Below are 68,249 nucleotides of genomic sequence, written 5' to 3' on the forward strand. Positions count from 1 at the left end.
ATTTATCATGTAAGTAGTTAAAACCTTGATTTCAAAAGTCCATTTCACTTCTTTGTACACGAGTGACGAGGAGAGAACATAACTTGTAACTACTCTATTAACTACTCTATTAACTTTTTGTTGACGATTCATTCATGCGTTTAGCACCATTATGGCCCCAATTATAAAATGTCTAAAGGCTAAAGTTTTAAAATGGACTTCAGCAGAAAATACAACATTCTAGCTTATTAAATAAAAGATGACAGAGGTACCCATTCTGAAACTTCCAGATTTCTCCTAAAATTTTGAAATTTCTTGTAGTGCCTCTTAGGTGGGCATTGAAGGTGTATAAAGCCAGGATGGACACCCCATTGCATTTTACAGTGAGAAATTAAATGACACCAAAAGAAGATACTCAACCTATGATTTAGAGTTTTATGCTCTAATTTAGACATTGAAGCATTGGCTGCCATATCTTATCCACCATGAGTTCATTTTATTTATAGATCATAATTCATTGAAATATTTACATTCACATAACAAGTTGAGCCCCAGACATGCTAGGTGGATTAGTTTCCTGCAACAATTCAGTTTTGTAATCAGACACAAAACTGGTCGTTAGAATAAGATAGCTAATGCATTTAGTAGAAGATAACACTATTACACTATCTTGTCAACTAACCCCTCAGGTTTTGCTTTAATGAAGAACTCTTATTCTACATATCCAAATTTCCAAAAGATATGGGAATCTCTCAACACCAAACCTCCCACTTTCATAGTAGATTACATTGTCTTGGATGGGTATTTAACTAAAGGAGGTTGTATCTGCATCAAAAGGATCAATATGTGAGTTTATCATTTAATAATTACATGATAGAGGATCTGTAGGACACTTTGGTCAGGACAAGACATATTCATTGGTTGCTTATCAATTTTACTGGCCAAGTATGCTAAAGGATGTTAATATTATTGTGAATAAATGCAGGATCTGTCAACTGAATAAAGGAAATAAGACTAATGTTGGTCTTTATACTCCCTTACCAATCTCACATCAACCATGGCTTGAGTTGAGCATGGATTTTGTCTTAGGACTTCCTAGGACAGTTCGGGGGCATGATTCCATTATGGTGGTTGTGCATCGGTTCTAAAAAATGGCACATTTTGTTCCCTGCAAGAAGACTTTTGATGCCTCCCATATTGAATCTTTGTTTCTAAAAGATATTATACGACTGCATGGCCTTCCATTATCTATTGTCTCCGACAGGGATGTTAAGTTTGTTAGCTATTTTTGGAAGACATTATAGGCTAAGTTAGGGACAAAACTCCTTTTTTCTAGTGCCTTCCACCCTCAAACCAATTGCCAAACTGAACTAATTAATAGAAGTCTTGGTAATCTTTTATGGTGTTTAACCAATAAGCATGGAATCAACTGGGATTTAGTTCTGCCTCAAGTAGAATTTACCTACAATAACTTTGTAAATCAGACTACAAGGCACACACCTTTTGAGTTAGTATATGGATTGCACCCCAAAGTACCTACTGACACCATTTCTCTACCATTACCTCAGAAAACTAGTGAAGGCGGCCTAGATTTTGCAACATTTATGTCCTTATTACATAGCAGCGTCAGATGTAAAATGGCAGAGCAAGTGGTTAAGCATACTGAACATGCAAATCATTATAGAAAGGAAGTGCATATTGTAGAAGGAGATCTAGTATTGATAAGATTATGGCTAGAGAGGTTTCCCTATAGAACTTATAGCAAATTACATGCTCGTATGGGTGGTCCATTTAAAATCTTGAAGAAATTGGGAGTCAATGCTTCTTTGGTTGATTTGCCACCAGAGTTTCGATTTAGTCCCATTTTCAATATTCTAGATCTAACGACATGCCATAGCCTTCCATCAGTTCTTAAAGACCAACCTGCACCATCAACAATCCCTCTAGTTGTTCATGCACTAGAAATCGTGAATTGTATTTTAACATAACAATACGTTTCCAATAGAATGGGAGGCTATAATAAATTCTTAGTTTAATGGGCATCCAAATCACAATCAGAAGTCGTATGGGTACATGAGAAAGAAATCCAACGTTTGAATCCTTAGTTACTTCACGATTATATTCAACAATACTTGCTTGAGGCAAGTTGCTTAGGGAATGAGGAAATTGATGCAAGTTCGGGTATTCCAAGTGACAACACTCTAGTCCAAAGCAAGCATAAAGCCATAACAACTGACAGGGATCAAGCTAATTCAAGTAAAGGGATACATTCTATGAAGTCTACAATTCCAGTGGTACACATTGGTAAGAAAAGGGAAGTTACAATCAATAATTGAAGATCATCTCATACTTCCAAGTTGTAGAAAAAGTTATTATAACTGTCATTATTCTTATCTTAGTAGGTAGTTATCTAGTATTAACTATAATATGTATTTCCATTTAATGTAGAATGTTTGTCTTGGTGGGTAGATTGTAATACATTTCTTGTCTTCGATGTGATTCCAAAATGAGAGTGATTTTTTTGAATGGTGTGAGGTTACTTGTTTTATCTTTCTTGTAATCTTTATTTTCTACAATAAAACATCAGATTTCTTTCCTTTGATTAACTCTTTCTTCTGTTATCTGTTCTACTGGAACCAACATTCATGAACTTGGTTCTTCTTGATATCGTTTGGCATTAACAAACACTATTAAAAGTCTTAGTAGATATAGTTTGGACATAACCTAGTAAATTGATATTATCTTCATCTTCCTCTATGTGTCAAGGGTTAAAGATCATGGAGCTCAACATGTTGAAGATTATTGGTCTTTGGGTGCTTTATTCAAGACCTCTCTTAGGGCTCATTTTTTTAAAACATGTTGATCATCTAAGTTTGCAGTTCTCTTTAAATGGCCATAAGAGTATCACTAAAATTCGGGTCTACGATAAGTGTAAACTTTAGCTTGGACACCAAATGATCATGACATAAATGCATTCAACACTAACTTAGAAATGAAATTGAGATCACAAATGATTCTTACAAGTGAAATCACAATATAAAAATAAAGCTTTTTTTTTTTAATATAAAGATTAATCAAGAACAAAAAACATCAATAAGATTATAAGCATGCAATACTATATCCTTAAGTATAAATGATTAATCAAATATAAAGTCAAGGCAATGACTCACAATTATCAAAGAGGACAAGGTAATTGATATCAATAACAAAAAAAAAAAAGAAGGTTGATGCACAAAAATTAACAAAAAAATGCAAGGTGGGATTTTTTTTATTTTTTATTTTTTGGGAATTTTCTAGGCACAAAAATAATATTAATGATAACTCTAAATAACAAGTGCAAAACTAAAACAAATAAAATTCAATAAATTAAAAGATAGAGAGATTTACCGGCTAAATTGCTTAGGAATACGCTGGAATTTATTATCAATGATATGGCAAAGACATTGACATGGCACTGATATGGCAGTATATGATGATGATGTGGTGTTTGAGATGGCGCTGATATGACAGTCATGATGATGGTGATGTGGCAGTGTTGGGACGGAGATGGCGATGAAGTTCAAACAACGTGGTAGAGATTGGCAACATGGCTGATAAGATGGCAAAGGTTGTGTGCGTGGTAGCTGAGGTGGAAAAAATTGATGATGTGGCAGGTAACATGTCTCTAGTGAATTTATTTGCCTGAGAAACTCTTGTTGTTGGTGTAGTTGCCGAGATCGATGGTGGAGATTTTTGAGGTGGTTGACGATTGATGGCAGGTGGCAGATCTTCCAAACAAAAGGGTTAGGTTCGGCTGGTTTGGAAAGGATGCTGGGGCCTGTTGATTTCTGAGGGAAGGAAATGCAAGGTTTGCTGGGAGAGGCTGGTTTTATCTGAGCAACGAGTGGTTCAAGGCTGTTTCTTTTTTCTTCCTTTTCTCAAATTTTGATTATAAACAGGAAAAGACAAGCCATATATATGTGCTATGCTATTTTTTATTTTATTTTTATGTTGTTGAAAGCTTATCACAAGATTTAGGAATATCAATGAATTTAAACAAGCCTATATATCATTTAATTATAAAAACAATTAAAACGGAATTCCTAAGCTTTAGTATCAAAATTAAGAAAGTTATAAATCGAGAAAAGAAAAAAGTTAAGAATTAATGCAAGAAAGAAAAAAGTTAAGAATTAAAAGTAAACAAAAACAAAAAAAAGCTATGCAGAAAAAAGAATTCGAGAAGGGAAAAATCTGTCATTTTATTTCATCATAAAAAATTGTCTCACAAACTAAAAGGGAAAGTTATAAATCGCATAATCCTAAAACATTAAATTATTTGGTTAAGCAATCAATTAAAATTATCTAACATAAATAACTTAAATAAATAAAATAAAACAATGAAATATAAACTCATATGAATTGAATCTCCCAACGAAAGAATAACAAGTTGGATTACCCTCCATCATCAATAATCATACGCATACATAAATAATGCCTCAGGTATGACATCCCCATCATATTTACTACATAAACATTACAACCAATCCCCATGATTGTTTTTCAAGATGAATGCTCTTAAATAATGCCTCAGATATGACATCCCCATCATATTTACTACATAAACATTACAACCAATCCCCATGATTGTTTTTCAAGATGAATGCTCTTCTATATCATGCAAGTTTTTGTTAGCAATTCACTCCCTAATTCCTATAGGCAGTTAGGCACCAAGGATATAAAAAGCACAAATATCTTTTATTTCAGCTATATTTTACGAAAAATTGACTGAATATATCCTGTAACTTTAGGGGGGGGGGGGCTTTATATTTGAAGAACAATTTTTTTTTTCTGTTGATCCTAAAGGGGCAATAGGATTGCCACAACATAGATTGGTGTAGAATAGGAAGAATAGATGCTTTGGGGGCACAAGAGGAAAGGGAGATAAAAACAAAAGTTTATATATTCTTTCAATGGTTCAAGAGTTCCATAAACAAAAACAAAAAACAATAGGGTCAAATGAAATATTGGAAATCCAAGTATACTCTAAAGTTTGAATAAGGTTGAGATAGGAGGACTAACGACAGCTATCACAGGCTCAGAGCAAAAGGGGCCTGATATTTGATGGTCAAAAGTACATTGGGTTGAAAAAACAAAGCTTAAAAGGTTGTGTAAAATGAAAATAGGACTTTGTTTCCCTTTTATAGTTAGAGGAGTTGTCTAATCTTTCAACAGGGAGTGCAAAAAACAAATAATATCACAGTATAGTTTGATTATTCTATTCTCATAGGGTAAATACAAGGGGAGTTCAAGACATCGTATATGCATGATTGGAAACTTACGCAAAGCAGCATTTTGTTTTCCAGATAATTTAGTGAATTCTAGAAAATCTTCAAAATAATAAAGTGTACAAATGGATATAATATCAACCATTTAAGATGTTGCTGAGAGTTCCAAGGAGATACATCAAATCAATAGCTATTTGAATCAATCACTTACTTTTACAAGACGGTTTGACAAAGGTGGGTGGGAGGGAGGTCGATATTATGGAACATGCGCACAGGCATGGAAAGGTGAGGAACACACCTGGAACTACAAGAAAGGCAAAAACCAAGGTTGAAGTGCTTCATCGGCGAAAAGCATTACCATCACCCACTTCAGTCCTTCCTTGTGAATAATGTGCACGACGACGGACGCTCTCCTCAATGGTTGAGCTCCCCCCCTTCTCAGCTCCATACACACTTTTATGAGCAGCATCTAGGAAATTCCTGCCACCCAACATGCTTGTATGAGTAGCTTCTCGTGCATCATCTTCCTCTGCCTTCCTCAAACGTTTCCATCTTTGCTCCTCATGCAGCTCAGCATCAACTTGCATCTCCCGTAGCTTAGCAAGTCGCTCTTCTTCTGTCAGTTTAGAAGTGACATTTCGGCGTTTATAGTTTGAATCATAGCGAACGGACTCAGAAGAAGCATAAGACCTTGCTTCACGAGAACTGTTTGCATCCCTTCCCTTTCTATCAGCATCAAAATCTGTCCTGCCTTCTAATGAATATCTCTCATTCATTGACTTGCCATGATCCTTCCTGTGAGTATCCTTACCATCAATTTTTCCAGCTTTTGGGTGTGAATACCCACGAGGAGATCGCTCTCTGTATTTTGAACCCCGATAGCTATTCCTTCCTCTCTGGTTTTCTCTTTCACTTAACTCACCATCTGAATCAACTTGTGCTTTATAATGATGCTCATCATACTTTGAACTCCTCCTATCACTAGTTTTTCTCCTCTTTTCCCCTTCAACTCTGACATCTTCTGAATCAGATTGTCGTTTGGAAGATGAATGCTTGTGATCACTAGTCTTTCTCCATCTTTCCCCTTCACCACTGACATTTTCAGAATCAGATTGCAGTTTTGATGAATGCTTGTGATGCTTTCCTTTACTATGACTGTGCTTCTTTTGGTGTTCCTTTCTATCATGGTTCATATCCTTCTCTTTACTTGCTTCAACCTACAAAAAAGTAATCATTGGTTCAGCAAGCGAACAAAACAGGTTATTTGTAATAAAATGTTTGAGATTCTCCAATGATATTGATCTTCTTTCCCCTCAGCATGTAAATAGAAATGTTTCAGCTAATATTAAAAAAAATAAAAGTATGCATGTCTGATGGGAATGTTGATGTCGCCAGGTTATGAGCCAAGGATACGTCTATGGTACCAGAGGTACTACTACCTTGAGATTTAAGTTTAACAGTTGATAGAACTAGCTATTCACCATCAATTTCATATCTAATAACGTATTTTCACAAAACCTAACAGACAGTTTTACATTACAAAATGGGAATGCATGATCAATTACATAGATGGAGAAAACAAAGATAAGGAAGCCATTCATTGAAAATTGTTATTCATCAAAAAAGGAGAAAAAGGAAAAAAACAGAGAAAGAAGCTTACAGATTTGCGAATCATGGCCATTTGAATGGGGTTGTTCTTGACACGGGCAAGGGCTTCTTGTTCTCGCTGGCGAATCAAAAGGAGAGGATCGGAATGAAGTTTCCTCCAAGCGTCATTGGAAGAGTGAGGCTTGTCCTCGAATAAGGCTCCAGGGGCAGACGACTGCTGGGCAGAAGAGGATGGCGCGTTGTTGTTGTTGCTGCTGCTGGTGGTGCTGCCGGGAATGGATTCTTCAAGAGCCTTGAACGCAACTCCAACCCCCCCTCCGCTGGAACTGCCACTGGTCTTGCCAACTGCTAATCCCGAATCATAAAGAAATTCCAACCTTTCCTGCTTCCTGCCACATTTGAATCATCAATTAAGTAATAAGACCCTAATCCTAATCCTACTAACCCCAGTAGTACGATTGGTTAGTTGGTTGATTTTATTTTAATTGAATTTGAAGAAAAGAAGAGGACCAGCTTGCTGGCACGATTGAATAATAATGAATAAGCGATTAATTACCAACCCTAACCCTAGTAGTTTGATTAGTTACTGGAATTGAAGAGAAGAAATGTAAAAAGAAGGAGATTCTTACGGGACAAGACCAGCTTGCTCCTGGAGAAGACGAAACTCAGAACGCTCACGCTCATCTTGAATCTGTTTGCGGAGCTCCTCCAACTTCTTCTGTTCGGCGTCGTGCTTCTGCTCAGCTTTCCACACGTTCTCTATGTTCCTAAGGCTCCCCGTGTGCCATCCCTTCTTGTTCAAAAACTTCAGAGCCATCGTCCGGTCACAATTTCTCTCTGCAACTCTTCTTCTTGTTCAAAGACACGGGACATGCACAGAATGATTTGTGTGCTACTTCTTCCTTGTTAAATAAATAAAAGAAAAGATGCGGCAGAAAACCTGTCTTTATTTATTTTTATGAAGGTGAGACAAAAGCCCAGGCCCAATAACAATAGTTTTATTTAATACGTGTGTTATCTGTGAGCCATTGAATTTGTTGAACCCAATACATACATACATACATACATACATACCCTCTGTGTGTTTAATAAAAGAGCTCAGTAATACGATTCTCCCTCCGGCCTCCACCAAATCCGAATAAATAAATGGGCGTGGAAATCACTAAAAGGCCACTGCCTGCCTCCGCCAGTGTCAGCCAGGCTGCCATCGCCACCCATCTCACACCATTATTGTTATTTGACCTCCTTTTCTTTTCTTTTCATTTGTCACCACCATCCTGTCCTTTTTCCCCCTAAATACTAACAATAACAATAACAAACGGCACGTCGCTTACACGTTCGAAGTAGTAGAGACAGACATAGAGCATTACATTTTATTTTAGTTTCCTAAATAAAAAAAATGGTCTCCCAAAAAAAACCTTGTATTTATGGGGCCGTTTCAAACCCTTTTCTCCTCCCCTCCCCGTCCTTGTTTTTTCCGCTCTCTCCCAATTCTTCTACTTCTTCTAATATATATATATATATATATATATATATATATATATATATATATTATATAATTTTTTACAGAAAATTCCGTCGAAATTATATAAAAAGAAAAGGTTGCTGCGCAAGTATATATACTCCACATACATAAATTCATAATAAAAGGGAGGACATTTCTCTTCTCGATCGATTGCCCTCCTCATTCAGAGGGTGAGTTGTTTTTAATCTTTCTTTCGGGATAGATAGATAGATAGATCTGTTTGTTTTTGTTTTGTTTTGTATGATTGATTGACTGATTATATGATGTAAGACTGAAGAAGTGAATTTGGTTGTTGGATCTGGCAGGTTAGAGAGATCTGAGGAGAGAGTATTGGTGCTACTATTATTAAAATAAAGAAGAAAAAAATGGCTCATAGAGTAGATCATGAGTATGATTATCTGTTTAAGATCGTGCTGATCGGGGACTCTGGTGTTGGCAAATCCAATATTCTTTCCAGGTTTACCAGAAATGAATTCTGCCTGGAATCCAAGTCCACCATCGGTGTTGAGTTTGCCACCAGAACTCTCCAAGTATTTTCCTTTCCTCTTTTCCTATCCTCTGCTCCCAATTATTTCTTCATTTTCTTTTATTATTCATTTCATAAATACATATTACTGTATTTTGTTTTATTTTTTTACAAAAACAGAAAAGGCACAGACATGACTCATATCTTGAGGTTTTCTGTTTTTATTTTTTTGTATGTATTGTTTCGCTTTTTGATTGATTGCTTTTGCTATTATTCTTTCTTTCCATCCATTTGTTAGTCATATGTTATCTTATCTATTCATGCTAATAGTTTCATTGTTTGCTCTTCCAAACCCAAAACTATTAACGACGATCCCATCCCCGTTTGATACTTAGTTTGTGATGCTCGTCCTTGTTGGATTCCTATTTCCTATTAGGTACAATACATTAAGTTATTCTAGTTCCCTTCCTTCCGCTTGTTTGATGATGATGAAATGGAACCTTGCACAAAACTATTTGCTCACCATACCATTACAACTCAAAGCTCCCTCTTTTGTAGTCCATTCAATATCTGCTGTTTACACTTTGTGTCTAAGCCTCTTTATATGATTTAAGCTTCTAAATCTTTTGTATGCTATCGGGGCATTTAATTAACTGATGTTCGTTGCCTCCAATCAAACACTAAAACAGCTAGCTGATCATTATTTTATTTTATTTTCCCTTTGGTGAAGGTGGATGGGAAGACGGTAAAGGCACAGATTTGGGATACAGCAGGTCAGGAGCGGTACCGAGCTATCACTAGTGCTTATTATAGAGGAGCTGTTGGTGCTTTTCTTGTTTATGACATAACCAAGAGGCAGACTTTTGACAATGTCCAGAGATGGCTTCGTGAATTAAGAGACCATGCAGACTCAAACATTGTTATCATGATGGCTGGAAACAAGTCTGACTTGAATCATCTCAGGGCTGTTCAAGAGGAGGATGGTCATGCCTTGGCTGAGAAGGAAGGTCTCTCATTTCTTGAGACATCAGCTCTAGAAGCCACCAATATTGAGAAGGCGTTCCAAACCATTTTGACAGAGATCTATCATATTATTAGCAAGAAGACATTAGCAGCTCAGGAAGCAGCTGCCAATTCTACAGTTCCTGGTCAAGGAACCACTATCAATGTTGCTGATGCCTCGGGGAACACGAAGAAAGGTTGCTGTTCCACTTAAAGCCATACTTGAAGCTAGCAAGAAACCGTATTTCATGATTTTTTTTTTTTTTTCCTTTTTGAAGTTTTGGCTGAGAGAGGGAGACATGTAGTTTGCTCTTTACCTGATTGAGCTTGTGCAATTGGAAAACGGTATTGTTAGAAGTTTCAGGGTGGTTTGCTCTTTATGTTTATTACTTGTATGTTACCTTTCAAACTGGAAGCGTGGAACTGACTGATAGCTGGGATTTTAGAGTACTGGGAGGAAGAGTTGTGTACATCATTTAATGAGCACTTATATTGCTGAGAAAACTGTCTTGCAATTCATGCGTGCATTGTCTGAATTTGTCCCAGATAATTCAGTTCTGCTGTGGTTTAACTGCCCAGTGACTACATAATATACACGTCATAAATTGCCATGACAAAACTCTCCGATTGGTGATTTTTTTACAGTTTAATATTGCTTGCTATGGTGGTACATACAATACCACAAAAAAAAAAAAAAAAAAAAAAAAAAGACTTACTCTTTGTATGTATATTGTAAATGCAAAGGCACAAACAATATGGCCCCAAAAAAGCTCATTTGAGGCAGAATCGGGGAGACATTCATGAGATGATTCTACTTATCTACTCCATCCATGCTTCATGTATGTAGAAACAAATAATACGGAGTCCATTATTGCTCCTCTCCCTGTTGTTGATTGTGACGGCTCTGATAGAACTGAATTAGCTGCCCTCGCAAGCTGCATTCCTTTACCTGAAATCAGGCCCACCATTTTATCAATACCGTCATTTAGCGGTTAAAATAACAGGGGCATCCGAAACATGGTAGTTAATTAGGAGGTGAACATTTTTCTTTCTTCTTATCCAAGTGGTTGATGAGCTCAGGGAATGGGCACAGAATACAATAAGATATCAGTAGTATAATTAATTATGAACAGAATTATGGTGTAGCAGACCTGTGAATTATATGTCATTGACAGCAGATCCCCACATTCTTCAATAAGACCTCTTTCTCCTCCAGTCACCCTAGCTACTTCTGAGATCAAATGTTCTGTTTCTTCAGCCTGCATCAAGAAATGTTCAAAAGAATCATTCATGATGGGTTGGAGGATAAGAAATGGAGGCAAATTTAATTTTGGTTGAGGTAAGGATTATAGCTTGTGACACGATTTTGGCATATTAGACATGGGGGTGACAGAAGAGAGGGCAATTCTGTTTGGAAAAAGAAGGTTGGTTGGCCCACCTTTTGAGTACCATCAAGCATTCTTTTTATCCACCTTTTGAGTCTAATTAACTAACTCTTCAGATTTTGTAGCAAACACGGGACCCTGGTCTTTCTAACACTATGCCCTTATGCCGCATTGTTTTCCTTTGTAGGACACAGTTAGGCTGGTCTCAAACAACCTTCCTCCTTTGAAAACTTTTCTCCATCGGTTCTCCTACCCGTGTGGTTGGCGTATATAGTTTATGGCTAGATGTTTCTTCAATTCCCAACAGAAGTACTTCCATTCATTGATTATTAGAGAAAAATGTGGGAAAATCCACCTCACCTTTGGCATAAGGCTTTCAATGTGAAAAGCTACTGTGTCCATCAATTTTGCTGCAGAGTTCAATGCCTCCCCTACCTCCCTAATATCAGCCTACAATGGACATCCATATCGTTGTCAGCGTACAGCACACAAGAATGATAAAACCCTGAAAGTGACGAAAGGAAAAGAGTAAAACATACTCTAGCATTTCCACTGATTGGAACTTGAAGTGAGGCATTCAACAAAGCTTGAATTGCTTCTGACAGGGATACTGAATAATCCTTTTCAAAAGCTGACCATTCATCCAGATATGGCATCTATAAAATTGATTCCATTAGAACAACAAATAGCACTATATATTGTTGCTGTAAACTATTACATGTTACTGTAGATTGTTTGGTCACAATAGAGATGCCTGAATGCAAAACACACAAGTTAAACGCATCAACCAGGTGAGATACAGGCAATTTGTTTTTTTATTGTTATATATTATTATAGTTCTGGGGCAAAAGTTGATGAAGAAGAGGGAAAAAAAACTGTAGAATTCAATAGATACAATAAAAAAGAATGTGTGTGTGTGTCAGCAGCAGCAGCCTTACTTGAGCTTCAACGATGGTCCATATAAGTTCGGTTCTCTGCAGAAGGCCAAGCTCAACGCGTTTTCTTTTCACTGAGTTGTATAATTCTGCTATCTTGACACCAAGGGAATACAGGTTTCTCTACGAAAGAGAAGAGAGGACTAATCACTTTTGAGATTGGAATTGAACAATATAGCAAATATTAAGGAATGAGATAGTATAGTACCTCAGTTTCGCTTGTCTGAGCTTGAGTGGAAGCCTGTGCTTTTGCGTTGACAAATCTCCACTGCAGGTAGTGGTTGTGCAGCAGCTTGAGAGATTGCACATCTTCTTGGTGACTAGAAACTTTCTTTGTTTTTCTAGAAGCATCAATAGGGATCTTGGAGCAAGGGCCCACTGGAGGCAGCTTTGCAGATTTGAGTGAATGAAACAAGGAGGGATCGCAGCTGCTTGTAGATCGCTGTAAATTGAGAGAACGGGAGCGAGGGGAAGCACACGGATTGTTATTATTATTAAGCCTGTTGAGATTTCTCTCCGCTAGAAATCTAGTATCAGTATCGCCGAGGAGATCAGAAAGAGAGCTTCTGACATCATTATTGATGTTGTGATGATCCGAAGAGTAATCAGTGGAAATGGAGATCCCAGTGGATTGCAACAGCTTCGCAGCAGCCGATGAGATGTTGATGTTGGAGGTGGAACGTTTATGCATCAATAGTAATTTAGAGTAAGATGATGTGTTGATGGGGTTGATTGTAGGGGTATCGGGCCTGTGACTATGGGTATGGGATCTTGGTTCGTTCTCCTTGGAAAGCTTGACCACAGCACGCTGATGATGTTGTTGTTGTTTTCGCTGCGGGCTGCAGTCGGCGTCCAATTCCTGGCTGCGGCGCTGCCTTTGCACGGAGCTGGAGCGCTGTTTATTGGACGGAAGAGGGGAAAGACAGGAGGAGGGAGAAGCAATTGGAGACATGAACCTGGAACTGACCTCCCTCACCCTCGGCCTCCGAGGAGGAGGATTTGGGGGATTCGGGCCTAGGGTTGCCTGCTCTTGCTTCATCATCACCGATTATTCATTCATCTGCTCTCACATTTGCGATTATTTGATTTTATCTCAAAATATCCTCCAGACTAGACCGTCAATCGACTTCTGCAATCCGTATCTGTGCGTGAGAGGTACAAGACAGAAGATATCCGATCTGGCTGTGTTTAGGGCTGCTCCGCGATGCGAGAGAAAAAAAAAAAAAAAAAAAAAAAAAAAACTAGCCGTTGCTGAAACCAAGCTAAGGCTAACGGTTCTATTTTCGAAAAAGCAGCATCTCATTAGGGGAAAAAAAATACTAAAAACTCATTAAACTGGAAAAAAAAACTCATCAGTATAACATGTTTAAAGAGTCCATTCATGTAGCATTAATTTTTAAGATTCACTACAAAACATAAATTTTAATTCCATAAATATAAAATCTTATTTCTCTGAATATATATTTCTACATCAAATACAGTTATACCTAAATATATACAATAAAAAGATATTATTCTACCAGAAAATTGGATCCTTAAAAGTGTTACCCAACCTAAACATTTGAAACTACCATAATTAAATATTCAACTTGAACAAACAACCCGGTATGGTAATGATAAAGTTAAACTATTCTTCCATAAACATTCAGCTAGTTCTAGATTCTTAATGAATTTTCTACATCTAGTACAATAAATCTTAAAAGAATTTCTGAAATTTCCTCAGTTATAAATATACTTTACCACACAAACTCATCTAAAAAATTAACCTTTGATATTCCTAGCACTAGTTTCCAAAATGTTGATTATACCACAAATATACTTAAACCATTATATACAAACATTAATCAATTTTCTCTACCAATCTCCCCAACATTCTCATCTGTAATCGAAAACATATAAAATGAACTAAATGTTAAACAAATTTTATTATAAAATACAAAATATTTTATCGATGATTTTTATAGTACCTGTAACTCTTAAAAGAGATCTTGATTCTTTAAGACTTTCAGCTTAAATATTGTTGCATCACATAAAGTCCAAATTTTGTTCTCTGAGTGGTTCGAATCATTTTATATATTTAAACACCATATTGCATATTCATTTTCAAAGCATGCATGTCCTATAACATCTAGAAATAAAACTCTTGTTTGAAAACTTATTAGGGGTACTTTTATTAAGTCTGAACATCCATCCTTAAAAAATCTCAAAATTTCTTATAATAGTCAAACTGTAGATGTTACCCCTTACAAAAACTCAAGTGAAGATATTACCATACACACCAAACACATTATCAAACAAAAGAGCTTCACCAACACCAACCTCAATACCATAGAAAAACAATTGTCTATAATAGATAAACAAATCCCAAAAACTATTGTTTCTCTAGTTGAAACTATAAAATATGTAAACCAAAAGCTAAAAACCTAGTATTGAAACCATACCAAATTACAAGAACTAGCCAAACTCAATTCCAAAACAACAAAATTGACTTTCTTAAAGCCATTAAAGATCACCTTAACCACCTTGAAGCTTCGTCATCCACCTTGATTGCTCTTGACACTTTATAAGTTAGTAATAATCTCCAAATCTTCACAAGCCACATAAACGCTATTCAAAATTATCAAACTCATACCACTGATAAATAAGCCTTTCATGAAGAAACTCTTGAAATTAATAAACTTGTTTGGAGAAATCATACTCCTAAAACAATCATTGCCCTTGATATAACCCTCTATAATGAACTAGCTATTTCAAACCAACAAAGATTCAACGCTTTTTCTCTCTATGAATGAGACATAGACGAAATATCCGAATACAATATCCTAAACACCTTTCAATAAATGACTATAGCTATCAATACCTATAAAACTTAAACTGAAACTTCAGATAAAGCTATAGTTGAATTTCTTATAGTTGGTTTTTTTGGTTAGTTAAAAGGATGGTAGGATTATCATCTTACTGAAAGCCAACACCTTGAAATCCTTAACTCCATCCAAATAACTGAAGACCAAATACATATTATTGACTCTAATGGAAACACAATCCAAGATGCAATTTCAACCCTCATTTTAACAATTTTCCTTCATTTAGTAGCAAATCCTTTACTTCTCAAAGATAAAAATGTTGAACTTCTTTCCAATCTTGGATGCAAAAAACTCAGTGAGTTTCAATGGTATAAAAACATTTTCATTACTCATGTCATGCTTCGAGAAGATTCAAACCAATCTTTTTAGAAGAAAAAAAAAGTCCTTACTAGTTTGCCAACCCTTCTAAGAGAAAAATTCAGGAACAAAATTAAAGACATTTTTATCTCTAAAACAATCTTTTATGATCAGTTAACATATGGCAAGCTTGTCACTTTACCTAAAAAAAAGGTCTTAAAATTTGTCAAGAGCTTAAACTTCAAAAACACATTAAGTGGGAAATGAGAAGAACTAGACAGGAACTAGGAAGTTTTTGTCAATAGTTTAACCTATTCCTACCAAAGTTAACTTGTAATGGTTCATGCTTCAAATCTACCACCTTAAAGCCCAACAAACCACTTAACAAAAGATCAACCAATAAATACAAATGTTTCTATAGTAAAATTAAGTCAAACTACAAAAAAACCACTACAAAGCCCACAAAACCTTTTCAATCAATGCCAAAACCCAAGCCTAAAATTGATCTACAAAACATTACATGTTACAAATATAGCTAGAATGGTCATACCTTTATATTTTTTCGAATCAACACAAAGTTATATGAAATACAATTAGAAGAAGAAGGCATTCACCATATCCAAAACCTCTTGGTTAAAGCATTTGAGATTGAATCCAGGTCGTCAGACATTTATAAAGAATCCTTCCAAATATATGAGTTAATAACATCTAACTTTGGCTCAAACATATCAAACAATAACACTTTAAAAAAAAAAATGTCTTAACCCAATACCAAGAATTGATTCTTAAAGCTATTAAAAGACTTAATGATACTTAATAATAATAATAATAAACTATATGGATAAACTTATGAGTTCCTTTGATAACTTAAAGACACCATAACATGTTTAAAGACAATCATTATTGTCATCTACCAGTACAAATGCCTATGACATTACCAACATTCTTAACAAATATATGTGTGTGTGTGTGTGTGTGTGTGTGTGTGTGTGTGTGTGTGTGTGTGTGGCTATTGACTAAACTATAAAATCTTAAACAAGCCCAACAAAAAAACTTCTATTTTACAACAGCTTCTTATGAAGTTAGAAAGCCAGTTTGATTCTAAACCAGGATGAGAAGATCAAACCCTAGATAATCATGCATTGCATCATGCATTATCAAATACTAAGCACGTTCTTGAATATTTTCAACAAGTTTTAACTCGAATTACTTCAAAGAAGTATATCATTAAAATTCATTAATCTTTTCAAATGATTGTAAAATAGACAGTGTTGTCTTGTTTAATACAGGTGCGGATTTGAATTATATTAAAAAAGAAATACTTTTAAAAGAATTTTTACAAAGTACTTCTGAAAAACTTTTTGCAGCAAATAATATCAAATTGGTTATTGAATACAAAACTAAAGCATCAGTTTTTAATAACGGGTTTTATCTAAAAAATAATTTTATTACTAATGATATTAATCATATTGTTATTCTTGTCATTCTTTTTATTGACATGATTACTCCTTAAAAAACTAGTAATGAAAGTACTATTTCAAAAATTAATGGCATGAAACTAGTAATGAAAGTACTAGTAATGAAACTTGTTTTTCGTTTCATAGAAAAGCCTTAACTTGCTTTCGGTTACCTGCATTTTAAACATAAATTATTCTGAGTCCCAACAACAATAAATTACATTTAATAATTAACCAAACAATTTATTTAGTGAGTTTAGGTGAAACACAGATGCTGCCTAAATACAAATAGGCTACAGGGACACGAGCCTCACGAGACTGGAGGTTGACATTTTATTTATCAATCCTTGCTTGACATTTGAAACACGGTTGGTTTCTTTTTGAAATATAATGGACTAGATTTTTTAAACAAAAAAATATCAATTTCCTTAATGCTAAAAAAGTATAGAGCTATATTTTTTAAAATTTCCTTAAACTATCAAATGTGAGATAATAAAGGTAAGTATAAAATCAAATGAAAATTACACGCAACAAAAATAATAAGTGAAGTTGCGCACCAAACTTATGTAATGCGTATTAAAAAAATAAATATATCATTTGAAAAGGTAAATTCTCAAATTTCCCTGGAGCAAGCGGCCGGGACGACACAAGCCTTGCCTTGGTCATGCTTTGAGTGTTTGGAATTCCAGTTGAAAATAAATTTTCTTGAAAATATATTTGATTTTTTTTAATATTACCACATCATAATCATACAAAAAACTATAAAAAACATCAATTTAATATTTTTTTCAAATAAAAAATACTTTAAAAAAGCATTGAAATCTGTATCAAACAGCCCGTTCTATATATATAACAGCTTTACTATATAAATTTAGTAAAGCTCTCGTATGCCCCATGCCCTTCTCTCCAACTTCTTCCCTCTCACACCACGCCACCCGACATTATTTCACAACAAGAAACTATAACAGTAGAAAGTCCTTTCTCAATTTCTTCTCTGCTGCAGAGTAACATGAGGTATGTGACCATCATCATGTACATTATTGTCAGACCTAGCATCCTCATGTTCATAGGAAATTGCAGATGCAGACTGATAATCACATGAGGGAGTCGACATATGAGTAACTCCTGCGTCGGTTGTACTGAAGTAGGCTTCCATAGGTGCGATCCCACACTCCAATGAAGAGGGATTCTGTATCAGGGCTAAAAGACACACCAGATATCTCCCCAAAAAAGTCGATCTCCTGCTCTTTCTCAAACCCATTCTTCGCGTCATAGACATGCACAAAGTCTGCTGGCTCTGCCATTGACATGAACTGCCCATCAGATGCAAAACGAATTGATCTAATGGCTCCTAGATTGCCCTTCAGCACAGCAACAGACTTTGACAAGTTCCGAGCATCCCAAATACGACAGGTTTTGTCTTGGTTCCCCGTGGCAAAAATGCGGCCGTCAGGATGCCAAGCAGATGCAAATGAGAAATCCACGTGCCCACATAAAGACATAATGGGCTGCAATAATAAGGACGTCAAATTAGATGAAGCTGCCCGCATCCGAGAATGCAAACAGGTCTGTTGAGCTCTAAGAACAAAGGATTCAACAACAATAATAATAAAAATGTTTTAACAAATGCAGCAGGCTACCTTTCCTGTTTGAGAATCCACCAGTATCCCGTCAGGATTGTCACCGACAATGACAAGAAGCTTACCATCAGGACTCAATGAGGTGTGCTGTCAACAGAAGCAACATATTAATACATTGAAGGAGAGCATGTGACACATTAATATGAGCAATACATGCTCATTCAGTAAATAAAAATCTCAAATCAGCCAATCCTTTAGATCAAATCTGGGGAAAGCATCCAGAGATGTGCACTCAGAACAACAAAACATAACAACCCAAAGGCCCGGATGCAATAGACACTTACGGACGCATGAGTGCACATGCACTCAAATGTATATCACAATCCCAAATGAGAAGCATGACTTCTTTTTACACTAGTATCATACAAAGTAAATAAAAAACCATACATGTATGTTCACAAAGTGAGGAGGTGAGATCGTAATTTTTATATCACAATCCCACCCCTCCCTTTTTTGGCATCCTAATTTATTTTTCCTTAAAGGCATAATCAATCTTGTGAAATATTTAGTATATCTATCTCCTTTTTTTAATCACAAAACTCCATATTTATCTCCATTTAATCTCTTCCATCAAAACCTTTTTACCATTGTTCCCATGTATCAGATCAGCTTTCTTCTTCGCACCATCAAGATCCAAGATTACTTATTTCTCCTTCAATCTTTGAACCTCCCTCCCTTTTTCCCACAAACTTATTGATTCCATGCCTACAATTTCTTTTTGAAAAATATCCTGAACTACCCTTGCATTTTGTCTAGGTTCACTAGATCCAATGAAACTATAAGTTCCCCTAGCTACACAAGCCTTCCACCAGCTCCTATTGAGCTCCAAAAAACCTTCCTTCATCAACAACATACTCCCAAAGCAAAAGGGGAACTTCCCAAATCTAAGACCCTTTTGGAACTCGTTTCGGGAAATTGGTTACTGGAAGAAAGAGAAAAGAGCTTAAACCATGATGAAGGCTAGCTGGCAGTAATGGAACAAGGTGCAATCAAAGCACATGAATGTGAAAGATTAAAAGGTGGGAGAAGGTGGAAGGACAATCTGGAGTGAGGACAACCTGGAGCATCTGTTACAATAACATGATTATGGGGGCACTTAAAATTTATAATTAGGCTCAAATGTTTACATTCACAGAAGGAATACTTACATTCACAGGCCAATCAAAGCAGAAATGCTTAGTTTGCTGAAATCTCTCCATGTCAAAGTTTCTCACTCCACTGTCATTATTTGAAGCCATGAAATGAACTGCACCACTGCACAGCGTTTGCTTCAAGTCAGATAGAATTAACAAATGGCACTGTCCCTTGACCAACATCTAAAGTAAAAAATGTGCAAAGAAGTGGAAGTAATGAAGAACCTGGGACATTCATAAATCTCAATTGCATTTGTGATGGCATTATCATCATAGGTCGTTCTGGAGCAGAAGCTAACACCTGGTCGATCCAAATACTGCATCCTCAACAAGCAAGCAAACAACTCATTGGCCATTATATACAACATTCTTTCAGAAATAACCAAAAATACTCAACACATCGTAAACATCACAATCGCAACAGAAATGGCTATGGTAAGTTGGTTAATTACTTACGACTTTCATTTATATGCACCATGACCACCAATCAGAACAAGCACAAAAAAGTATGTATGGGCATAACAATAGAGAAAAGTTGGCAGATATATCAGACTTCTACATTTTCAGTCCATTCAATCAAGAAATTCTTTTTCTGATGAAAATGATTATTGAATAATACAATGCAACTTAAAAGTACTTACAGATGAAAAAGATTACCTTGCAAATTAGTTCTCCCTGGAACCCCCCAGCAATCAACAACCTATCCTTTACTGCCAGTGTACTAACTTGAGTTTGTGTGAATCCTTCTAAGAGGCTTCCCGGGTGTTTCTATCATACAAAGAAGTTATTACCGCAACTTCAAAAAGAAAGAAACAAAAGCATTTGACTATATTGTGGGATGTTATATTGTAAGACATCAAAAGATTTATATACCTCACAAGGTGCCACATGCCCAGAAACATTAAGGACTTCATTTTTTTTGCAACTTAATGATGACCAGTGAACGATGGAGTAATGTGACATGAGGTAGACATCATGCTTTGATGTTGACCAAACCAAGTTTCGCAACTGCAATGCCAAAACAACAGTTTTCAAATACATAAAGTAGCCTTTTGAACAATATTCTTTAAAACCTTTGCATTTTTAGTTTTTTCCGCATTCAAAACACTTCAAATGATCAAAAGTCTCTAAATTAGTTGACATCTAGCTCCTTTCTTCAATTCTTTGCATACTTTTAAAATCTTAGCTTCCCAAAAAGTCTACAAGATTGGCTCCTAAGATACCGAAGTTCCAATAAATCCTGAGTTGCCAATCATTAGCTAATGTCTCAATACTATGTCCTTAAATCATCTCATCTCAGGCTTAAAGATGGAATCCATCAACATCTCACCACCATCCAGCACCCCCCCCCAACCCACCAACACATGGAGATCAGACATCATGATCATGTAAGAAAGAAAATCTTAAAGTGGATCATACAACTAAAAAGTAATTCAATTCAAGCTGATGGGACAAAAATATCAGCATACTTGGAAATGAAGGATTGTAGATTTCACTGATCTGGTGTTGTGCCAGAACTCATAAAACATCCCCCCTTTCTTAATAGGTTCGCATTCCTGGAGACGGTTAAAATAAAAGCAAGTGAGAAAGAAGGGTCAACTGTATCTAGTAGTCCAATAACACCACAAACTAGGGAGAAAATAGATTCTACCTTCTCTGAACTTTCTCCTGATTGAGGTACGTTTTCATAGTTCTTGTACTGCTCTAACCTAGTTTGTCGGTACTTCTCTCGAGAAATGCTCAATCTTTCCCAAGGAATTCCCTGGATATCCTTTCCCTTCCGAGCATCTGCAGCAGATGTATCCGTTATCTTATTATCCTGCATAACCAACAACCCACCCCCACCCAAGGGCCAAATGAAAAAAGAACAGAAAGGTCACAAACAGGATCTGTCAATAAAACTGATAGTAAATAAATAAATAAACAACATATTTTTCATCACATCAAAAGCAAGAGTGCCAGATGATGTAATGGACTACAAAAGACCCATTCCACATTAATGGCAAAAATAACAAAAAAAAAAGTGGAAACTGATGTATGAATTGAACAAACCAAATGATCATATTCATCATCATCATCATCATCCTCTGACTCTGAATCAGCCATGAATCTGCCATGAAAATAGACATCATCATCTACTTCTGCGATCTCATAGTCATCAACCACGTGATCCATTTCATCCCCTTGGTACTGGGACATAACCGATGATCAAATTTATCGCTGAGCCAACAGAAATTAAGGAGAAGGAAATCATGATTCTAAATTATATTTATTCCTCTTTAACAAATGGACTCAGCACATAAATGATAGTACTCTTATACATGCACCAAAGTGAACCACTAAAAAGGAAATACAGTAAAATTATTGCAACTGAAAAAAAAAACTTCAACCATTTAGATTCTTTAGACTGCTCTTTATGCTTCCCATTAACAGCCTCCGATACACTCCCTCAACTTACGAGCAAACTCCTTTGAATCCAACAAACTTAAGGAAGAAAAATCCCAACTCGGGGAATCTTAAGAACTTGTCAAAACCTGAACTGAATATGAACAATCTCATTTGCCTAGAAAAGCTGCATCCAAAATCTATCTCAAAATGACAACTCTCTTGAAAGAAGGAGGAGTTCTTCGAAATATACACAAAGCCCATCGGACAATGAGTAAAGAAGTCTCAAGTACTTAAAAGACCAAATAACCAGAGCATTTACACTCGCATTTTGCTGCCCAAAATTACATAGAACTAATATATCACATGTATATGCAGCATCCAATTAGAAGCAAAACAATTAATAAAAGACCTATCAGTGCTGAATTACCGCTAACCTTTTAAAGGGTTTATTTTGCGGTGGGAAAACGAAAAAATGCAGATTGTTGGTATGAGATCTCTTCGGATTAAGATGTGATCTGCGTCTGACTCAATCGAACCTTCTGCAACAATATCGCATCCAAAAAAGGGGGAAAAAAACAAAAGTAGGGGAGGCAGGGTCAGTACTTATAAATAGTAATTGCAATTGCCCACCAAAAACCAAAACCATCTTATGGTAATATCAAATCATCAAAGGTCATGTTCACTTACCATCATCATTGTACGAAGAAGGGAAGAAGGGGGAGGCCTAGCTAAAATAGACAGGCGAAGGGAGAGTGAGACGCACCAGTCAGAGAGTTAAATAATAGCATCTTACATTTATGCCCCCGACAATTGAGAGGAAAAAGATCAAGACTTTATGATTACCAAAGGAAGGTAAAACTTGCCCTTATCCCAATCTTCCTAGTAGTAAAGTAACTGGGCTTGCTAGGTTTCATTGTATGTCTTGTTTTAGGGGAAGCGAAGCTAAAAAGGCCTCATCCATATCATATGATCTGGGCCATCTCATCTGTAAAACTAAAACTCCTTCATTCTCCACAGACTACAGGGTTGATGAATTAATGTAATGTTACTCCTCGAATTCCAAAGCAGATTAGTATTTCTCGGAAAGTAGAAGAGCAAGTGAACTGGATTGAAGTGAAGGGAAGGGAGATGAATGCGAATACAACACTCACTCTAACCAACATTACCACTAGCATAAAAAACCCGTTAATGTTGACGATGAAGTTTTGTCCTTGTCCTTGCCCTTCCCCAACACCACCACCACCACCGTCTCCCATTTCTTCAATCAGGTCTAGCTGCCGCCGCCGCCGAACAAGGTCCTTGCAACCCAGCATGGTCATACAAGACACATCTACTACCGCCGCCTCCGCCGTGTCTGATGCTGATACTGATACTGATTCACTATCCGTTTCCCGTCGCCTTATTTTGCTTCGTCATGCTAAGAGCTCCTGGGATGACCGTTCACTTCGAGGTCTCTCTCTCTTTCTCTCTCACCCACTATCTACAAATGATAAATAATTATCTGCTCTTAACAATCCCATTTTGCTTCTCATTGATTTCTTTAGTCTTAAACATAAACCGGCCAGTTAATCTTCTGTTTGCTATATCTATGAATCTCTTCCTAATTGTGTTAATAAAAAAAAATAGATCATGACCGGCCACTGAGTAAAAGCGGAGAGCTTGATGCTGCCAAAGTCTCTCAAAAGCTCCAACATTTGGGCTGGATACCTCAACTTATTTTGTCTAGGTGGGTTTCTCATATCTTTCATTTTTCTTCTTCCTCCACCCTAACAACATACTAATACATACTTCAACAATTAATGATATTCATACTCAGTAAAAAATGACTGATGACAGTGATGCATTGCGAACCAAGGAAACACTTAAAATAATGCAGCAACAAGTACCAGACTTTTTGGATGCAGAGGTTCATTTCATTTCAAGTTTCTATTCTATTGCAGCTATGGATGGTCAGACTGCCGACCATCTTCAGCAAGCTATCTGCAATTACTCAAGGGATGACATTCTTACTGTCATGTGAGTCAATTTCTTTGCTGTTAATACTCCCTTCACTTTCACCCCAAGGATTAGCTAACACTTGTGTACTGCCGCATTTTTTGGCTGCCAATTGCCTTCTTTAAAGTTTCTTTCTTCTGTCGGAAGATCAATTTAGTCCTGTTTCTTTCTCAATTTCAATGCAATTTGTATATTAAATAAGTGTGCTACACTCTCTTAATAACAAGTTGGCAATATGATTTGGAAAAAGTTTCTTCCATTGGTTAGAAGATAAATTCGTTAGTCTTGTTTCTTTGATTTTCTCAATATTCTAAATGCGATTTGAATGCATTTTGTAATCTATCCTGCCAAGAAACAAATAAAGATGATGATTTTCTTAAACGTCGACGCTGTGGAGTTAATTGACTCATGCCTGGCATATTGAGAATTGGCTATAGAGAAGACAAAAAAAGGAAAGAAAAGAAGAAATGGAGTGTGCTAAGAAATTGTGGCTTTAGGCATTTTGATTGAATGCTGTTTGCACCTTAAATCTCATTGCCTTGTTTATCTCTGGAACAAACTGGGATTATAGAAAGTTGGAAAAACTATGCTGATTCTTAGTCAATTAAACAGGTGCATGGGGCATAATAAGGGGTGGGAGGAGGCTGCCTCTATGTTCTCTGGTGCCTCCATAGAGCTAAATACATGCAATGCTGCTTTGCTTGAAGCTGCTGGGAAATCCTGGGCAGAGGTTAGACTCGCTCCTTTTCTTTTCGTGCCTGGTAGCCATCAGTTCAGTGACCTTCTCATTCTATGCGTCAAAGCAATGCAAAATTGGAAAGCTTTCTGATTGATGCTATATATATCCTATTCATGGGCTATAATTGCTAAAGATTAGCCGTCTCCTTTCAGAATAACACCTTGAGATTATCCTACCATGATTATCGTGGCCCTTGCAAGACATGCTTATCTATGCTTAATGTCCTCATCCAAACCTCTTTCTGGGACATAATTGTTGGCCGCATTAGTCATCTCTTCTCAAAGTACTGATTTAACCAAGATTACGCTATTCTCAATTCTCTTAACCCCTATAGTTTTAAGCCCTTCTCAGCAATAGTGCCCACCCCATTTATGCTCCTATTATTCTCAGTATACCCAACTATTTTATGATGCTTGATGATTTTGGTAGTCAAAGTTTCAATATAACCTTTAAACTTGCACTTCAAATGTGAGTTTGCTGGCTTACTGCCCTTCATCCTGCTATCAAATAAGCAATGCCCCCTAGAAAATATTTAGTTCCTGCATATGTATTGGCAGTGCTTTAGAACATTGGTTCTTGCAAGTGTCCTCTTTCCATGGTTAGCAGATAGATAGGAATGTTTCTAAGTAATGAAAGTATGAATTTAGATATGGAGTTCTATTAAATTGAGACTTAAAAACTGCAGAAAAAAGCATGTTTTAGGTGGAGGCAGATGGAGCAGAATTATTGATGCTTTTACCTGTTACAGGGTTCAAGAAATTAGTAGTGGTCTAATGAACTAAGAAATGGCTGGGGAGGGGCCGTAAAGTTTGAGAATTGTTGCTTGCCAGTGCTATATATGGTTCAATTACATAAGGTGAAACTGTTGCTGTTTTTTTTTTTTAAAAAAAAAATATTCATTTATCTTAGCCTGATCTGATGTCTTACACTCTCAGGCATTTGCTTCCGCGGGACTTGGTGGGTGGAAGCTTCAGGACATTGTAAAACCAAGTGATAGCCCAGAACGTTGACATCCAACCCTCCTCTCAAAAAGAAACAAGATCCTGCCTTTGGGTTCATGATGATAAAAAAATCTACTCCTTATGGGCTGAACCAAATATGCCCTCCTCTTTTAATTATTCATGACCTTTGGTGCAGTTTGAGAAGACAATATCATCCCCCGACCCAAGAAACCTTCTACAATTCCGTGAAAAGATGGAAAGCAATGATGTGTCACTGGAGATGTGTACGGATATACAAGAGAAACATCTAGAGCAATTATTAAAAGAAAAAAAATTTAAAGGATTTCTGTTGATCTGATATGTGTCCATCTCTGTATTGTATAATGTTGTTTATGAAATGACAAATCAGATGTGGACTGTATTCGTATATAATGCTAATCTGATTCTTACTACACTGAAGTGCCCACGTAAATGGGGACACCAAACCAAACAGTGAAAGGATAGGCGTCATTCGTTAGCATCAAGGGGACCTTGGGAGCTCTCATGCTCATGGGTGCCAAAACAAAGTGATGGTGATTGCAGGCTGAGTTTGTTTGACTTGGATTTACATTATTACGTTAGATCTGTGCCTTCATGATGCTTAACCAAAAACTAAATGCCAGTTAGAGGAGGTAAACTGAATTTGGGGATCATCTAGGATTGTAAGAAAAGAGGTATCTGATGAAACGTAACATTGGAGTCGCTGGCAGCTTTAACTGGGGACCGTATGTATGATAAAACCTAAATTATACTTTAGCTTAGATTGGATGACTTGTGAAGGGCAAGGGAGCTGGTCCTAGATGGGAAAAATCCCTTTTCAATTCAACCCCATTCTTATGCCATACATGCTAGATTGGAGATATGCATAAATAAATCCATGTTTCTACCCCACCAAGAACATAGATTTCTTGTTCAAAAGCTCGGAAATTTGTTGTTGCTATTTTATTATTACTATTTCTTTATTAAAATTTGAAACACCACCAGCGCACTTACTGTAGTAGTATGATCTAACAATATTGTAGTTGTCTGTGGTGTACTAAGACAACGTAACAAAAAACAAAAAAAGAGAGCAAAATGGGGGAAGGAAGGAAGGTGATGAGAATGGTCAGTTGGTTAGCTGTCCAAGAAAACAAGAAGTAAAGAAATAAAATAACTAATCATACAACAAATACTACAACAACAGAATAACGTTGTCATTGGAGGAGCATCGGTAAAGGTAGGAAGGAAGGAGACACGCAGTGTCCGGCGACGACCCAACCACATCCCACGCAGCAAGCAACGAGGTCAAAACACTCCTCCTCCTCCTCCTTCTTTATGGCTCTCTTTAATCTACATTTTTGTTGTTGGTAAAGACGTGAACTCTCTCTCTCTCTCTCTCTCTCTCTCTCTCTCTCTCAAGGTCTAAAGGAAACCCTTTCTCATCAAGTTTTCATTTTTTTCGTCTTTTACCTGGTCATGTAGGAATAGGTGTTTGTTGTTTGATGTCTTTAATGTTCTAAGATCTGAATTTGGTGTTCTTTTTTCCGTTCTCCTTTGCAAGGACGATGAGTTGGCTCAACTAGTTGAAGAATTTAAATTCTATTTTTCCAGGTTTTAAAGGCCAACACTCCTTCCTTTTGAGATCCCCTGATAAACTTTTCCTTTCCTTTTCTCTTGCTTTCTGTTTTTCCTCACTGTCACAGTCTCTTACTCCTAAAAAAAAAACCCTGAAAGTGGCATGGGGTAAAATAGACAAGTAAATGGGTGGTTGAGTTCGGATTCTCATCATCATTCACTTGCTCGCTCACTGACTTTGGCTCAAGTTTGCTACATTTTTGGAGGGGAGGATATACTTTTGGATATGCCCAATTAGAAACCAAGTTTAGTTCTATGATATGATTGGTCAGTTCATCAATTTTGTAATTCGCCCTCCCAGGTACCCTTCTTTGCTTACTATTTCTGTTTACTTTTTTACCTTTAATCAAAATATGCTTCTTCTTGTCATTGATGATGTATTTGGCTGAGCTCCATATATTCTTGTACAGGGCGGATTATAACCCAGATCAGTATTTATGGGAGAATGATTTCACTCTTGCTGGTAAAGCATACAAGAGACGAGACTTGGAGGCAAGTATGGGCATCATTAGTTCACACTAATTTTCACTTTTATCGTTTCTATTTACTGCCATTTTTAACTTTATGTCTTTAATTGCTTGCAGCTTACCAATGCAAGGGGTCATACCTTGCGATGCAGCCATTACCTGCCTTCACCTTTCCCTGAAGATACTCCCCTTCCTTGCGTTATATACTGCCATGGAAACAGGTAGGCAACAATCATTCTGACAGTTCCATGTAGTTTTGTTTCCGTATAGTCTCATCACTCGGCTTAAATAAGCCTTAGTTCCAAACTAATTAGGTAGGCTACATGGATCTCCTTTTTTGGTTCGTTATATTCTGTATATGATCAAATTTTCTATAAAAATGTTGTAATTAGTTTTCATTTTTGGCCAAATCTATTATTTGCTTCTGTTTCAAATCAAATCACATATGCATTCATAGATAATTCTCTAGACCATTACCTTATCGCTATTCATTTCAGTATAATATATTTTTAAGTCTATACTCTGGTTTTCCATTCTACATACATTTCTTTCAGTGACTTCATTGACCAGAGGCAAGCCATGTTGGCTCTCTTCCCAGCCATCATATCCACTGACTTTGTTCACTTTCTTGTCAAAGATCTGGTATTTCATGTCCCGAAACCAATCCTGCTCTCCAGCTAGGTTCCTTACCCGCACCTCTCCACTAATAAATGAGAACCATTTTCTATTTCTCACCACATTTAGGCACCAATGTGGCTTTTTTTTTTTTTATTAACACCCAGCACCATAGCCTACTTTTCACAACATCAGGAATCTGATGCAATGCATCACTAGGGTTCTGTGACATCTACATCCATATGTTGAAAGTGGTTTTACATTTGCTGTCATTGTATTAAAAGTCTTCTCCTTTATCCTGGTTTGGGATTCAGGTGCTCGATTTCAACATCACAGTCAGCTTGGGCTTAGTTATAAAATCTAGATCTGCAGTGAAATGTACTATATGTATATATAACAGTGCATTGTGTTTCCTCGTCCTTTCCCTAAATTAGTAATTGTTAGATAGTGCACAAGGGCAGAAAACTTACTCAATTACCAACTTGCACAAAAATGCAGCGGATGTAGAGCAGATGCAAATGAGGCTGCTGTAATTCTTCTTCCATCAAATATCACTGTTTTTGCTCTTGATTTTTCGGGTTCTGGCTTATCTGATGGTGATTATGTGAGCCTTGGTTGGCATGAGGTACGTCCCTTCTCTATTAAGTCCTTATGTAACTTGGCCTCTCTCATTTTCTGTATGCCATCTTTTCCCCTATGACAGAGAGATGACCTCAAAGTAGTGGTCTCGTATCTAAGAAGCAACAAACAAATATCATGTATAGGCCTGTGGGGACGATCCATGGGTGCAGTCACTAGGTACCTTTTTTATTTGTATAATTGAGATGATAAATACCTTTTTAAGGACACTTGACACAACTGATAAGTGGTTGTTCTGTAATATTATTCAGCCTTCTCTATGGAGCAGAAGACCCATCCATAGCTGGAATGGTGCTGGATAGTGCCTTTGCAAATTTATTTGATCTAATGATGGAACTCGTTGATGTATACAAAATCAGGCTTCCAAAATTTACTGTATGGATCTGTCTCTCTATCTTTTGTTTTGTGCCTTACTGTTGGAAGCTCTTGCACTTGTCCTTACACCAATACTTTTGATATATTGTTTTGTTTGGTTTAGTCTGTTGATCCTTCTGTTACTTCTGCAATTTATTGGTGTTAGTCTTGTAATTTGCATTTCCTTTTGATTTGGATAACTATATGCAGCATTTTCAATGATCAATCTCCAAGTTATAAATACTGCATACTATGTTTGTAACCATGTATTTGACTAGGTTTCTAAACCTTGAGTGTTTATTCTGTTATTTTCCTTACCATTTGTGTCTTTGAGGATTTCTCTAGTGTGACCTCAGGTAATTTTTGGGGTTTGGATGCTGTTAGTTTCATCTTTGTTAATCATATATAACCAATCTGGAAATATGAGGTTATTTGGAGTTTCAAAACTTGTTTTTATTTCCCTTAATGTCTGGCATATACAAATGTAACTTTTTTAAACATTTTATTGCAATCAGGTTAAGATGGCAGTACAGTACATGCGATGGGTGATTCAGAAGAAGGCAAAATTTGATATTATGGATCTTAACTGCCTAAAGGTTTGTCTTTGTTTCTTAGACCATTAGATGTTGAGATCATACCATCATACTATTGCTCTTATAGTACGCCCACCAAAAAAAAAAAAAACAATGCCTAATTTTTGGGATTGTATGCGACTTATTTGCATCAGATATATTATTTCCACGTTCACACACCCATTTTTCAGTAATATGTTGCGTTCTTTATTTCCTGGATGATATAAAGGCATTAATGCCTTTTGATTCTCACAGGTAGCACCCAAAACATTCATTCCTGCTCTATTTGGGCATGCCAATGAGGACAAATTCATTCAACCCTGCCATGCCGACCTCATCTTTAACTCCTATGCAGTAATTATCATTCCAAATTTCTTATCCTTCTATAACCATATTGGCTCATTTTGACAAATTAACAAAGTTTCAATCTTTTGCAGGGGGATAAGAACATGATAAAATTTGATGGCGATCACAACTCTTCTCGACCACAGTTTTATTATGACTCGGTATCCATTTTCTTCTTCAATGTCCTTCACCCTCCTCAAACTTCAGCTTCTTCAAATAAGCTTGAGAGATATTATGATTTGGGTGATTTGAAAGTCAGTGCTGGCATGGATGAGGTGATCTCCTTACCTAGCTTTTGTGAACAATTAAAACACCAACTTCAGATTAGTTGCTGATTTTGGTAATTAACAAACCTAAGGCTTTTGCTATCTTCTTTCCTTTACTGCTGTTGGTACCAATTCCTCTAACATCTTCTTGCTTCTTGGAATCTGTTTCTAATTAAGCATCTCAGCTTTTGCACCAATAAGCTAGCTCACTACCCAGAGGCCATTATAGTAACTTAAAATTTAACAAGCAGCATCTCATCCATTTGGTGGGTGTGCATTATAAATATTAACCCTTTCAATTTTATTTATTTATTTATTTTTGATTTTTTTTATCCGAAGTATATGTAAATCTGCTGTTATTTGTTTATTTTGTGAGATCTCTTGCGTTGCAAGGACTGCAGAAATAAAATACCAAGACACACTATGACCATAACTATTCAATAATTTCTTACAGCTGTTTAGTCAACGTGAGTGCTTTGTGTGAAAATGAAAACTCATTATGCTTGGACTGTTATAACGTTACCATAAAAATGCTCATGACAACTACTTGAGAGTTGACGGTGCATCTACCGTCCAAAAGGATTGGCAACATGATAGTGCTCCTTTTGTACCAGCATGATGCAATGATAACTTATGGCCTGTTGTTTATTTGTTCTTCTCTTTTTTTCTTTGAGAAAATGAAACCAAATATTATTTGCCAATTTTTGTTCCTAGAGCCTCTTGTATGAGATAATCACAGGCCTTCGTTCTGCCTGTACCGATGCTGCAAGTTCTTCTGTTCGTCCTAGCATTCCAACCACGAAATCTGTGAGCGAACTTCTTTCTGAAGTTGCACCATTAGTGGTACAGACCTTCTCTTTTTTTCTTAATTAGTCATTTCCTTTTGTTGTTTTTTTTAATTGAATATTGTGTTGATGATATAGGACTCCATGGCTGGTGAAAATGCTGGGCTTTGCAGCGATGAGCCATCGAATTTGCAGGTGAATTGAGTTAATGGAAACTTGAACATTAAAAACCTGGTTGTAGTCATAACAGAGATAAGCCAGTACTGGAGAACTGATGGTTGTTTGTGGATGTCCTTGGCTAGTGCAAAATGTGTCTTTGGCTAAATGCACTGGGCCAAACATTTATTGGAAATTCAATGGCGGCGTTGCAGTTTTTAGCTCAAATGAATTTTTTAACTCCCGTCAAGATTCATACATTTGTGTGCCCAGTAACTCTCTTACCAGCCAATGCCCTGAATGGTTACAGTATACACATAAGTTGCCCTTAAAATAACCTGCGCAGGTTAATCAAATAACGTGATATTTTTAGAGTATAGTACTTGCAGGTACACAGTTGTTGAAAAAGTATTGCATGTAGCGAAGAATGACACCGTTTGATTTTGTTTTGACCACTGACCTTAGAAATCAAGTAATGAAGATAGAATGAGATATGAGTCATGGTTGTTAACACCTAGGTTATATCTTAAATATTCTGAATAGCCTGATATTTCTTTTTCTTTTGTTTTCCTTTATGATGTTATTTTTTTTTATTAGTCGAGGACACTATGGATATATAGAGCCAACCACCCTAATGGTCATTATGCATCTGCATTACTCCTACATCTTTTACTAATTACGTCTTTTTACTCTTCTAAATTTGATTCTTGGGCTTGCACCCATGCTTTGAGTTCGACTGAAATTCTTTACTGATCTTTCACTGGATATGGGAATTTTGATTTTACAGGGAAAACCAAATGGCCAGAGCGAGTGTTGCTCTTATACAAGCTCTAATAGAGAGAGTTGGGGAAGATGCTCCTCCCTAGGAGGCAGCGATGAAGAATCTCCTGCTGAATGCAGAGCTGTGGAGAATAGCCATGAGGTCACTTCTCTTGCTCTTTCATGATTTTTCCCGGGTCTTACCATAGATTCGGTTCAACACTAACTTGTGCCCTTTTTCAGCTGCTTTCCTTATTGTGTATATGCTGTGCAACTTTTAAAAAAAAAAAAAAAAAGGATGCATAAGGGCTGTAGTTTCAGTTGGTTTGGCCTAGTGCAGTTAAAGATCTCCTTTTCTTTGATCATCGAAAGCATGGGTATCTTGTACACACTCAAAGACCACCACACCCCAGGCGAGAAAAGAAAAGATAGATATTCATCTGGTATCCATTAAAGAAATGAGAACCATTATAAAATTGCTGCATTTATGCCAGCAAAATAATCTGCTAATATGCATCATATAACTATAAGAAAGTCATTTTCTTCGTTTTCTTTTTGTATTTAGATGACTCTAAAGGCATCTGCAACACCTCTAGGAAGCATACAGCAAAAATCCCCAGTCCCAACAAAAGAGGAAAATAAGAAGAAGAAGAAGAAGAAGAAGAAGAAGAAGAAAGCTCTTACAGTGCCAAAGAAGCTCAAGGGTGAGAAATTTGAAAAGCTTGAGGCCTTCAGCAAACGTCTACGCCATTGCATTCTAAGGAGGGTGAACCATCAGAGGCATCGTTCTTCATGACAGCTGCTGTACCATAGAAACATGTTTATAGTTGCAAACTCAATTTAATCCACCTCCAAGTTTGAATTGTTATATTTTCCATCCCCACCACTTATAGTCAATAGGCTTGATTCTTTTTATCTTGGCAAACTTAATGGCATGGAAAGATCGTTCAGGATGAAAAGGTCATGGATTTGGATAAAAATGTCGAGTCCTTGTTATTTACCCTGGAAACTGAGGCAGAGCTTCCTAGTGACCATTTGTCAAGGAGCATGATAGTCAATTATACGTGAACAAGCGTGCAGTGCAGAACTAATAAATCTCGTAGTTCAGAAACCAATTAATGACTGCAACTGCTACGGAGGGCGATTGCAGTTATAACCAAATTCATCCTCGTTGATATTGTTTCTCATTTACTCAATGCATCTACTAAGTTTATAGGATATCAATGTAAAATGGACAACTTTCCTTGAACCTAATTATCTAACATCAATTTGTTTGACCTGATTAAAAACACGTTTGAAATTACAGGCAAGGCAAAATGTAAAGAGTCAAGGAGGGTCCAAATCATGCAGCCAACGAAACTAAACATCACTGCCTGAAACTTTCTCCATTTGATCTTCGATTCCCATTGATAACCCAGATGAAGGATCAAACTGCTCTCTACCCAGGAAGGCAGAGTGTGGTCGTGGATAGGAATTTAAGCTTGACTCGAGTATCTGGTGTGTAAGAACCATCTCTTGTTTACCATATGTTACACCCATGCTTACCCGTTGCTTCTTCATCGATCTCTCACCTCTAGGGCTCTCTGCTGGGGAGCCAGCATTACAACGTGAATCTGGTGTCAGTGGCTCAGGCTGAGAAGAGAATGATTCATCAATTGAAAGGCTCTTTGCTGGGGCACGTTCCTTGGCAGCCTTGTCTTGGAGGGGTGATTCAGAAGTTGGGGCAGGGGTTGCTGGGTCTGTCTTGTCAGATTCTGGGCAGTTATCACCTGAAACTGGGGCAGCGACCCCCGAGCCAGGCACATCTTCAAGAACTCCACTCAATCGTTGTTGCTCTTCAATTATCTTCTTCAAATACTTCCCTTGGGCTTCTATGCGTAATTGTAGCTGTCTCTGTACCTGTTATGTTCAAAGCAAACAAGAAATTGCATGCTGGTAAGAGTACGGTTGGACACAAACCTCTGATTACACAGTACAGTTAGATTAGAACCAAGGACGCATGTGCATAGAAGTCTCCACACATGATGGCGCTGAAAAATATTAAAGTTTTATAAATAAATAAACAAAGATGGTAAAATTGGGCTCTTGCTATTATTTCCATCTCCCAAAAACATCAATAGAAATGGATTAATCCTTTCTCCTCATTCAAGCAGGAGTTTAAAAGCCCAAGTCGGTGATAAATGATCATACTGATGAGGGAAAAAAATGATAATAAACCAATTAATTGGATGCCGAGTGCAAGGAAAACGTGCCTCCAATTGCTCATGTAGTCGCTTTTGCACCTCCATCTGCAGCTTGAGTGCTTCTGTAATTTGCATGCCACTGCAAAAAAGAATCCTCAAATAACTCAAGCCAATCTCCAAATGATTCAAAACAAATTAGGAAATATACAATTTGTGAGTCATGACTTTGCGGCCAAGGTGACAAGGTGTTATTTATGATTAGAATAAAACCAGATTCTTCAGTCTAGAGTGTCCAAAAGAAGTCCACAACACATGGTTCTATGAACAAAATTATTATGAATAACAGAAACAAAGAGGAGAAGAGACAAGCTCAACTTACGATGAACCATCCAAATTGGAAATCATATCCCCTGTTTCCTTCTTGTCCGCTTTTTTCCCTTGCATTACCATTTTAATTTGTCAAGAGATGCACAAACAGTGTGGCATGCATGAGCAAATAAGCACATAAACAGCAGATATCAAGTGGGCTTACCATCAGATGAGGAGTCAGGAAGGTATTTTGCAAGTCGATATTTCTGGACACATCAGGAGATCACAGTCATTAGTTGATATTAAACAAGAACATGGCATATCTGCTTCCTGAATAATCAAAGAAAAAGGAACTTGAAGTTTTGAATAGGATGGGAATTGAGTTTATATACCTGTAAATGGCTTTTAACATGGTATATTGTTAAGCCTTGCACACCCATGACTCTGAGAACACCTTTAGGCGTAGCCCCTGGAGAGAGAGGTAAGAGAATTTAAATTAAAAAAAATCTAATAAAAAAACAATCTTCAACACCTTAGTTGTTCAACAAATTTATGACATGTTTTGAACATCTGATCTGCCTTTTCATGCAGTTATATCAAGCTATAACTCTCACTTGGATTCTCACATGATTAAATAAACAAATTTCCAGCTTCAGGCAAAAAGAAGTTTATTTAAATGGAAGCCCTATGACATGTCATCTAGTATTTATTTTTTTCCTGACAATTGCCTCCCTTTGTATTCGCCTGCCTTTCCATCAGTCAAAATATGCAAAAGTTGCCAGATATTTCCATTTAGACAAAATGCTCAACAGGATATCCAATGGCAGATCAAAGTTCTCTAGAAACAATCAACTTGTCAATTAAACATATGAGACAACTAGAATTGCATGAAAAAAAGGCATTCACTAATTTAAGCACTTTGATGCTTTATAAAGAATATATTTGAAAAAATCAGATAAATGGTGTTTAAAAAATAACAAAAAAATCAAAGTTAGAAATAAAAGACCAGTCATGTGGATGTTTATGAGACTTACGATCTGGCCCACCAAGCTGAGCCACAGCATCAACAAAGCGTTCGTGAAGCTCATGAGTCCAACGCAATCTTTGCTTTGAGGCAAGATTAGGATTGTTGTTGAGATTGTTCCCTCCATTGATGGGATCCATTGTCATATCATCACAATCTAAATACTGATCATTAACTAATGAGTTTTTATGGACCGAACTTGAACTAGGAATGCTCTCCAGCTGATACATATATCATGCATTCATCTATAACCACAAAACCCAGCAGGTCAGACAGAAGAATGAGCAAGGAAAGAGGAACGAAGTGTAACAGTTCCATTTGAGTATAGCTTGCATTTGGAAAAACACACTGAACAAAATAGAATATCCATCTACACATGGATAGTGCATCCTTATTATTAACCAAAGTCGTGAATGAACAAGACTATGATTTTCTTGGCAAAAAAACACATGATTATTATAAATATTCAGCACACCAATTTTTCTACAAGGGACCATAACCTAAGGCTTAAGGATATTTTTCTGTCACTAAATCTCTAAACCCTGGAATTCGGTAAAACTGTACCACCTGAAGCAACTTTGAATCAATGGGGAATTCAGAAAAAGAAGTGACCATAAGAAAAGTGGCCCTCTGGATAGCCCATAAAAACCACAACTTTAACCACTTACCATATCAATGGTACTTGGATGTAACAACATACAGCGTTAAATAATAATTATCAATATTCCACACCCTGACCTTAAAGATGCTGAATAACTCAAAGAAAGAGTTGATCTTTGGTTCCGCAAAAGGGGTTGTTGAAAACTAAGTTGAACAGAAAAGGGAAGTGATTGGGACCCCAATTGATCCTCAACACTATCTCTGGCTGCTGCAATGAATTCAAGGTTATTTCCACCAAGATTTCCTAAGGTTCACCAAAATTGGAGCTTAATTATAAGGTTAGAGGAGAAGCAACCAAAAGACAAGAAAGAGGAGTGGAGAATAAGTTGGGAGAACAGTAAGACGCAAGGGAAGGCAGTTTTATTAACAAATCACAAATTAAATTAAATCAAATCAAAAAAAGAAAATTGAAAGCAAAATTAGGAGTGAAAAAAAGAAGAAGAAAAAGAATACGTACTCCCCAGATCTATCGTCGGACTCTTGTTAATCCCATCCCCTATACCTTTGCTGATCTTGCTGGAATTTCGGAGCTGCTGCTGCTTTCCCTAATCGTAATATTAATGACTGAATGGTTGATAGAATCTATCAAGTAGTCATCTCTATTATTAATCAATCTCTCCTTCTCGCTCTGTTTAATTAAGACTGCTATATAGATAGATAAATAATTTGTCTTTTTTTTTTCTTTTTGAATGAGAAAGAAAGAACGAGAGGGGGGAGACTTGTTTGACCCAAATGAGGGAGCAGCACTACCACCACCCTCCCAGTCCACCATTATTTTCTTTCCTTTTCATTTCTTTTTTTCCTTTCTTTGGGATTGCGGACCGTGATTTTAAAAAAGTTTTTAGAAGGTGATTGATTGTGCTGTATTTTAAAGGTTTTTTTAAAAAAAAATATTAAAAAAATATTATTTTATTTTTTAAAAATTATTTTTGATATCAATATATCAAAATAATTTAAAAACATCAAAAATATATTAATTTAAAGCTAAAAAATTAAAAATATTTAAAATATTTTTAAAAAACACTTGTAATTTTTCTCAACTTAATCTGCTAATATTAATAAGAAATTTTAAAAATAAAAAAAATATTATTCTAACATATTTTTAAATAAAAAAATATTATGAAATATAATTTTAAATTAAATTTTAACCTGAGTAGTCCACCTTATATATTTAACAACTCCGAAGCCATTTGATGTTTGGTAACATATTTAGAATGACCCACACTTTATTTACATCTAAAATTTGAGTATGTTACTTAATTATACTTATAATTGTGCATGTTGTTTTTCAAATGTATTCATTTATTTAAAAATATATTTAAATAATTTTTATTATATTTTTTTTGTACTCCATTAGTTATCGTGGCCTGACCAGAGGTAATAGAGTTTTTAATATGGCCAATTAATTGTTACTTATTGTATTAATAACATAGTTAGAAAACTTAAACGGTTAATTTGTGACTCTATTTACTTGAGATTTAGACTAATTTAAATTTTTAAAAAAATTAAGTTACAGCACTTTCATAACATAACCCAACTTAATCAAAAAAAACTCGAGTTAGAACGTTAGTTATTTCTTTAATCATGTTTTGCAAAAACAATTTTTTTTTTTTGGGTCAATTTAATCAGGATTAATAATATATATTTATGCCTTGTGTAGTGTGGTAATATGTACTTACTACACAAAATAACTAATGATTGATTGATAAATACATTAAAATTAAGGATAAGGTGATGCCATGAATTACAATTACACAAAAGGATAATTATATTATAAGAAGACAACCATGAACATGACACCGATGGATGGATTGAAATCGAAGGAAAAGAGAGGTGAGTACAACCGGCCTTCTCACGGAATCTTCTTTTCTTATATTCCTTTTTCTTCTCCCAATTTAAATTATAATTACAAGAGAGATACTAAAATAATATTCCGGCAAGTTTCCGTCTCTGTCCTTTCTTTCATTGATTGTTATGTGTTTGGATTTTCTTCTTCGTCTTCTTTTATTGTTAATTCGTATTTATTTATTTATTTGTATTTCCAATCATTCCTAATATCTCTTCCTCCAATAAACAAACAAAGATGGTACTTTTTTGTCGTACTCTCATGCAACCTTTTTTTTAAATTAATACATGGATAGATAGATATCATGATTTCAATTGGGATGATTTTGGACTGGATTTGTATATATAAATGCATTGGAGTTGAATTAATTAATTAGCCATAGAAGTATCCGCACTTAATTCACTATTGATCGATCGGTCTTGCCTGATCCCAAAAGATGCGATCTATGGAGGGACTCTCTCCAATCCCATCTGTTGCTTCCTTCCATGTGGCTAAATTAACATGTATTAATATTGACAAGGCATGTACGCTGAAAACATCTCAAAGATTATCATGTTGAAGATCTATTGGGTATAGACAACCAAAAAACCTAGCTACAAAAACAAGTTAAGTGGCTGTCGAAACCCAAGAGCTCCATTTGTCTACAGCTTTTTGACCGAGTTGTCTTTGAAACTAACAATCTCGCCCTCCGATCTGGGATATATATCTCCATGCATTGTCTTGTGTGTATGTGTGTCTCCATGCATCACGAACTAAGATGAAGCGCTGGCCGTTAACTATATATATATATAGTGATCAGTTTTTATGGACTAAACTTGAACTAGGAACAGTACTCCTCAGCTGATAAATTAACCATACAGAACCCAGAAGGTCGGACAGGAGAGTGAGAAAGGAAAGATCAGAAAAGAAGCTTCTGTTTGATCAGTACAGGTTGCATAATTTGGAAGAAACAATGACGCTTCACAGCATAAAATAATATCATGCATGGAGTGATGGAGAGAGTGCTACTGGAGAGTACTGCATATATCCAGCTTGTCGTGAATGAAGAACACACAGCTGGTTTTCTTGGCAACAAAACACGCGCGTGATTAATTATTCTACTTAATTAAGTTTTAATTTCTTTTATTTTATTTTTATTCTCCAATATTTATTAATTTAATTATCACAACATATATTTAAATATTATATCTTTTAGGACTCACTTCAGTATGAGAATAATAACCATATTACAGTGTTATAATTCTACATGATAAAATTTTAAATTATTATAAAAAATTAAAATAATAAAGATCAAAAAATATAAAAAAAAAAAAAAGGAGCCCTTTTCATTTGCATTGCACTTGGGATGCGGAAAACTTCAATTTGGTTTCTCAAATTTTATTTTTTTATTATTTGGTCATAATTATTTTATATTTTCTTCATTTCATTCCTCAACTTTATTTTTTATCACGTTTAAGTCATTGAATATTAAAAAAAAAAGATAAAGTTATTGAACAAAAAAAACAAAAAGAGAGAAGGTTCAACCAACTACATTTTAATCATATAAAAAGCTAATCTTGATGTCAATGGATTCGTTTTGGAGATATGACTTCAATAGTGATGATATTACCTTTTATACAAGCCAAAAAAATAGATCGAAGCATAAAAAGTATTTTTATTTGATTTGATTTTTTTTTAATTTTTTAAATTAAATAGAGGATGTTTTGGATTGAAAATTAACTTATTGAGATTTTAAGATGATTTTGGATTATTTTCAAATAAAAAAAAAAGTTGAATGATTTTTAAAATTCAAAAACTCAAACCCTATTTTTTTTTATATAACTAGAGGTGATCAGAAAAAAATAATTAGTGGACAACTCTTCATCTACCTAAACAAACAATATATTTTAGTTAAAAGAAAAAAAAAAACAACTGGGAACACATGCTAGCTATCGAAGCCCAACAACACCTATGTACTTTTTATATTATTTTATTTTATTTTTAAATTATTTCCATTTATCTCATTTTTAAATTTTCTTAGTTTAACTATTTTTTAAAATATCAATAAATATTTTAGATGGTTTCTATAATTTCATAATATATATATATCCACCAGGCTATTGTAATTTATCTTTAATTTTCTCTTCTCATGTTAAATTTAAAGTATATAAGTCATATTTGCATTATCCATTTATAATAAAGTTCTTAGAAATCATATTAAATCTCTAAGACTATGATAAAATATATCAAATGAAAAGAACAATTAATTATGATAAAATATATGTATTTGTATCTATCTTGTATCCAATTCAATATCGCAGTAACTTCATTTTTATTTTATTTTTTTTTGTATAGACAGCTGCGCTTCCAAAACCATTTCCTTGTGCAAAAGAAAAAACTTGCACTCACAAGGGAAGGTTCCACGATGGCCTGCTTGGTTTTCTAATCTCGCGCACAAAACTCCATTGTGTGGGGAAGGTGGTAGTGGAGGCCGGTTCAACCCTCCACCATCACGTTCATACTTCAAGATATTTGGCATCGAAGCATTTTGTCTGATCTTGCATGGCTTTTGTCAACCAAGTCATTTTGTTCCTATATCTTTCATAGCACTAGCTAGCTAGCCAGCCAGCTGTTTTCATTTACACCAGGTCAAATATTCGCATTTCACACATCATTTCTTTCAAATTCAATCATCAGAACAGTTTTTTTTTCACAGCATAAGACTATATTTTTGTATGAGAAGATAAATTAATTATATAGTGACAATGATAGTTTAGTATAACTACAAGTCAATTTAATCAGCATCATAATGCCTAATTCAAAGGTTAAATTTACACTCACGAGAAAAGTCGTCTTCACTGCAGTTCAAATGACCATATCCTCATTTTTACACTTGAAATTGTAACTCATTAAAGAATCTTATACCCAATCACATAAGATGATCATCCTGGAGTTTTTAATTCTATATACCATACACAGGCACCGTAGGACTTAACTTGGGTCACATTAACTCCTGCAGTTTCCTTCTCTGCTTCACCCCAGATTAATTAAAGATGTTGCCACCTCCAAGGTCAGCGCCTGTCTTCCATCCAGCAGGAGATCCTTCCGTATTCAAACCTCCAGGATGATCATGAGAAGTCAGGCAGCTTTCAGTAGAACAATCAGCCCTTTGGTGATGAAGACTAGGCAGTATATCGATTTTTTAGAGAATAATAAAAATTATATCTTAAGATCTCATCTAATAGCTTAAATTTTTTGATTGAAATTGTTTTTTGACATGATATTAGAGTCTTGATGACCAAACAGTCATGAATTCAAATTTTATCATTCTCATTTATTTGATAAAAATCAAGCTCAAAATAGTGTGAACATGTGCAAGTTTCAAGCCCAAAGAGCTTTACTAGATGAGGTATATTAAAGAATAAATCATATCTTAAAACCTCATCTAATAACTTAAGGTTTAGGGTTGAGATGGTTCCTCTGGACCATTCATAGAGGTTTAGGAGTAAAAGCCAAGTGAATCAAGAGAATCAATTCTAGTTGTATTAGTTCCCACCCTTTTCTGGCTATTTGTATTGATAACTACAACATCAATAAATTGACCAATAAACATCTTACAAGCTCTCTCAAGCATGGCCAGATATCTTCGTTCTGCATCCAGAGGAACATGCAAGTGCTTCTCAGCTTGCATAACAAACATATGAAGATCAGCCAGCTGGTGCATAAAGCCCTTAAGAAAAAGAGAAAGAGTTTAGAGCCAGATGTAAAGTCCACTTGAATTAGTTCCTAATAGAATGATAATGAAATATTGTGTCAATTAGTTACTATTTTGTGCATATGATGAAATTGAAAGCGACTTGTCATGAGCTAAATGAAAATGAAAGAGTTTTTGATTATCAACTACATCTCAAGCTTAGCTAACTAAACCCACTTCTAAACGCTCATTACTTGTTGGAAAAGAAGGATAAGATGTGGTAGCTAATTTATAAGAACAAGGAGAAGAATGAGAGGAATGATATTAATTTTATTTAGAGTTTTCTCAAAATATACACCTTTATAGTTCTTCTCGATATCTCTCTATACTTGTGTGATGCTTAAGATTACAAGCCTATTTATAGGCCTCAAGTGATGCGAACCTCGTGATCACGTGATCACGTGGTCACGCAACCCACAATCAAGATTGAGATCTGATCCTGGAAAGCCGAAATAGGTCTGATATGAGTGTGACACAATGGAAACCTGCCCCAAGGCACCAACACTATTGGAATGAGTAGAATGACACCACGAAGCCAGTTAATATTTGATAAGTCAGATTCAGTTCGTTCAAGAACTGAAGAATGCAAGAATCACTCTCACACGTTAAAACTGAAAAATTCAGAACAATAATCATTAAAGCTGCCGAAAATTTTGGCCTACATGAGTTTAAATAGTTCTTGAAAAGTTAACCCTAATGGACCCCTTATGTGGACTTATATGAGGTCCACTCAAAACTGGCTCAAAACCCTAAACTGAAAAGCCCATAACCTGATCCAAACAAGCCTTGGATCCTAGCTCAAAACAAAGTTTTAATTAAGCCCAAACATTAAAGAAAATAATAAAAAAACTAATATGTCATTAAATACCACCAGCCCTTCTTTCCTTGTGTAGCTATGATGAATAAGGAATCCTTATAAGAAAAGGATTATGAAACATTAATGAATCACCGCCACACTTGTAGATTATATTACAGCTCATTAAAGATCCTTGTGGAACTAGGAAATTTCCAAAATCAGCTGCCACATCCTTGTAGGTAAAGAATCATAACCAAATAGGAAGTCCACAAGTCAAATGGAAGTAAATAACAAAATCCGTACAGCCACCGTTGACTAGTATTGCGGTTCCTTCCCGAACTCAGATTGACTTGAATTTTTAACCCAAGAGAGTAGAACATGTCTGGAGAGTCCATATAAAATATTAGCCCGATCCAACTGTCGGATTGAGGATTATGATTGTTGTCGTGAACCTGGATTGCTGCGCTTTTTACGCCAAAATCCGAATCTGACCTTACTTGGGTCGTATCACAGGGCTGAACCGTATCATCAAGTCCTAGATAATCAATGAATTAAACTATTCAAAGGAAATTCTAATTAAATAAGGATTTTAAAAAACTAGTTTATTATAAATCCTTCTTCATTAAGGATTCCTACATTAACTAGAATTCCTTCTTTAACTAATATTAAAACTCTTACAAACTCTAAATTCTATTAGCCTAAATCCTAGTTAATATTGAACTTCGACACTCCCCTTCAATATCAACTATCATCGTTCTTTATAATTCTCAGCATATCTCTCATCTTTGTAAAAACATCATATTTGAGTAGTTTTGTGAAAATATCTACTATTTGATCTTGAGTCTTCACATACTTGACTTCAACTTTCTTATTTACAATGCAATCTCTTAGATAATAAAATCTTGTGTTGATGTGCTTACTTCTGTCATGAAAAAAATGGATTTTAGCTAATACACTAGCTGATGAGTTGTCCACATAAATCTTTGTAGGCTTTTCTTGTGACATTCACAACTCCTTCAATAATTTTCTTAGCCATATGGAATGACAAACACATGATCTAGTAGCTATATATTTAGCTTCACAAATAAATAATGTGATAATAGTTTGCTTCTTTGAACTCCATGTGAAAGTTGGGTCTTTCATGTAGAAAAGAAAACTTGTAGTGCTTTTTCTATCATCCATATCTCTAGCCTAATCATTATCACTATAACCTATAAAATCAAAGCTATTAAAATAACCATAGAATAAGCCAAAATCTATGGTACCTTTGATATATTGTAGAATTCACTTTGAGATTTTAAAGTGAATCATAGTTGGTATCTCAATAAACTTACTTACAAGTCCTACTTTATAAAGAATATCTGGATGAGTACATGTCAAATATCTCAAACTCCCAACTAAGCTCTTAAATGTTGTAGAGTTTATCTTTTTGGTTTTGAGCATGCTTTTTTCCATGTTAAGGATATTTTTATTCTTTCTTTCCACCATTTTATTTTATTGTGGGGATCTAGGCATTATTAGGAGTCTCCTTATACCATGATCAAACAAACATGGTTTGATAGGACTAGAACATCAGCATGTATTTCTTATAGAGGTTGATTTGCTCTTAACGTAGACTCATTCGAAAAAAATTTACAAAATTGCTTGCCCACTAAACATCTCTCACACAACTAATTTGGATGTATAATGGATGGTAGACCCTTCAACATCTCCTTTAGTGCCATCATCTTCAAGTTATCAAGTTTACATGCTCAAGTCTCAAATACCAAAGCCAAGTTTCATTTTTCACACATACATTTAGGCATTTAGACATATCCGTTTTTATATTTAGCAAGAACATTCTATTTTTTATCATGGCTACCTTTGCAATCATATCTCTTTTAATGTCAAATAATATCAAAATATGTTCTTTCATCTTAATTTCATACCCCTTCTCTAACAATTATTCTAAGATCAATATGTTGTTTTTCATCACTAATATATAATAGACAATCCCTCCTGGTTGGACTCCAACAATTCCTAGCATAATGACTTGTCTTTTGACAGTATAATATTTAACTTTTGATTTGTCACACTTACTGTCAAATCTAGATCTTGGATTGCTACTGCCAATTAAACCAGTTGATCGATTCCCTTTATTTGGTTGACCATTTGATCTGTTAAGGCTTTCTTGGCCTTCTTTTCTAAATCTTCCTCTTCCTCTTCATTGGGAATATCTAGAATCATCTTGCTTTGAAAAAAAAAATATGTGTGCACCCATATCCTCTTGAATCTCATTGACTTTCCTCGTGGGCTTGTAATTTTCCCATGAGACCTTGTATTGAAAAAAAATCTATATTTTACGACTCCTCTATTGCGACCACTATATAATGAAACTTTTTTTGCAGCAAGCGTAGGATATTCTTTACCACACGTGTCTCTTCCATCTTCTCTTAATATCTTTTCATTTAATTGTATATGGACAATACTTTTGCAAAGTATTTTGAAATATTCTCTGATTCAAACATATATAACTTTTCAAAGTCACCATGTAGTTTTTGTAGATGTACCTTTCTTACATTGTCAGCTTATTGGTTTGCTTCTTGTAAAACTTCTCATGCTTGTTTGTATGTGAATGACTTGATCTTTACAGGAAATAATCCAAAGATGTTTGGAGACTTTAAGTAAGCAATAATAAAGGAGTTTGAGATGATGAATATTGATCTCATTTCTTACTAATTAAGGATTGAGATCAAATAAGACAAAGATGAAATCTTTGTGAATAAAAAAAAAGTTGCAAGGGAGGTTTTTAAGAAGTTCAAGATAGAGGATTGTGTAAGAGTAAATACTTTAGTTGAGTGTAATGTAAAAATGTCAAAGAATGATGAATGAAGGAAGATAAAATCTACAACATTCAAGAGCTTAGTTGAGAATTTGAGATATTTAACATGCACTTGTTTTGATATTCTTTTTGAAGTAGGACTTGTGAGTAGGTTATAGAGACACCAACTATGACATACTTCAAAACATTGAAGCTCATTCTTTAGTATATCAAATATATTGTTGATTTTGGCTTGTTCTATGGTTATTCTAATAGTTTTGAACTTGTTGGTTATGGTGATAATGATTAAATTGATAGTGATTATACTGAAGATATGGATGATAAAAAAAAAAAAAAACACTATAAGTTTTGTTTTCTACATAGGGGACACGACATCTACATGGAGTTCAAATAAGCAATCTAGAATCACTTTGTCAACATGGAAAGATGAATATATAGTTACTACATCATATGTTTTTCATTTCATGTGGCTAAGGAGATTATTGAAGGAATTGAAAATGCTACAAAAAAAGCCTATTAAAACTTATATGGACAATTATCAGTCATTGCATTAACAAAAATTCAGTATTTCATGATAGAAAGTAAGTAACATATTGACATAAGATTTCATTACCTACGAGATTACATTTAAAATAAGGAAGTTGAAATCAAGTATGTAAAGACACAAGACTAAGTCGCAAATATCTTTACAAAGCCACTCACATATGATGTTTTTGTCAAGAAAGTTGAGAGTTATAAAGAAATCAAGTTTAAGGAGGGATGTTGAGTAAATTGATTTCTGTTAATTAGTTGTTAAGACAAAGCAATTAGGTGGAATAAGTTGAAATGGTCGACTAGTTGAGAAACTATCGACCGGTTCAATAGGCAAAATATAATTCTTGTTCAAATTAGTGTAATTCCTTAATTTCTCTAGGATTTTATACCAGTAAAAAGATTTGTAATTCAATACTATTAAAAAGCATAAAAGATAGAAAATAGCTAAAAAAGCTTAGAGAAAATAACTATTTTTATTCGGGTCAACTCAGATTGACCCTCCAAAGCCGTGACTTAAGTCTTACCCCAAGTTGATCCCCGAGTCAGGTTTTAAAACTATGACAATAATCATTTTTATTCTTATGCTACTTTGGATCAACTTGGGTTGACCATTTCAACTCATGGCCTAGGCCTTGTCCAGGTCGACTAGCTAATTGAGTTTTAAAACTGTGATAATAACTATTTTTATTTTTATGTTGACCCGGATCAATGGTCAATGATCAATGATCAACCTGGCCCGTGACCCGAGACTAGCCTTGGCTCAGCCCCCAATTCAGGTTTTAAAAGTATAATAATAACTATTGTTATCCTTATGTTAACATAAGTCAATGGTCAACCTGACCCGTCACTCAGGTTTGGCCCCAAGTTGACCCGTGAGTCGGGTTTTAAAAGTATGATAATAACTATTTTTATCCTTGCGTTAACCCGAGTCAATGGTCCAAACTCGCAACCTTGGTCTGGCCCCAAGTCAATCCTCGAGTCGAGTTTTAAAAGTATAATAATAATTAATTTTATCCTTACATTGACACGGGTCAATAGTCAATATGTTACCTGGGCTTGACCCTAGTTCTATCCATTGTCAAGTTTTAAAATTATGATAATAATTTTTTTATCCTCACGTTAACTCAGGTAAATGGTTAACCCACCTCGTGACCCAAGTTGACTCTTATCCAAGTTTCAAACTATAATAACAATTATTTTTATCATTATATTGATCTAGATTAACTAGATTAACCATTGTGCAAAGAATTTGACAAACTTGTCCTACCCCTTTTAGTGAGAAAAAAATTTATCCACTTAAACATACTTGGATATAATAAAAATTAATTTATATACTATCTAAATGTGCACCAAACAACTTTATAAAAAATTATTTTGTCCACTCCATTTTTTAGCATACCAAATATTGTCTAAAGCATCTCCATGTATGCACTTGATGCAAGATAGTTTGTTGTTGTTACGAAACAGCTCAAGAATGCATACAAAGAGGTTGCTATGAATTGAATTACATGCTTGCTGGAATTACTACCCTACATGAATTGTCAGCTGCACTTTCCTTATTCAGCATAGATTCTTAGCTGGGGCTTTAGTGCCTCTTTTATTTCTATTAATTGCCTAGAACGTGAATTGAGGGCATAAGTCCAGTCTTATGGGGATTTCTCTGTTACCCCTATTTTTCTATTTAATTCTGTAAGTTATTATTTGATTAGGATTAGGGATGGCAAGCTTATAATACAAGCAGCCATTCACTTAGGGGGCTTTTGATTTGAATAAAAGAACAGTTTTCCTTCAATAATAATAATGTTTACTCGTGGATTCGAGTGTTCTTATTTCTTGTTTGTAGACTCAAACACAATCAGGAAAAGAGGACGGTGATCCTTTCTTTTCATAGACTTCCGCTACGTCAGTACATTAGAAGGAAAGCTAAAAAAATAAAAAATAAATATTTTTTTTTCAATGTTTGTTTTACATACCAAACAAAATATTAAAATATCATCTCTTACACAAATGATATTCCTACTTGTCTTACAAAAAATAGCAAAACCCTACAAATAACTATCATTACAACATTGTTTTTTTGCTAGTTTTTGTACTTTGATTTTATATATATATAATATTTTATTTCTATGATATTATCATGGTCTTATGATCCATGTCATGAGCTTGATGACTTCACCAGGATTGATTCGGGTTATTTTTTTTTAACTAATTTTTTTTCTCAATTTCATCATTTAATATTGCCTTGATTGAGAATCATCTGAGTTGTTTTTAAATCTGTCAAATTAACTGGATCATATCAAGTTATTAAAATAATTATATATCAAATATATTATTAGCTATTCTAAATTAGTTTTTGCTATTACAATGCTAAGACACAAATATATATAAACCTTATTTCTGAGGAGATGCTATAATAAAAGAAAGGAGGATTATTACTAATAGTGATAAAGTGGGCTTTATTATTATTTCAAATATAAAATTTTAAAGTTAAGGGAACAGTGTACCAAAGCTCAGACTGGCTGGATTAATTAAGAATTTGTGCTTAGAAAAACTGACAGCCAGCTGTTTTACTTTTATTTGACTGGACTTGAAATATATATATATATATATATATATATATATATATATATATATATATATATATATATATATATATATATATATATATATATATATATATATATATATATATATATATATTACAAACTACAAAGTTGACAATGCAGGAGGGAGGGTGGCAGAGTTGATGATGAGTTAAGGTTATGGGTGAGGAGAAAGATGCTTAATTTCCATTTCTAACCGTCTATATATCTGCTGCTGCTGCTTCTTCTATTTGTTTAATTAGATGGACCCTTTTCCCCCCAGAATTTGCCTTTGTGTGAACAACAATTAGCTGCCAATTGGACAAATTTCTAAAATAAATACATGATCAATGCTAATGCTTGGTGGTTGCTTCATCATTGAGCAGACCGTGGCTCAAGTCTTCAGAAGTCATTTGACTTCGATAGCTGTAATTGCAGACAAAATGCACTATCTGCTAATAGGCATGAATTAATTGATATATACTTGCAATTGCAATGGCAATTCATTTGTGTTTTCTTAATGCTAAGCACTCTTCTTATTCATCTGATCCATCACTCTTAAATGTGTTTAAGCATAATCTGATCATCCTCCTTTGCTGCCTGCTTGTTCTTCCTCTTGGTTGTGTTGCTCTTTAATTTCAAGTTCCAAGCCTTGTTGAGGGGAGGACACATTCATTTATGGATGAGAAGCTCAAGTAGTAGAAAATTGCAATGGAGATATAAATGAATCAAAGCACCTAGTATGATTTTTTTTCCTTTTAAATTTGACTACTTTTTTCTTAAATTCTGTAAAGCACGGCTAGTTGGCTACTTGGTCAAACTATCAGGAAGCTCACAGAAAATCACTGAAATCCCCCGTCGATATAAACTACAGGTATTGCTGGACTCAAATCCTATAGCCATGCAAATGTTTAGACCATCTTCTAGCCATGTAAGGGTCATGGTAATCCCAACTTTCAACACTGCTACTCCTGCCACCAAATATACTGCCGGAGTCCCTCCCTGCTACAGCTTCTCTGCCATCCTCATTTGCTTCCCATTTTTCCCCTAGAGTCACCACAGTTTCCCCTGTTCCGTTGCATTCACCAACTCCGCCATCAATGTAGCTATATCCTACACAAACATAATTTGACTCGCCCAATTCCAACACAATTCTTCTTTCTTCACCTCCCCGTAGCTCTCCGAGCCTTGTAATCCTGACTTCATCCCCTATTCTCAACTGGACATCTCTAATCACACCTCCTAGCATTCTTGCCAAGAACTCTTCAAATTCATGCATGACAAATCCATTTGAAGTGCCAAAGCCAAATCCCACATGAAACCGGTGGATGGGAATAGGAACTTGCATATTGATAGTATGATACGATCTTGTTGGACTATCAGAGAGATGCAAGATAGTAGACTGTGGATTCTTGTGTGCACGATCCTCTAGTATTTTTATGCCTTTTTTGAGCCCTTCAATTGGGTCTGCTTGTCCCATAAAATAAAGGCGGTCAATGACTTGTAAGGCTGTTCGCTTACCGTAGAACGTCATGCGTCTTAAGGGGAACACACGGGCTGCAGCTGAAGAGTAAGTTACAATAGCCAAACGATCAATGGGTCGGAGAGAAAAAACCACCAATGCCATCGATTGCTTGAGAAGCCTAAGATGGGGCCCATTGGGGCTTGCGACCAGAATTAAATCTGTTGGTCGTTGATTTGCCAACTTTACTGAGAGATAGGCAGCAGTAGATATCCTATTCGATGAGGAGGTGCATGCATAAGAAGTGGGTGGGTGTGAAAACAATGAGGAACCTGCTGTTAAATTGTGGCGGTGCTGATAATGTTGTGTGCGAGGATGGTGAAAGATTGTCGATGGGATTGGCACTAGAGAGAAGTCTAGACGGGGATAATTGGGAGTCTGATCAGGTTCTATGGGGTCGTCGTCGTCATAACGGGCAGAGCGTAGGAAAGAATGTCTATGGACCCGGAAGTTGGCAATGGAATCATCAAGGATTTGGAGAATGGGGTCAGCTTGGTTGCAGGAGAGGGAACAAGGCATATTTAGGTTGCGGGGAAGCTGCGTCCAACGAGCACGGCAGATGGGGCAGGTGACACTACCATGGCGGACATTGGATGAGATGCAGGCAAAGTGGAATGCATGACAGCACTGGGCTGTGAATATGGCCTGCCCTGGGCTGTTGCTTGTGCTGTAAATCAGGGGATCAAGACATATTGCGCACAAGTTCTGCCACGTCACATGAACCACATAATAGGTTAGTTATACAAATCCATGAGCTTGCCTGGCAGGAATTTGAAGTAAGAGACACATCATAAAAATAGCATTTGATCATAATCTCGAGGATAAGTTATATAAGAACATGCAAAACATATTCCTAAAAATAAAATAATAATAAAAAAAGAGAAAATCCCAAAAAACTTGAATTAAGAATTGTGATCAACAATGTGCTGTTATTGCGGTGTATCAAGAGTAAAAGAAGAGCAAATTATCTAGGAAATTATTCGGTCAGGAGGCTACAATTGTATCAATACTGTCCTTTGACAGAACTATATAATGATGATTTTTATAACCTGAGATGTAAAATTTGACTTGGAGAGAGTTGGCCAAATGTTATCATTGTGGGTTTTCTTTTTGTTCCCTTTTTGAGAAGGGTGATTAATTGTGGTTGCTAGAAATGAACAATATCGTGGGTAGTAAAGTGAGAGAGAAATTAATATAATTGACATGATGGATCACCAACAAATATAAATAGTGCAAGGAATTGAACGAAGACAAAATTGGTTAGAAATCATGCGGTGGTAAATGGGACTTGATTAAAGGTAGGTGCTGTGGTTGTGACTTGAAAAGGTTGATTTTAAAAAGAAAAAAATAGCATTTCAAAAGAGAATTCTTACTGGAATGTGTTTTGATCAATCAAAAACTCTTAAAACTGGGAAAAATACAGTTCAATCATCACGCTAACAAACAGATACTAACAGTGGGTGGATCAGGGCTCATGAAAAGTGCAAGTATTCAGGGTCACATGCTTTTGTAGGAAATGAATGATTCAGGAAGTTTTCAAAACTTTAAATTGAATGACCAAATAAATAAAGAAAATAGTTTCCTCGAAAATCACACTGCAATTTTACTAATGAACAGAGAGATATTTAAAAAAAAATAATGAAAAAGGCGGTCCTGTCCTCTCTCCATGTCCTAGAGAATTGCCACTCATATTTTGCGGGCAACTGTGAAATGAAGCAGAACACAGATAAACATGAGATGAGATGAGGCATGAGAGCAGTCGAACTTTGGATTCCGAAAGTTCATGTAACAAATGGACATAGCCAGGTAGATTAAGACATCAATTCAAGTCCTCTAAAGCGAAGAGAAGACAAAAACATGTCTTGCCTACCTTAGAAGCCACGTTGTTGTTATTTTTATTGCTAATGATGGTGTTGGATTCTTCTTCTTCTTCATCATCATCATCTTCCCCTGAGAAGCTATTCTTTGTCCTTGTTGGAAACGTTGCTAGGCTAGAATCCGAGATCTGTAAATCTCACTCGCAAATATTAGCAACCATCTTAATTAATCACTGTCCTCTTCCGTTAATTAATTTTATGCAAATTACACAAGGATGGATTTCTGAGGAGAGATTAAAAATGACTGTTATCATCATAAATCAATGTATATGTTGATTTCATAAAATTGCATCCCAAAAAAACAAAAGAAAAGGAAGGAAAACTAAGGGGAAAACAATTTTGGAGTTTTGTGGAGAGAGGGACTGCATTGATGTTTTATGGATTAATTAAAAGAGAAATTGAGGGAACGAGCAGCAGGAGAAGCGGGAGACTTACATTGATAGAGTTGGTATGAAGGGAAGCAGAAGGATCAGCAAGAGCAGGTGGCTTTCTGGAAGAGAAGGAGGCGCATGCAGCCACCACCATTTTCTTAGCTGCCCTTTTCAGCTTGGAGGACGCTGCTCCTACCACCATATCTCTTCTTTCTTCTCTTATTGCTTCTAATCGATCCTCTATGCTATGCTATGCCAGACTGCAATGGTAGAGATCAGAAGAATTCGATTTGATGAATGAATGAATGAATGAAGCTTAGTCGAAGAGTCCTAGTGGCACATAAAAGCTGAAAAGGGGCATACAAAACACTGCCAGATCCTGCAGTTTCTTTAGGACCTTGTGTTGCTTTGTCTCTTCTTTCTCCCCCTCTTAACTAGGCAAAGGCCACCTCCAACATTTTTATATAACCCTACCTCTCTCTACCACTTTGCATTAAAGTAATGCTATCTCCTTGCCTCCCCTTTTTTCTTACTCCCCCCCCCCTCTCTCTACCATCCCTAGCCTTCTCTACCTTGACCACTCTTTAAGGGCAAAGAAAGACAGAAAAAAAATAAAAAAGAAAGAGACATTCTTTACCTTTTCCTTTTCACCCTCATGGATCATAATATTATTCTCTATTCTTTTTAATTGACATTAATAAGGAAAGTAAAAACAAAAAATATGAGAAAATTGCTGTCTTGATGAAGCACTAGTGCCACATATTCTTGATAATGGTTGGACTCCTACTGATAGTTTTCCCCTGAAAGAGAGAGGACCTGCTCCCGCTTCTCAGATACTCAGCTGTAATCATTGTGAAAAGGATGACACATGTTTATAATACATCTGTGACTCTGTGTGTGTATTTAAATAAAAAAGAACAGTATATTAGAGCTTGCTCAACCTGCCAATCCTGGATTGACAATTAATTAATTATATCACTAATGTTACCACACAAGTATATCTTGTCCGGTGGTGAGGGATAAAAGGATTTATTACAAATTAAAACTCTTAAAAATCAAATAACATATATGGATAAATATTAAACATCTTAACACAAAAAATTAATCCATTGGCGTTGGCACTAGCTAGACCTCTCTGTGAATAAATGCAATGGATGGATACATTGGCGTTGGCACTAAATTAACCTCTCTTCAAGGCATGGGGTAGCGGAGTGGAGAGCCACACGCAACCAAACATTATAAATGGAACGAATATATTGGTGCCTGAATTCATTATTGGTGGTAGACCATGAAAGGGAAAGAATTGGCAAATACTGCTCCTGTACAGGCAAAAAACAAAAGTGACCCTACAGCCCCTGCAACCTAGCTACATACACTAGTACATGGATCGAGTCGTGGACAATATTGGACCACCACCTAGCTACTCCCACCTGACCTGCAAGGGCCAAAGGTCCCAGTCGGCCACTCCACCCTCGCTCTTCCCGCTGCTTCTGCTTTGCCAAATGCCCTCGTCTTGTTTATTAATGTGGCTTCTACTCCTATAACATTTCCCTTCTGATCTTAGCAATCCGTGAAAGACCCTCTAATCAATTATTGATGCATTGATGTAACAACACATCACTTCACCAGTGTAGCCAAGAAGAAAAACCAAGGGGAAACGTGAAAAAGACCGTTGGAATTTTTTGAATTTCTAGTTTCCTCTAGAATAAAAGATTTTCCATGGGGACCAAGCCACCAGGGAGCTTTTGGCTCCTTGTTTTTCCTCGGTTGGCTTCAAGTTCAAAGGATACTGCTGGTTGGTTGGCTGGCTGGCTTGGCGCCAAAAATACTCTTCCTTTCACCAGTTGCATTCCATTTGGCACTCAAAAGGGTCCTCTCCCTCTTCCTGCCACCACCTGGACCGGGTACCCTAAACATACATGCATAGAATTAATTATAATCAACATCAATGGGCATAAATCGTATTATACTTCAATACATCACCTACAAGACACAAGAAAGAATGGCAGGTCTTAAGCCTAATTAATCTTGGGTTTCTGTTTCCAGTAGTATTAATCTCAAAGGGATATAGAGGTCTAATCGCCCCCTGTAAATTCAAAAGGGCAGGGGCCCAAGATCTTTGGCCTTTTGTTATTATGACAAATGATACATTTTCTACTTAATTCAAAGCTGGATGATTATACATGTCCTGGCTAGAATTAGCCCGGCATTCCTCCCGCTTCTCGTGGCAAAAGCTCAGCCTTAAACCCTTTAGATAAAGGATGGCATCCTCAATCCTGTCTAGTATATGTTTCGAAAGGGTTGATGTCTGCAGGAAAAATGAAAGCAATTAACGTAGGGGTCTGGATAATTACTGAGATGGACAACGAATTAATTTGGTAAAACGCGTTTTCAATTAGCACTGCCGAACAAATCCTTAATAATAAATCTTCTTTTTATTATTGAACCAACCTCTCTTAGGTGTTCATCACAAGTTAAGAAAGGTTTTGATGTTGATTGGACATGGAAGCATTAATAAAATCACGGGAGGTTCATTGTATTCAAACAATTGAAGCTAACCTCACGCTAACCACCAATTAAGAAACCTCCCTTGGTTAAAACCAGATATCCTCATGCACAGACAATGTCCTTTGATCGGGACAAAATATTTAGATGCATGACGCATGCCAAGGAGCTCTTATTATTGATCAGATTCTTTTCCAGGGTGGTTCGACAAGACTCACATCACTAGTCTCCAATGAAGAAAAGAAAGTTGATCATCTGCTCCCAGTTGTGCCCAAGTCGTGTCATCAACAAATGAGGTTAAGAAATTCGAAACAGTTTCCCGAGTTGGAAAGGGACATATGACTAAAGTTAACTACTGACCGTGTTGAGGAGTGGGGGGAGAATCTCTCTTTATCAATGACTGAGATGTATCTGGAGAGGGCTTTCAATGATCCGATCATGAAAAGAAGTAAAAGAGTAAAGGTTCGTCGTGTCCTCACCACTTTGCCAGCCTAACCTACGAAAGCACAGAAATGTTTGATCTTGCTCATGTGTTTTACCAGTTCAAGAGAAAATGGGTGGTCAGATTTAGATCTTGAACTATGAGATACTTGCACAGCAACCTACTGTTTTCCCATTCCATTTTGGAAACATTGCCTTTATTATTTCCTATTAATTAATTTGTTCGATCTTCTTTTAGATCAAAGATTCTATTTAGCAATTATATATTCAATTCTTGCGCTTTGGCATCTTCTAATGATTGTTCCCACCTCCGTTTCTTCCTCAAAAACTGTAATGTGATAAAGACTTGCGACCACAACTTTCTACCATTGTCAGAGAAAACCCACATTCAAATACTAAGATAATATTGTAGTTTTTACTGTTATGATTTTTTTAAAAAAGAAAGATTTTACGACCACGACTTTCTACCATTGTCAGAGAAAATATGTAGTTTTTACTGTTATGATTTTAAAAAAAAAAAATTATGATTTTAAGTTCTTACTGGATGGATTCCGTGTATAAACAACTCTCGAAGCTGTGGTAAGAATAAAAACATCTTGAACTGCAAAGATTAACGGTGTCTAATTCATGATTTTACTGAAGGTTACCGAGAGAATCCATGCATGCTTGGTTCCAATCAAACTTCTTACGAATCTCAATTTTGCTTTCATTTGGTGTCCGAATTTATATTATTTTTCCAGGTAGCTCTCGAGTTTTAAAACTCATTGAAAATAATTCTGACATGAATGTCTGTTACCATAAACAGGTAATTGAACTCAAATCCAGCTTCTATAATTTAAATATTCACGCCATCCCACGTCGGAGACCAACTGTGATAAAATTCATTTTAAAAATCCTGACATCAGTATTTGCTAAAGTCAACATGTAATTGAAGAAAATCAGGCTGATTGGTTATAGATCTAAGGCCCTTTAAGTTAACTTTTCCCGTAGCCTAACCAACCTCTTCCACTAGGAGGTGGGGACAAAGACGGCCGCAGGGGACAGTCGCCTTGCTTGAGGGAAAAAATAAAAAATTCTTACTGTATAATATATAGTAGTGATTTCCCTCTCCCATCCAAAAAAATAAAAAATGCCTGTGTATTAATTTGACTATTAAGAAAAACTAAAAGATAATCAAGTGTTACATTCTTTTTGTAATTATATTTTAAATAATTTTTTTTTATAGTTTTTTTAAAATATATATTAAAAATATTTTTTTAAAAAAAAATTAATATCAGCATATATCCTAAAAAAAGTCCATCCATTATATAACTTAATTACTACAAAGAAAGATGGCTTTATAGAGACAATACCACTTCAAAAACATTGGAGAGGGCAGGACACCTAACTAACATTGATTATAATATCACTCACAAATTATCATGGAATTATAGTAATTAAAAACTAAATCTCGAGCTACTACTTTATTAATTATTATAAATACAAGACAATTAAATGCCACAGAATATTAATTATTTAGCAACAACACCACAGATTTCACATAGATTCATCAAGTCTTGGTTCCCTTTTGCCAGGACTGTTGGTGAATGAATTCTCTTGAAAGCAGCCTGGCAATCGTTACCACCGCTTGGGGCTTTGCCTGCCAGCCTAGTCAATTCGAAGAAAGTCTCGGAGTCCAAGTCGTTGAAGGCCATTTCCATAGCTGAACAGCCCCTTTGTAACCGCGTCTACATATTTGGAGACGTTCCTGCTGCTGCGGCTCATGATAGCTAGAGCCATTGGTGTTAATTAACTTGAGCTGATCGGATTTGTAGTGTTGGGGGAGGTGATGAGAACCAAGGATTTCAAAGTCAAGGCAGAGTCTAATTAGAAGTCAAAAACAGAAGCTGACATGATTAGGAGCACTTCTGACTTTAAGGAGTTCGAGTTTCAGGAGTAGTTCTTAGTTATGATTATACAACTATCTTAGATTATCTTTTTAATATAGATTATTATTATTTTTATGAGTTATTTTTCAGCAATTAGAGTTTGTCATTACCTGATTCTCGAGCCAATGACCAGTAATGCAAACATAGCACCTCAAGATGCTCTGCTTACGTATTTGATATCATAAAATCATAAAATAGCACAACATAAAATAAAATATCAAAAACTTAGGAATTCAGTAAATAAATTAAAATTTATTTTTTTCATAAATAATCCAAAACGAATTCAAAACATCTTTAAAATCATTCAATGGAGTATCTATAAATAACAAATAAAAAATAAATTAATAATCTCGAGAAACAAACAAGGCATATCGTCTCAAGAAGCAGGAGTAACATGACCAAAAGATCATGCTATTGAAATTGAATTAAAGACCTAAAAAAAAATGGATGGAGAGGTGAATCCAAACACTCAATAAGAGGTAATATCTATAATATATACTAATATACATTTTAAGATAAATGAATACGATTATTATAAAACCCAAACTTTTAGCCTAAATTCAAGTCCAAGTCAGCTCAAACCCAATTTAAGTTAACCTAGGTATATAAGGAAAAGTTGCAAGAGAGTTGTTTTTCTCTTTTCTAATTCTTGTGGAATTCGTGACCCTTCCCTCATCAAACCAACGATTTTAGTTTTTTATCTTAAATTTTTTTTGGTTCAAGAAATGTGGAAGTAACAAATAAGTTGCTTCTCCTCATGTTACTTTTGATTATGGTTTGTTTATGGAAGGATTAAAGAAGAGATTAGGGTTTATAAAAATTTAAAATTTATGTTGTTAAGATTGGTTCATGATTATTAGGGATTTAAGGTGAAGTGATTGATTTGGAGTATGCTATTAGAAATAAGGATTTGTAAGTTGATTTGTGTAAATTGATTTTTATGGGTTAAGAAATTCATTTTAACTTTGCGGCAAAATCTGGACAGAATGGTCTTGAAGTTGAAGGATGATGAAATTTTATTTTGATCCTTGATTTATAAAAATTCTGTATACCTAGCCGATGAGAGAGGCATTAGCATGTGGCGATCGATCCTCCCATAGTGGTCACCTTTGGGTGTCATCTGGTCACCTTTGGGTGTATCTGATTTTTGACATGTATTCCACTACGTATATATATATATATATATATATATATATATATATATATATATATATATATATGTGTGTGTGTGTGTGTGTGTGTGTGTGTGTGTGTGTGTGTGTGTGTGTGTGAAGATAAATCGACTTGCAAACTATTAATATCTAAAATGTATGTTAAATATTATTCCCTCACCAAGTTAGTTGAATTCACCTCTTATTTTTAATATTATTTCGGGTTTTTAGTTTTTGTTAGCAAGGTGGACTTTGTTGAGTGTTCTTGTTCTTCAGTTTTGGTGGTATACCTTGTTTGTTTTGCAAGGCTTTCCTTTTAGTTTTGATTCGATGTTTTAGACGCTCCACTATTACCTTGTTTTAATTAAGTTTGGATTTTCATAATATAATGAATATTATGGATTTGTGTTTTTGTTTAAATTAGTAATGAGAAGTTTTGAACTATCACTTGGTTTCACTTATTTTAAATAATATAATATTTCTGAAGATTAATGAAATACTATGTATTTTTAATAGCTTGTTTTTTTTTATATATTTATATGTCGTTATAAGGTCAAATGTAGATGGGGTGTCTTTTCAACATTGCTCATGTGTTGCCGGTTATGGACCCAAGATTCGGGTAGTGACAATTACATAAATCAAGTTCAGAACAAAACATGTATATCAAAAGTATCATATTAAATGGTGTACAAAACAAGTATACTCATCTTGCATATCATATTATTGACATCCTACTCATCAACCAGGAAACACACACACACACACACAGTATATATGATAATATGTGTGTGTGTGTGCGCGCGAGTGCGCATACCTAGAAGACAGAAACAAAAGGAAGCAAACAAAACCAAAGCAAATCGACTCACCGAGAATCAACTGGAGTTGTATCAGCTGAACTTATATAAAGAAATATAATGTATATTAAAAAAACTACTTGAAATTGAATCCTGTATATAAAACAAACTGAACAAGAAAAAAAAAACCCTTACTGTTTCTTAAACAATTGATCGGTATGAACCTCAAATCCTATCATAACAAATGGAACTTTAACACCCACCATTTGCTAATAAATAGCACCAAAGAGGATGAAAGAAGAATGTTTGTAATTATTGTCTGCATAATTATTGTTATTATTTTGGCAAATTAAGAGTGTATGTATATATAAACACACATGGGTTATGACTTATGAGGTCTGGTTGGACTTCAGGCTTTGGGTTATTGGGCCAAACCCAAGGCCTCACGGAGTTCTTGTTAAGCTTTACTGAAAATGCTGCAAAAAGCCAAGATGTACTGAAGTTTTAAGAAATAAAATATATATTAAATACTTTAAGAAACTTTTCTGAACCTAACTTTGTATAAAGAGACGGTACGCAGAATGGGTAAGTTGAGTTTTGTTTGCAAACCTTGTCCATTTACTCAACTATAATGTAAGACATTAAGGCTGCATCACAGCAATTCCCTACATACATATCACATGGATAGATAGGTGAAGAAACTTGGTCTTCAAGCTCAATGCAAGCACAATATTGGTTAACGTGGTATCGTCATTTGACCAAGGAGAGCGAGGTCGGAGACACACTTATCTTTTCCACGTAGAATTTGATTAATAGGACTGCTTGCTAGCCTCCTCCATGATCTTGTCCGATCGAGGCCTCTCAAAAGACCAGAGAAAAGGGAGTCTGCCATATATACCGGTTCATGTTTCTGCAACGAATCAATCTCGTCTAAACATTCGTATTTATTTAACATGAGGGTGCGGTTCCTTATTCAATCCGCATGTTCGACTTATCTCAGAGAAAGAAGCACGCAATTGATACTTCGTTTGTCTTGCAAGCTATGGCATATGCTTGGAAAATCTCAGGGAATCTTGAATTCGTGAATATAAACTGTCAAGCTCAGACAAGTCTACGCAGAGAGAGTTGAGTCTAACGTGATCTGGGAGCAGATAGATATCTTAACGTGAACCTTACTTTCTTGTTTAGTTCAGAAAATTAAATATTATGCTTAATAATTTATCTTCTTTTACTTTATTTTCAGGTTTTCTTTTTTTATTTTATTTGTAAAACTTTTAGTTTTGAATTGACAATCGATACAGGTCTGTATGCTTACGAACGGACCTTCACATTGCTACACCAGCAAGAAAAGGAAACTACAAAGCTACAATTGTTCCAATTCACCACATAAACTACAAGGCTAATTAATAGAGGTATCAAGATAGGGTTTCCAAATGTTATTTCTATCACATACAGTAAACGAAATGAATCCTTTCGAGAAATCAAAAGCAACTTCCATATTCCAGAATGTAGCAACCCGTTATCATAAAAGATGCTGCATGTATATTTTTCTTCTCCTAAATTCACTGCATTTAACCATCTCCTCTCTTGACAAAGACGGCAAGTACTAGATCACATTAAAATAAAAATAAAGGATTCATCATTGCTTCAGCAAAGGATGCCAATGGACTTGGGAGATTCACACACAACCAGGCCGCCATCAGATTACAGGCACAAACTCAACCAACATGCATAGTGGTCCTCAGCCTATCATAGAAAAAGGGAGAAGAAACAAGAGGGAGGGAGGGGGGATTGTATACAGAAAAAATTAAGCTCAAGCTTCTACTTAGATAACAAAACAACCTACCAAGTGCTGCAGACCTGTAAAATCGGTGGCACAGGATGTGTATGGAGCCCCAATAACTGGATTACACCACGAGGACCATTCTATGGATTGATGTTGCACTCTCGTAAATAAACATTATCATAATCAACGTATTTTGCCCAGTATTTTCGATACTTGGGTAAGCCTATCTCAAGCCATGGTTTCAAGTTGCCATTATAATGTATAACAGCACCTCGTTCAATTTCTATTTGGCTGACATTGGGGTTATAGCCAAGGCCCAGAACATGCCAACGTCGATCAAGGGGATGAGTCCGTTTCCAAAGAGTAATAAGGCCAGGTGGCAGAGTCCCCAACTTCCATAATTGTCTGTCATGGTTCTGTTCACAAACAAAGCTTTCTTTAGAACCCAAAACAACAGAGGACAATCAGAGTGAGCTTTTCCAGCATAAAATATTCAAGATTTAAGAATATATTGCATGAATGCAGGCCTATTGTCCAATTTTGAACTAGAGCCAGCTGTCTGGTTGCAACAGATACCGATCTTGAATTCCATTAAACTTGGAACACTCTGCATAAAAATGCATCTTCAAGAAGGTCGCTTACCAGATTCTGCCATGAATGATATACATCAGTGATGTTTTGCCTCTTCCATTCCTCCAAATCAAACAAGTTCATTCCATATGCCCATCCACAAGCGCGGGGATCGAAATTATTTGATATAAGAGGATTTGAGAAGTTGAGATATGTATCAAAGCGATGAAAGCTTTCTCTACAGGTCTCTACTGCACCATTCACATTACCCTTCAAATCAAGGGACCAAAGGCCAGTAAGATCCTTCTGCACCACTATATCATCATCTAAGAATAACACCTTCTTGAGCTTTGGGAAAATCTCTGGCAGGTAAAAGCGAAGATGGTTCAGGATGGACAAGTACTTCGGGTTCCGGTACTTCAAATTCGAATCAGAATTGGCACTATGTGCCCGGAAGTAATAATCAATCATTGACTGAGAATGCAACTGCTTCAGAACAGGACTATAACTTGAATTTAACCATGTAAATTCGTCAATGTTCTGAACCTGAATAGTGGCTTTGCCTGGTGGATTTACTAGAAACCACATCCTCATTGCCGCATGGTTGAGTCTATCACTAACAAGGTGGAAAACAAGCTTCGAAGGGTGCTGCAGATATGTCAATTCACACAGTCAGTTTAAGGGTGTCAATTAAAATCAAAGGTCTCGGGTCTCAAATACGAGTAAGAAAACAACTTCACTAATGCTATCATGTCCCCCCTCCCCTCTCAAACAGAAGACCTAAAGGAAATGGGGAAAAAGGAACATTCAATAATAAATTTTAAAGAAAACTATTTTTTCTTTCTTTTAATTAGATATTCGTCGGCTTTAAAACATCCCCCTGGCAACCAAAATGAGCATATTGATATGGCATATTTTATTTACCTTAGAGTTGGTGACAGTAGAGTTTACAACCACTGCTGCCGCCAAAACATTATCCGAGAATAGAGCAATATGGTGAAGCAAAGGGTTGTCCAATATCTCTTGATTTGGAAATTGCTGTTCCGAAGAATTCAAATTGTAATACTCAGTTGTCAGGCGCAATGGAAGACAGTGTAACCCTTTAGGAAGCGTCTTTGCAGTTAATTGCGTTAAGAACATGGTCTGTTTCTTATGCACTTGGAGTTGTTCTTCTGTCGAGTGGAGCATTGCCCGAAGCTTCTCTACCATCGTAGCAAAGGACATGGTCTGCTTCTTATGCTCTCGGAGTTGTTCTTCTGTCGAGTGGAGCATTGCCCGAAGCTTCTTTACCTCGTTAGCACTTTCGTACTGCATTTGCTTGCCCTTTTCCAACAATTGGTCCATTGCCTTCCATTTTTCATAGGCACTGCATAAAGAGCCAATGAGAATCCCATTTTCAGAAGATAGACAAAACAAAAAGAGCAATTTAGTTAGCCAGCCAATTTTGATATGTTTTAGAAAGAAGCTTACTTCTTTGGCATATCAGAATCTTTGATTGCATCTCCAAGTACACGTTGAACTTCCTTTATCCGCATTCGAAGCTCCCTTGTAAAGCGGAGATTGTTCTTCGTGGCTGGAAGGGACAGGTACACACTTGCCTTGATAAGCCGATCCCTGAGCTGCCGCTCCCAAGCAGCTGGCAGAGGTGATTGATCTGACTGCTTGTTGGTTTTAGTTAACAAAGCATCCTTCTCACCAACTTTGTCTGAGTTTAAAGCAGATTGTTGCTTAAGCTTGCAAAAAAGAACCGGAAGGATAAAAAAGTTTAGTCCACCTGTAGATTCAAAATCACTTTCGCTATAGAAAACTTTCTTTATTCTTTTTCTTTCCGTAATTGTATTTCAAGCCTCAAAGGACTTCAGCAGGCAGGCATTCATTCATCATGGGAACTACACGGCTGCCACAGAGTAACATTGTTCAAATTATAAAGAACAAGTAACAGATTGAGTTGACAATCAGCATGTTCACTTTTTATTCAATATTTCCATCCAAATTCCAAGTGGGTGTGCTTTTGAGCCTTGAAAAGTGAAATTTCTTCTTTCTAGCGATAAATTCTACATTTAGCTTCTATTGCGAGGGAAAGTGACCCAATAAAAGAATCTTCTACCTTGTAGTTATTAGAATCAGAGAGGAACTGAGAGCCTTTTGAGAAGATTATGACGATTTCCAATGGCAGGAAGTAGTTGACATTTAGAGTGGACTAAGCTTTAAAAACAAATAATGAACATGGTAAGAGAATATCAAACTCAGCAAAACGTCACCAAAAATGAGTCAGTCCTCAAATTACATTTAAAATCCTAAAAAAAGGAGCTGACGAAGACTTTTTGTATACGCCCACGATCTCATAGCATTAAGAAAAATAAGATAGAAACAACAAAAGAGAAAGGAAATTTGTTAAATCAAATGTACCTGGTGGCTTTCCTGATCAGCTCCCCTGTCTGTCCGGGTCTCCTCCTTTCCCTGATTAGCGCTCTGAATGATCTGTTTGATGATATCATCCTTCCCAGATTGAGCATCCTCATCAGTGGCAGATAATGCTCTACCTGTATCAGGCAACTGCAAATCTAATGAACACAAGGATAAACCCGAAATTAAAAATGCAAGAAAGGTAAGAAATTTTGAGGGAGGAAAGAAAACAAAGGAGAGAGGACAGACCTTTGTCAGTTAGAATGGTCTTGGAGTGGTTATCAGTATATAGAATTCCAATGGGTTCCTTAAGCACAGCGGATGATTCATCCTAAAGTGAGAAATTGAAGAGGTTAGATCAAGAATTCATCACTGATATAGAAGCAAAAAGAGGACTTTTTTAACAAATGGCAAATAAAGATAAAGAGATAGCCATACCTGTGGCAATATATTTAGATTACTGGTATCGGCAGGGAGAATCTGCAAAACCAGAAGATTTGGAGATTAGCTGGAGAATATTATTATGATTTAATCTTTCCAAGTAGTGTAGATTAAAGAAAGAAAGTGAGAGAATTTTTTTCAAAAGATGGGATTGAATTGAGCATACAAAAGCAGTGACATCTTCGAGGAATTCTTGTTTGACTGCACAATAGAAAGAGAGGATAGACAGGTTAAAGAAGACAAGGTTAAATATTGTGGAGGAGAAAGACGAATAAAGATTACAACTTACAAGAAGGGATGAAAGAGGAGAAACTATCAATATTAAGAAGAATGGGAGCCAATACAGAGAGGGAGAGCAAACCAAACACCAAATTCCTCAGCCTCATATTCTTCTTTTTTCAGCTCCAGGATGTCATGGTCTGGTGCAGGTGTTGTTGTGGTTTAGGCTGGCAGGAATTATGAGAGAGATGATGTGATGATATAATCATGAGATGATGAGAAGCAATGAATTTGTACCCGAAGAAAAAGAAAGAAACTGCATTCTTCAGGACCCAGTAGCAGCAGCAGCAGAAGCAGAAGCTGATAGCAAGGAAGAAGTAGGGAGAGAGCAGGGGCTAATGACAATAAACTAATAGACTGTCCGTTTGCAGACAGAAAGAAGGGAGGTGATAGATCGATGAGATTTTTCTTCTTTTCTTCTCTGGGAAAGAAAAGATTCCCTTTTGTAAAAATACTAAAAGTGGTAATAGCAGTACAGCCTTGTCTAGTGTTGTGTACTTTGTGTCGGGACGAATACAGTAAAAATGATTAAAAGGTTAGCAGAGCACATTACAGCAAAGGAGGAGAGATTTGAACGAGGAGGGCCAGGGTGGTGGGGGTGGGGGTGGTCAAAGGCACCTCACCTCCTTCATTAATTTCGCACGGTGGGGATTAGGAAAGGTTAATTAACCGCGTGTTGCCACTTTCCCACCTGCTCCCTCGATCAATGGGCGCTCCTTTACCGGTGATTGATTTGCAAACCTTGAGAACCTCAAGAAGTCAATCTCCGTTCGATTTTTAATCTACGTACTTTTCGTCTTTAATTGGATACTTAACCTCCCTTTTTTTCTGTTTTAAAAAATAACGATTTTATTAATACTCTAAAAGAATATAAATACATCGTAAAATACCCCTTATACAGAGTTTTTAAACTCGAATGCTAGGTTCCCTCGGTGTAAGCGGGGGTTATGTGTTATATAGATTAATCCAAGTATTAATTTATTTTTTTATCATCTCTCTCTCTCTTTTCTTTTCTCATTTTCTTTTCTTTCCATCCTACCTTCTTCTCTCTCTCTCTCTCTCTTTTCTATTTTTATCATTTTATTTTATCAATCTCATCCACCAATATTGTCTTGAATTTGAATGTCTTCCTTATTTTGTTTTGGTTTGATGTGTAGTTCAAGTTGACTAAATACATGTCAGCATCACAATATATATAAAAAAGATGTCATTTTGATTATTTTTTTAAATTCAAACATATTTGAGTCGACTTTGGATCTATCAAGTCGACAGAAAAACACTAAAATAACTCTTATATGATTTAATTTTAAACTCGAATTAAAAAAAAAAATTGGGTTGGTAGGTTTTGTAGTTGCCTCATTGACTCAGGTCAAATTAATAACAATGTAAAATGATTTCTTGTGACCTAAAAATTATTTTTATATTCAAATAATTTTAATTTGATCCACGATGTATCGCCACTTATAAACTAGTATTACCTATAAACTAAAACAATATGTAAAAAAACATTATGTGTTACTATTTATTCCTTCTATTTTAATTATGGAGGGAAACTTTTTATTTTGATCATTGAACTTTGTTATTTTCAAATTTCATCCTCACATGTTTTGCTAACAACATTTATTTGTTGTGATTTGCTTCTTTTTATATGCTCTCACGTAGTGTTTGAAAAAAAAAAATCTCAATATTCAATTATAGATTAATTTTACAAAAATGAATTTAATATCATAGTTACAAAATGGAAAGAATAATAACAAAAAAAACTTTAGTTTGATACTTGAATTTTCAATTTACACATATTTGGTCCTTAAAGTTTTATAATTTTATATCTAATTTTTTAAGTTTTAGGGTGTTCCGATTCTAAACTTGATTTTTTTTACATTTTAGTTTTTGAGTGTCGAGAGAGGAGATAGATCATTGAAAAATAGAAAAGGGAAAAGCATTGGTTGGGCACATTCCAACCTCGAAAAGGTGCAATTTTAATTTTAATAATGTATTTTGGAGAGTTCTATAGATGTGATGATTTTTTCATCTCGCTGGGAGCTTAGAAATGTTTTTTTATTTAGTTTAATTTGGGCTTAAGTACTATCGTTTTGGAGGGTGTGTTTGGATTAAAAATAACTTTAATAAAGTTTCTATAATATGTATTTTCTTTTAGTTTCTTACAAGTAAAAGAAAATTAAAAATAAGTTTTTCGAACCCAATAACTATAACCCCACAATAGTTGGAATTAGAATTGATAGAAGACACATCATCCATCTTATTAACAAAAGAAAGAAAGAAAGAAATCCTGGAGCACAACCCTAATCTTACAAGCTCATGCGCGTTACCCTAACAACGCAGACGAAAAAAAAAACAGGCATAGAATTAAAGGTTATCTCCTTTTAAAAATCTTTACCTCGTATCGTATGCACCTGTCCTCTACATATGCATGCCTTGCATTCGTGCACATAACTCTGCTGTCCCATCCATGGATAAATAAATCTAGTGCAGTTGGGCAACAAAAGAAGAAACACACCAGCTCCCATAAACTGATAATTAATTAATATGTCTTCTCTTATCATGCATGCAATATGCATACATCAGCCGACATACACAACACACACACACACACACACACAAGCATACATACACACACGCATATACATATATGATGCTTTCGGTTTTTTTCTTTTTGGAAAATGTGACTCCATCTCCTCCATAATTAACTATTAAGCACTTCCTACACTTTAACTCCCCGTGAAGTAATCAAAGAACAAGGAAACTAGTTATGTTGTATTAAATACAACAGTGCTCCCTGAAATTAATGATGATTGATGACATGCATAGGTTTTGTAATTGACAAAAAGCAAGTGCTCCAGTAGCTGGGCTTACTGAATTATTCACGCAGAAACATGGCATGTGGTGAGCCCATTTCTATATATTTCAGATCGGTGCATGATCATCATCGATCAGGGGCACCCCAGCAGAGGAAATCTTATTCTTGATTCCCAAAGGAATCATAGGGGATTACCAGAGAATGGAAAAAGACAAGAACACGGTCAACTTCAGCTGCCACGACACAAATCGCAACATAACTAATGTTGGAGCATGGGTTCTGACAATGCAAATAAAAGAAAAATATAGTGTTAGATAAGCTAGGCCGGCGGGGCACCTTTGTTTTGGCGCAGGGAGCTCCAGAAAATTCGGCGGCGGGTGTTGTAACTGTGATGGAGATCAGATGAGGAGAATATCGTGCCCTCTAAGCTCCATATTGCATTCCTCCTTTGCTTTTGATCAGATCATGCATGCTGCTTCCTTCTTCTTTTAGCCAGGGGAAATCAAATACATGCGAACACAGTTGTCTCCTGATATTTCATAGCTCTTGTTTGTCGCCACTCAAATTTGAGCACGTGACCGTCACTTAGATCAAGGAATTATATACTTAATTAGTTGATTGTTTAGAGTTTGGGGAAACATTG

At 35.7% G+C, this 68,249-nt stretch overlaps 9 protein-coding genes across 25 annotated transcripts; 3 read left to right on the top strand and 6 right to left on the bottom strand.

Moving 5' to 3' along the window:
* Positions 1–5,344: 5,344 nt before the first annotated feature.
* On the bottom strand, positions 5,345–7,771 carry LOC118032226 (uncharacterized). The gene is made up of 3 exons (XM_035036863.2): positions 7,481–7,771; positions 6,904–7,240; positions 5,345–6,460 (listed from the first exon to the last, which is right to left on the bottom strand). The coding sequence occupies exons 1-3, from the start codon at positions 7,666–7,668 to the stop codon at positions 5,582–5,584; spliced, it is 1,404 nt and encodes a 467-aa protein (XP_034892754.1). The 5' UTR covers positions 7,669–7,771; the 3' UTR covers positions 5,345–5,581.
* A 620-nt stretch (positions 7,772–8,391) lies between these two features.
* On the top strand, positions 8,392–10,348 carry LOC118032228 (ras-related protein Rab11C). Its single transcript, XM_035036865.2, has 3 exons — positions 8,392–8,546; positions 8,682–8,906; positions 9,573–10,348. The coding sequence occupies exons 2-3, from the start codon at positions 8,742–8,744 to the stop codon at positions 10,056–10,058; spliced, it is 651 nt and encodes a 216-aa protein (XP_034892756.1). The 5' UTR covers positions 8,392–8,546; positions 8,682–8,741; the 3' UTR covers positions 10,059–10,348.
* An 85-nt stretch (positions 10,349–10,433) lies between these two features.
* Positions 10,434–13,362, bottom strand: LOC118032227 (protein ENDOSPERM DEFECTIVE 1). Of its 2 annotated transcripts, none has more exons than XM_035036864.2 (6): positions 12,373–13,362; positions 12,168–12,287; positions 11,769–11,885; positions 11,590–11,679; positions 10,996–11,103; positions 10,434–10,793 (listed from the first exon to the last, which is right to left on the bottom strand). In XM_035036864.2, the coding sequence occupies exons 1-6, from the start codon at positions 13,204–13,206 to the stop codon at positions 10,713–10,715; spliced, it is 1,350 nt and encodes a 449-aa protein (XP_034892755.1). In that variant the 5' UTR covers positions 13,207–13,362; the 3' UTR covers positions 10,434–10,712. The 2 variants fall into 2 exon arrangements, 1 of the variants encoding a protein (XP_034892755.1); XR_012170154.1 differs by having other exon boundaries at positions 10,778–10,793; positions 11,283–11,679.
* Positions 13,363–17,544: 4,182 nt separating this feature from the next.
* On the bottom strand, positions 17,545–22,775 carry LOC118032222 (uncharacterized WD repeat-containing protein C2A9.03). Of its 3 annotated transcripts, none has more exons than XM_035036851.2 (11): positions 22,631–22,775; positions 22,378–22,482; positions 21,608–21,775; positions 21,207–21,374; positions 21,025–21,111; positions 20,429–20,563; positions 20,213–20,323; positions 19,781–19,872; positions 19,571–19,676; positions 18,423–18,509; positions 17,545–18,290 (listed from the first exon to the last, which is right to left on the bottom strand). In XM_035036851.2, exons 3-11 carry the CDS (start codon positions 21,752–21,754, stop codon positions 17,877–17,879), a joined length of 1,347 nt encoding a protein of 448 aa, XP_034892742.1. In that variant the 5' UTR covers positions 21,755–21,775; positions 22,378–22,482; positions 22,631–22,775; the 3' UTR covers positions 17,545–17,876. The 3 variants fall into 3 exon arrangements, with proteins under 3 accessions (XP_034892742.1, XP_034892743.1, XP_073266162.1); XM_035036852.2 differs by having other exon boundaries at positions 22,378–22,479; positions 22,631–22,767; XM_073410061.1 differs by lacking the exons at positions 22,378–22,482; positions 22,631–22,775 and adding an exon at positions 21,946–22,292.
* A 110-nt stretch (positions 22,776–22,885) lies between these two features.
* Positions 22,886–26,876, top strand: LOC118032225 (uncharacterized protein At3g52155, chloroplastic). Of its 3 annotated transcripts, XR_004684625.2 has the most exons (6): positions 22,886–23,393; positions 23,570–23,669; positions 23,780–23,959; positions 24,551–24,668; positions 25,426–25,533; positions 25,613–26,876. XR_004684625.2 is itself a non-coding variant. In XM_035036860.2 (5 exons), the coding sequence occupies exons 1-5, from the start codon at positions 23,072–23,074 to the stop codon at positions 25,685–25,687; spliced, it is 795 nt and encodes a 264-aa protein (XP_034892751.1). In that variant the 5' UTR covers positions 22,887–23,071; the 3' UTR covers positions 25,688–26,876. The 3 variants fall into 3 exon arrangements, 2 of the variants coding, with proteins under 2 accessions (XP_034892752.1, XP_034892751.1); XM_035036860.2 differs by lacking the exon at positions 25,426–25,533 and having other exon boundaries at positions 22,887–23,393; XM_035036861.2 differs by lacking the exons at positions 24,551–24,668; positions 25,426–25,533.
* LOC118032220 (uncharacterized) lies at positions 26,867–33,106 on the top strand. 6 transcript variants are annotated; one of them, XM_035036843.2, is made up of 14 exons: positions 26,867–26,940; positions 27,198–27,572; positions 27,682–27,763; positions 27,856–27,959; positions 28,852–28,978; positions 29,057–29,151; positions 29,244–29,367; positions 29,862–29,942; positions 30,174–30,272; positions 30,356–30,538; positions 31,244–31,372; positions 31,453–31,509; positions 32,258–32,392; positions 32,795–33,106. In XM_035036843.2, the coding sequence occupies exons 2-14, from the start codon at positions 27,532–27,534 to the stop codon at positions 33,023–33,025; spliced, it is 1,488 nt and encodes a 495-aa protein (XP_034892734.1). In that variant the 5' UTR covers positions 26,867–26,940; positions 27,198–27,531; the 3' UTR covers positions 33,026–33,106. The 6 variants fall into 6 exon arrangements, with proteins under 6 accessions (XP_034892734.1, XP_034892736.1, XP_034892740.1 ...); XM_035036845.2 differs by having other exon boundaries at positions 27,248–27,572; XM_035036849.2 differs by having other exon boundaries at positions 27,340–27,572.
* Positions 33,107–33,379: 273 nt separating this feature from the next.
* On the bottom strand, positions 33,380–37,202 carry LOC118032223 (myb family transcription factor PHL7). Of its 6 annotated transcripts, none has more exons than XM_073410062.1 (8): positions 36,863–37,202; positions 36,484–36,613; positions 35,756–35,990; positions 35,114–35,190; positions 34,945–34,987; positions 34,792–34,849; positions 34,482–34,551; positions 33,380–34,128 (listed from the first exon to the last, which is right to left on the bottom strand). In XM_073410062.1, the coding sequence occupies exons 3-8, from the start codon at positions 35,973–35,975 to the stop codon at positions 33,589–33,591; spliced, it is 1,008 nt and encodes a 335-aa protein (XP_073266163.1). In that variant the 5' UTR covers positions 35,976–35,990; positions 36,484–36,613; positions 36,863–37,202; the 3' UTR covers positions 33,380–33,588. The 6 variants fall into 6 exon arrangements, with proteins under 6 accessions (XP_073266163.1, XP_034892746.1, XP_034892749.1 ...); XM_035036855.2 differs by having other exon boundaries at positions 36,484–36,649; XM_035036858.2 differs by lacking the exon at positions 36,484–36,613 and having other exon boundaries at positions 35,756–35,902; positions 36,863–37,201.
* Positions 37,203–49,433: 12,231 nt separating this feature from the next.
* Positions 49,434–53,343, bottom strand: LOC118032219 (E3 ubiquitin-protein ligase WAV3). Its single transcript, XM_035036841.2, has 4 exons — positions 53,125–53,343; positions 52,552–52,747; positions 52,110–52,244; positions 49,434–50,944 (listed from the first exon to the last, which is right to left on the bottom strand). Exons 2-4 carry the CDS (start codon positions 52,687–52,689, stop codon positions 49,604–49,606), a joined length of 1,614 nt encoding a protein of 537 aa, XP_034892732.1. The 5' UTR covers positions 52,690–52,747; positions 53,125–53,343; the 3' UTR covers positions 49,434–49,603.
* Positions 53,344–60,777: 7,434 nt separating this feature from the next.
* LOC118032218 (probable galacturonosyltransferase 4) lies at positions 60,778–65,575 on the bottom strand. 2 transcript variants are annotated; one of them, XM_035036840.2, is made up of 9 exons: positions 64,799–65,575; positions 64,676–64,710; positions 64,507–64,548; positions 64,318–64,399; positions 64,072–64,205; positions 63,133–63,395; positions 62,587–63,028; positions 61,735–62,310; positions 60,778–61,508 (listed from the first exon to the last, which is right to left on the bottom strand). In XM_035036840.2, exons 1-9 carry the CDS (start codon positions 64,893–64,895, stop codon positions 61,233–61,235), a joined length of 1,947 nt encoding a protein of 648 aa, XP_034892731.1. In that variant the 5' UTR covers positions 64,896–65,575; the 3' UTR covers positions 60,778–61,232. The 2 variants fall into 2 exon arrangements, with proteins under 2 accessions (XP_034892731.1, XP_034892730.1); XM_035036839.2 differs by having other exon boundaries at positions 64,072–64,226.
* Between the last annotated feature and the right edge of the window lie 2,674 nt (positions 65,576–68,249).

This window comes from Populus alba, chromosome 6, assembly GCF_005239225.2.
Source record: "Populus alba chromosome 6, ASM523922v2, whole genome shotgun sequence".
Taxonomy (NCBI): domain Eukaryota; kingdom Viridiplantae; phylum Streptophyta; class Magnoliopsida; order Malpighiales; family Salicaceae; genus Populus; species Populus alba.

Excerpts from the sequence above, each read along its gene's own strand:
- LOC118032226 (XM_035036863.2), bottom strand. The coding sequence starts at position 7,668 with ATGGCTCTGAAGTTTTTGAACAAGAAGGGATGGCACACGGGGAGCCTT. Across the intron at positions 7,241-7,480 it reads GAGCAAGCTGGTCTTGTCCC|GAAGCAGGAAAGGTTGGAAT; the intron begins GTAAGAATCTCC and ends CAAATGTGGCAG. Across the intron at positions 6,461-6,903 it reads TGGCCATGATTCGCAAATCT|GTTGAAGCAAGTAAAGAGAA; the intron begins GTAAGCTTCTTT and ends ACTTTTTTGTAG.
- LOC118032228 (XM_035036865.2), top strand. The coding sequence starts at position 8,742 with ATGGCTCATAGAGTAGATCATGAGTATGATTATCTGTTTAAGATCGTG. Across the intron at positions 8,907-9,572 it reads TTGCCACCAGAACTCTCCAA|GTGGATGGGAAGACGGTAAA; the intron begins GTATTTTCCTTT and ends CCTTTGGTGAAG.
- LOC118032227 (XM_035036864.2), bottom strand. The coding sequence starts at position 13,206 with ATGATGAAGCAAGAGCAGGCAACCCTAGGCCCGAATCCCCCAAATCCT. Across the intron at positions 11,886-12,167 it reads GGACCATCGTTGAAGCTCAA|ATGCCATATCTGGATGAATG; the intron begins GTAAGGCTGCTG and ends TCAATTTTATAG. Across the intron at positions 11,104-11,589 it reads TTGAAAGCCTTATGCCAAAG|GCTGAAGAAACAGAACATTT; the intron begins GTGAGGTGGATT and ends TTCTTGATGCAG.
- LOC118032222 (XM_035036851.2), bottom strand. The coding sequence starts at position 21,754 with ATGTCCCAGTACCAAGGGGATGAAATGGATCACGTGGTTGATGACTAT. Across the intron at positions 20,564-21,024 it reads CTACAATCCTTCATTTCCAA|TTGCGAAACTTGGTTTGGTC; the intron begins GTATGCTGATAT and ends TTGGCATTGCAG. Across the intron at positions 19,677-19,780 it reads GAGATTTATGAATGTCCCAG|TGGTGCAGTTCATTTCATGG; the intron begins GTTCTTCATTAC and ends AACGCTGTGCAG.
- LOC118032225 (XM_035036860.2), top strand. The coding sequence starts at position 23,072 with ATGAATGCGAATACAACACTCACTCTAACCAACATTACCACTAGCATA. Across the intron at positions 23,670-23,779 it reads CCTCAACTTATTTTGTCTAG|TGATGCATTGCGAACCAAGG; the intron begins GTGGGTTTCTCA and ends GACTGATGACAG. Across the intron at positions 23,960-24,550 it reads GATGACATTCTTACTGTCAT|GTGCATGGGGCATAATAAGG; the intron begins GTGAGTCAATTT and ends TCAATTAAACAG.
- LOC118032220 (XM_035036843.2), top strand. The coding sequence starts at position 27,532 with ATGATTGGTCAGTTCATCAATTTTGTAATTCGCCCTCCCAG. Across the intron at positions 30,273-30,355 it reads TCATCTTTAACTCCTATGCA|GGGGATAAGAACATGATAAA; the intron begins GTAATTATCATT and ends AATCTTTTGCAG. Across the intron at positions 30,539-31,243 it reads TCAGTGCTGGCATGGATGAG|AGCCTCTTGTATGAGATAAT; the intron begins GTGATCTCCTTA and ends TTTTGTTCCTAG.
- LOC118032223 (XM_073410062.1), bottom strand. The coding sequence starts at position 35,975 with ATGTATCAGCTGGAGAGCATTCCTAGTTCAAGTTCGGTCCATAAAAAC. Across the intron at positions 35,191-35,755 it reads TCAGCTTGGTGGGCCAGATC|GGGCTACGCCTAAAGGTGTT; the intron begins GTAAGTCTCATA and ends CTCTCTCTCCAG. Across the intron at positions 34,988-35,113 it reads ATGTTAAAAGCCATTTACAG|AAATATCGACTTGCAAAATA; the intron begins GTATATAAACTC and ends TGATGTGTCCAG.
- LOC118032219 (XM_035036841.2), bottom strand. The coding sequence starts at position 52,689 with ATGGTGGTAGGAGCAGCGTCCTCCAAGCTGAAAAGGGCAGCTAAGAAA. Across the intron at positions 52,245-52,551 it reads TTCATACCAACTCTATCAAT|ATCTCGGATTCTAGCCTAGC; the intron begins GTAAGTCTCCCG and ends TGAGATTTACAG. Across the intron at positions 50,945-52,109 it reads ACAACAACGTGGCTTCTAAG|AACTTGTGCGCAATATGTCT; the intron begins GTAGGCAAGACA and ends GTGACGTGGCAG.
- LOC118032218 (XM_035036839.2), bottom strand. The coding sequence starts at position 64,895 with ATGAGGCTGAGGAATTTGGTGTTTGGTTTGCTCTCCCTCTCTGTATTG. Across the intron at positions 64,549-64,675 it reads TCGAAGATGTCACTGCTTTT|ATTCTCCCTGCCGATACCAG; the intron begins GTATGCTCAATT and ends CTGGTTTTGCAG. Across the intron at positions 64,400-64,506 it reads ATCTAAATATATTGCCACAG|GATGAATCATCCGCTGTGCT; the intron begins GTATGGCTATCT and ends TTCTCACTTTAG.